The sequence below is a fragment of the Lathyrus oleraceus genome, chromosome 3 (assembly GCF_024323335.1).
Source record: "Lathyrus oleraceus cultivar Zhongwan6 chromosome 3, CAAS_Psat_ZW6_1.0, whole genome shotgun sequence".
Lineage (NCBI taxonomy): Eukaryota > Viridiplantae > Streptophyta > Magnoliopsida > Fabales > Fabaceae > Lathyrus > Lathyrus oleraceus.
This window is the reverse complement of record NC_066581.1, coordinates 437,476,182-437,548,270: the sequence shown is the minus strand read 5'-3', so window position 1 is coordinate 437,548,270 and position 72,089 is coordinate 437,476,182.

Sequence of the window (72,089 nt, the reverse complement as noted above, 5' to 3'; positions counted from 1 at the left end):
TATAATTGATGATCTTATAATCTGATTCAATGTGTAGCTAGCCGAGGAGAAAAGTGACGCAACATCTCTTCCGGAGCACGTATTGTGGAAGGCTGCTCGGGTTGGGAAGGATGGGGCTGTCGTTGAAGCGGTTCAAAGTGTTTATGACGAATGTGTAAGTATATATAACATTATTTCTTTAATTATATCGAAAATTTTGTTAGACATATAATTCATTTTTAATCTCCTCTAATAATATTTCAGGAGACTTTATCCCAAACCTTACCTTCAACCGAGGTCCAGGATTGCAGGAGCCTACTTAGTCGAGTACTAAATGTTCCTGAGTATTCCGGTCGTGTGAGGGGTAAGGTTTTTGGTGTGACTCCTCGTCATTTTATAAAAAACCAAAAACAAAAAATCCAACCAACAAAGAGGTGATGGAGACCTTGGCGGAGTTAAGGGCACAAGTACTCGAACTGCAAAAGGAGAATGCAAGGTATAGAGAGGAAAGGCGCGATTCCGAGGCAAAAGATACTAGTGACCGAGCTAGTATCAATTGTCAACCGAAATTTCCCGAGGTAATTATATATGTTATTATGAAATTAAAATAGCACTTTTTTACTTGACACATATACACGTTAACAATAACATATTTATTATTGGTTTAGGGAATTACACCTTGTCAGCTGTATCTATCGTCACCAACTTATCGCATAGTTGGCAAGGGAAAAGTGCACAACACTTCGGGTGAATTACTTCACCATAATCCCCTCCCGGTGGGATATATGAAAGTTTCGGTTGACCTTGTATTAGATACGGACGCGCTTCTACCATTACCTGACGTTGTTTCAGAGACAACGTTGATGCGAGATGCAGTCGGATCCTTTGTTGGATGACCGTCAGATCTAATTTTCCCAGATGCCGAGGTATTTATGTTCTAAATGATTATGAATATTTAGTATTCACATTTCAATTCAGCTACAATTATGATATTTAATCAATCCTTATTACATGGTAATGTTAGACTCCTACAAGACCCACACATAAAGTTGGTAAAGGGATTTCAAGACGCATCGAGTCGGTTGCATCTCAAAAAGAGGTACAAATATATATACCCATTGAATTATATACGCAACGATTCTGTTGTATCACAAAAAGTCATGATTTAATTTATATGAATTTTTAGGTTCCCGGTCGAATGTTGAAAAAAGCTGGTAAGGATATTCCAACGAAGTCCGGGACAAAAACAAATCCTAAATCTAAAAAAGAGGTACAAATATATATACCCATTGAATTATATACACAACGATTCTGTTGCATCACAAAAAGTCATGATTTAATTTATATGAATTTTTAGGTTCCCGGTCGAATGTTGAAAAATGATAGTAAGGAAATTCCAACGACGTCCGGGTCAAAATCTCAAATTATGATGCGTCTTGAGAAAATGGTGGAAGAGTCAGATATTATGCACGGCGCCATCCGTAGTGTAGATATGGATGAAGGTGTTTTCGGAATTGCTCATTCCGAAATAATTGCAAAGGAGGACATGCAACAACTTTTTGAACACGAAGAATTGGGCATCGCTGTCATTCATACATACATATGGTACTCCGATCAATCTATTATTTACTTAGTTGAACAATTTATTTACACATTTCAATGAGTAGTCTAATGTTTATTATGTTTCTATTTAAGGTATATGTATGACACATTGATGCGGGGAACTGAATTGTGTAACCGATTCAATTTTATTGCTGCTTCCCGTATCAATACAACGTTTATAACGAAAAATCTAACATCCGTAATGAATGAACTAGTCGATAGATTCATGGTGGCCGGCGATAATACTACACCCAGTTTGTATTTTTTACCGTTTAATTCTGGCAACGGGTTAGATTTTCTTTCTAATAATTTCATTCTAATCTATGTATATCTTTTATGTAGAAAATTTTCATGCATCTAAATATTCGTGTGTGAAGAAGACGGTTGACGCGTAAGTGAAATTCCCCTAAATATTCGTGTGTATTTGTATATTTAATTATGTCTGTCAGATTGATCTCAATATACGTTTTTATTTTGTTAGGGCAATACTAAAATTTAGATCGAAAACGAATTATCGTAATAGGAAGGACATTACCTGGGACAGAGTTCAGGTATATATTAAGTTTCTTATTTTTGCTTATAATAGTGTTTGTAAGAAATTAACTATATATATATATATATATATATATATATATATATATATATATATATATATATATATATATATATATATATATATATATATATATATATATATATATATATATATATATATATATATATATATATATATATATATATATATATATATATATATATATATATATATATATATATATATATATATATATATATATATATATATATATATATATATATTGTTTGTTTTTCTGTGTAGTGTCCTCAACAAAACAATTCGATCGATTGCGGATTTTTTGTATTGAGATTTATGAGAGATATCATTGAGTTGAATCGTATAGACATCCCAAAAATGGTATGGAATAATAACTTAGGGTTTATTTTAATATTATCGGATATTTCATCTAATTTGTTACTAAATCATGAATATGTTTTATTCTCTTAATTGTAGTACTTTGACGAATACAAATCTTACTCAAGAGCTCATTTGGATGAAATGAAGGATGAATTGTGTCAATTCATTATTGATCATAGAATCATATAGGTTGTAGTTGTTGTACATATATGTATGGAATGTTGTTGTACATGCATGAATATCAATATATTAATGTTGTATATATGGAGGATTAATGTTGTATATAAATGGATTCATGTTGTATATATCAATGGATTAATGGTGTATAACATTGGATTAATGGTGTATAACTCCAGAGGGCGCTTTTTTCTAAAAGCGCACTATAATGTGGCCCTTAAAGGGCCACTTTAGAGAGCGCTTTCTCCAGGAAAACAAAACGCTGTCTTTACCTATGCCAGCGCCACTTTAGAGGGCGCTTAAAAGCGCTGTTATAGGCCAAAATGAGCGCCCTCTTTTCCCTTATTTGGCGTAGTGAATGTAGTAATAAAAGGGGAAATCCCCAGTATCGATCTCAAGGACTACTTGACGATACAAAGTTCGAGATTAATTTCAACTAAACAAAAGCTTGGGGGTTTTGGGATAATTTGGTGAAATTATGAAAGCAATTGCAAATAAAATAAATAAAGTACGCGAACGGTTAAAACAAATATGAGTAGTATGCTAGGGAAGGTGTGTGATTTATTCCTATAATAACTCTGAATCAATATTGCAACAACAAATATCAATTTATTAATTACGGATTCTTTAGGATGTTTACTCCAAGTCGTTAGTGAGAAAAACTTTAATCACCCATCCTAATGCCTATGTCCATAGAGAACTATAGATGAAATTAAGAAACCAGAATATCAAGAATATTCTGGTTTCTATAGGGTATTCCTAGTCCTAGGTGATATCTACTATAGAATAATCTTAAGCAAGGCATTAACCATGGCGGTCCAGCCTAATCGTTAACCGTAAGTCAAACTTGTTTGTCCGATAGAGCAAGCATTAAGAATAACAAGAGAATAAATTAATTATGCAAACCAACATTGTCATTGCAAATATAAAATCATAGTTATTCCAGATTCAAATAAGGGAAACCCCCTAGCATTGAGGGGTTTAATTACTCATAATATTCAATGAAAACAACATACAAAAGCTAGATGTTACAGATACTAAGATGAAATTGAATCTTCAATTGCTTCCGTTCATGAAATCCGCCTTCCACCAAAGCTTTTGTGTTCTTCAATATTTCTCTATGTATTTTTGTCGTTCAAGAAGAAGTACCTTCAAATGTGATAGTAATATCCTATAAATAGATAAATTCTCCCTTTTTCAGATTCCCCTAGTTAATTAAATTTTTATGGACAATGAGACCAGGTCTGAAAATAGCTCAATTCACAATAATTTCCAACTCTGGCATAAAAAGGAAAGTTTCTGAAAATCACACGTCTTTCTGCTACGGCCGTAGCAGGTGCTACGGGTGGCTGTAGCAAGCCACTGGACCTGGCTTGTCAACTGAAACTGGAGGTTTTTGTCTGCTATGGCTAGTAGTAGGTGCTACAGGTGGCCGTAACAGGTCACTGGTCCTGGGGGTTATGTTTGCTACTGACCGTAGTAGGTGCTACGGGTGGCCGTAGCAGGCCACTGTTTCTTGTGGATTTTGGCTTTTGTTCTAGACCTCTCTGCTATGGCCCGCAGCAGGTGTTACAGATGGCTGTAACAGGCCAATGTTTCTTATGGATTTTGGATTTTGTTCCAGACCTCTCTGCTACGGCCCGTAGCAGGTGCTACGGGTGGCCATAGCAAGCCTACTAGAGCATGGGAAAACTTCTCCGATTTACAGCGGTTCTCCTTGGCTTCTGCATCTGATCGTACTTGAAGATCTGTTTGAACCTGAAAACATTAAAAACACACAACCCAAGCATAAAATATGGAAAATGGAAATAAATTGATGAAAAACAGTGAAACGATTAAATGAAATTAACAGTAAAAGAAGGTGTAAAAAGCACTTAAACTATATGAAAAATGCAAATAACTCGCCTACTTTTACCTGTTAAAATGATGATAACTATAGCATAGATGGTGATTGATCAATAATAAAAACGCGGTGGCGACTCTTGCTTTATGAGTTAAGTTAATCAATAGCTTAATCTCAAATGTTTTTACCACTACAATGGGGTACGATGGTTTGATATAATCCGATAATTTTGGACTTGGATCATTCATGATTTGCTTCTTTGTTCTGTTCCAAGGAGAGCTTTTATCAATTAGTTGATCAATGGTGACCCCTCTTTCCTCTTGGTCACCTTGATTGTTACTCTCCTATTTTTAAATCACACCTTCTTCTTTCTCAATCATATCTTCTTTAACTATTTCATCTTCATCCTCTTTAATGATCTCATCTTCACCTTTTTCAATAGTAACCCCAACCCTTGTTTCCACAACCTTGCATCATTCATTATTAGTATTATATACAATGTTACCTGTTGTCACGCTGCAAAAAATATAGAGTCCCCAAGGTTTCGAAGGAAATGGAAAGTAGCGATAAAACCCCAAAGAGAATGGTCTTCGTAACCAAGAGGGGATTCAAAAGTCAGTTATGCAAGGGGAAGGTATTAACACCCCTCACATCCATCATACTCGATGGGAACTACTATACTTGTATCAATGCATATGGATGTTGTTTATCTGAATGCTGCTTGCTATCGAGAAATGAGATGAATAAGAATAAGATAGGAAGATAAATAAGTTCCAACTCAGTGTGCTCGCCAAGGTTTCGAACCCTTGTGCCTACGTATTCTCATACGTGTAATGAGGAAGTCAGAGCTCCGTAGTTCCTCTCACAAATGAAGTATTTATTTTGTTATTTTTATGAATAGTGTTGACGTTCACGTGCTACTGTTCACTTGCTTGTATGCTCGAGCATGAGAGCGTTAAGTGTTTGTTTATTTGCGGTAGAATGAATGTGCTTGGATCATATTTTAGAAGTTAAACATTACTTGCTCACACATGGAGGCTTAAGCAATGTTCATAGTATAACGAAACTAACACCCCTTTTCTGAAAAGGTTTGAAAGAGACCCTAAGGCAGAAAACTGATTTGATTGGTTGAGTTAATTTTAGTACAAAGACAAGCATCAGACCCTGGGCTAGATACAATCAACAATGAAAACACTTGGGAGTTAAGAGGACACTGGTATCCTAACCATTCTTTTTCATCCAAAAGAGGTTTGAATTGTGAAAGAGTTTGGCAAGTCTAATCATTGGTACTTAGAAGGAGACAAGTATCTGACCCTTGACTAAGTACGACCAACAATCAAAGTACTCGGGAGTCGAGAGGACAATGGTATCCTAACCACCCTTTTTCTCCCTTAGAGCACCTAGGTTGAACATGTTTTATCATTATATGTGTTTTGAGGAGGAAGTCAAGCGTCGGGTCCCCAAGCTAGGTGCGGCCGACAACCCGAGTACTTGAATGTTATGTACAAGCATGTACACCCCATTTTTTCATTCTAGTTTATTGAGAAATTGTTTTGAAAAAGGTACTTGACGTTGGATCAAGTGTTTGGTTTTATTGTGAAAAAGTGTGTGTGAAGAATGGAGGTAGAGATAGAATGAGATAGATTGAGAAGAGATTGAATAATGGAATGGATAAGAGATACTTGACGTTGGATCAAACACTCGTGTACACATGGATCAAATGGACATATTAAATGGAAAATGCTAATTAAAATATAAATGGATCATGAACAACTAAATGATGATTAAACATAAGATCATGGCAAACAAAAATGGATATACATAAGGCATATATCACTTAAATTGAAATGGCATTTTCAATTTATCGAACATATTCACAATCTAATGAAAAACTAAATGGAATTAACCTAAGGATTATCTAATGAACATTTTAATGGAAATTTAACCAAAGAGTCAAAATGAAAGATTATCATGCATATGGCATACAAATATGAATCAAACGATCAAAATCCATAATGTGATTAATGATTGAACTGTGAGAGTGATGAAGGTTTTGAGATAACGAGGGTTGCTGAATGATGAAGATGAAAATTTTGGGAGAAGATGAATTTGGGATTGATTTTGAGGTTAGAGATAATGGATAGTGATTTTAAGGTGTGCTTGAAAGAGGGATTTAAGGTTTTCTGATTTTGATGAATGAATGGGGAGTCCCGAATTTGGGAGTGAGGGTGAGATTTATAGGTTGTTAGTTGTTAAAGTGATTTCTGTTATGGATTTAGTTGTAGCTGAAAAATGTGGAATTCAAGGGAAAGTTTGTTAGATTTTTGTTGAGTTTTTGTATGCCTTGAGGTAATCCAACTGGAAATGATTAGTTAGGTTAGTTGGTGATGTGGCAATGAGTTAGTTATTTTAGTTAGGTTAGTTAGGGTGTAGAGTGAAGGTTATTGTAGCGGTGAAAATTTTGAGATTAAGCTATCGATTAACTTAACTCATAAAGCAAGAGTCACCATCGTGCTTTTATTGTTTCCAAAGGAAAATGGAAAAAGTACGAACAAAACCTGAAGAAGTTTTAAAATAAAACTAATAAAAGAGAACTAGGGTTCGGGGGTTAGTTATGAAAAGGGAATGTATTATCACCCTAAACATCCATGGTACTCCATGGGAACCTCTTTGGAAATGTGCATTTTAGAAAATGGTTTTGTTTGCAAAAGATTGGAGAGATGGGAAGAGAAATATTTTTTATGATTTTTGTGTTTGCCAAGACCTTTTAAAGTCTCATGCCTACGTAACAACAAAGTGAAATGGAGGATCAAAACCTCGTAGTTCATGGTGAAAATAACAAAGATGTTTGTTTTAATTTATTTTTAATGAAAAGACATTTTGTCGTTTTAAGGAGAATACTTAACTAGTCACCCACAAGTATGAGAACTTTGCATCATCATGAGAATGGCTCCAACTTGGATAAGGATCAACAAGTATGTCACTAGCTATCTTAGATGGAAAATAATTATCATCAATACTATGGAGATAGGAGAATTATATCTCAACTATGGAAATGACTTATGTCCAATACCTTGAGAAAAGTTTTAAAAGGAAAAGTGCACAAAGGACACAAAATGATTTGAGTGAGTTATGCATTTTTAAGTCTTTTGAAATTGGTCTCAATATGCTTAAGATGAATTAGCGTTTATTAGGAATTTTTTTTGAAAATATCTTGATAAAAGTCAAAGTTTACTAAGAAAGTGGTTCAAGTTAGGAAACAAGAAGGTTTTGAAAAAGAGAGAAGATTTTGAAAATTAAAGAAGGGGGGAGAAGAAGAGACTACCCTAGGGATTAAAGTAAAATCTAGAGAAGAAATATCTAATCAAGAAATAGCAAGCTTTATGACATAAGTCAATCAAGAATTCTCTCCTTTGGATTAAGCCTCAAGCAATCCAGAATAAGCAAATAATAATCCATGTATCAGATGAAACCAGAGCAACTCATCCAAATCTCCAAAGGAAGTCCAAAGTTAAAGGTACCAGATGGATTCTAAGGTCTCAAATCACAAGTCCTAGAGAAAAGGTCAAGATCCTAATTCTAAGTCCATAACTCCACAATGATGCCAAGGATAGTAGCCACAAGTCCATAAATCAAGATAACCAAGTTTCTTTTTAGGTTTTTTCTTATTTTAGAGTTTTTTTTACAAAGATATGAAAGTAAAGTCGAAATGGACAAATGACAAATGACAAAATCACAAATAATATGATATGGGATGCTAAACATAAAGTATAAAGCAAATGACATAAAGTAAAAGAGCATAAAATAAATAACTTAGATATAAAAGTTAACACGAGCAAAATGTTAGTAAATGATGTTAGAAATTATAATTAAGGATGATCTGGTCATTTTTTGGAAAACACTTAACTATTCACCCACAAGCATGGAAATATGAACTTATACATCATTTATAAGAAGGGCTCCAACTTGGATGAAATAAACAAGTATGCCACTAGCTCTCACAAAATGGAAAAGGAGATATATTTTCATACAATACCATAAGGAGTATGAGACTTACAATCTCTCTTATAAAAATGCCTTTGTTTTTGGGACAAATTTAGCGCTATGTTAAGCAATTGTAATTAGACTTATGTAGAAGTCACAACTATCTAAGGCCGGTCAATAATAATGTTAGTCTTAATACATGCTAGATAAATGATAATTAAATCATTCTCCTAAAGTCATGGCACAAAAAAAAAAGAAAAGAGGGAATGATCAAGAAAAAAGGCTAGGAGGATGGTCCATTACTTCAATCCACACTTCATGACACTTAGGAAAAACTTATGCATCAATCTAAATGATCACTTAGAAGGTAGATTTGAAATGATGAAAGTTCATAAAGTCCCAATCCACACATCATGAACAAGATGGACACAAGCCATTCAATTGATCAAAGGGAAAAGAAAGAGATGAAGAAGAAGGAGATAAGAGAAGTCACACCCAAATTGGATAAAAAATTTGATCAAGTCATCATCAAAATCAATCATCCATTTTGGTGGATTAGGGTTTTCACCCCATCAACACCCAAGATCCATTGAGTTTGGTGAGACTTAAAGTCTAAACCATCATGATCCAAGGGCATCAGAAGTTCATAAGGCCACCCAAATATAAGATGCAATTAAATGGAATAAAATGCATCAAAAGTATTTTTAAATGAATTTTAAATAGAAATAAAATGCAAAATCCATAAAGTCCTTCAAAACAGCAAATAAATGGCCAAGAAAATTATGGAAGGTTAGAAATAAAATGAGAAACATGTAATAATTTCTTCAGAATCTAAAATTACAGAAAAGTATTTTTAAACCAATTAAAACAAAGGAGAAAAGAGAAAACTCATGAAAATAGAAAATCAATGAAATAAAATATGAAAAAATAAAAATCAGATGAAGAAAAATAAAAGAGAATTTTAGAAATTACTTTGGAATTTTTTGGATAAAAAATGAAATTACTCTGAATTTTAAAAGAAAAAGCAATTAAAAATAATAAAAGAAAAATAATTAAAATCAGAAAAAATCCAGAGCGTTGGATCACGCCTCATTAGTTGATCTGGTAGATCCAACACTCCACATGTTAGAGAACACAATGGAACACGCTGCAAGCAAATACACATGATCCAATTCAAATCCAATAAATCAGAACATTTTGTTCCTCCAACGTGTCTGTCCAAACTCAGACAACCTGAGAAAACTCCGGTCGTCTTCTTCGGTGAGCTTTCAACAAAGCTTCATCTTTTGGTAAATTCAGAACATGAGACCACCACCATTGTGATCCTCTTCTCATCCCGAACTCAACCTCATGCTCTAAATTCATTTAGATAAACTGAGCAAAGGGAATTTCAGAGAAGTTTTAGAAACAAGCAAGCCACGAAAAATTAAATTAAATGATGAACACGATCAATAAATACCAGATGAGTTAGGGGAAAGTATCAGAGAGTGAAGTACAACATTATGGTAACTTTTTGAGTTTAAATGATGCTCATAACTACCTTGTTTAGATGGTGATCAGAAGTTGATGAAGCTCGATATGGTTAAAGCACTTTAGAAGGTCTCAGAGCTTGGGAATTATTACAAACGTTTTAGAGGATGCCGAAGATGCTAATGGAATCAAGAAATTGGACTGAAACAAGATGAAACTCAAAACATGATAGTTGAATTTTCTGGAAACATTTCAAGGATTGCAAAGATCCCCTAGCTAAGGAACATCTAGAGAGAAAACAGATTCACCGAAGCTTCTTGTGTGAGCAGTTCAATCTCGGACGAGCTTGCAAGCAAATCAAGAACCTGAAGAGGGAGATCTATGACCAAGCCTATGTGGAGTTGCAAAACAACTGTAGACAATGGGAGGAGCGTTACCATGGAGCCAAAGATTTCATTGCTCAAAGGGATGGAATCATCCATAACCTCCAAACCCTTTATAATGAATGGAGGGATAAATACGCCAACACGGCGGCACCGACTAACTATGACCTTCAAGACTTCCCCGACAAGTTGAAGGAGGCCGATCTAATCATGTGCTTGGATAATACCTCAAAGGAGGTCTATCACTTTGTCAAATTCTACAAGAAGACGATGGCCGAACTCATTATTGACATTGAGGCTCTCCGCAAGTCTCAAGGGGTCACTTTCAGGGTTGACATCTAGTTAGTTTATTTGTTTCCATTACTTGTACTTTACAACTTCCATGTATTGTAACTTGTCTTTCCCTTCAAAGGATGAATAAAAGCTTTGTGTCTAACTATGATTGTGAAAATAAATCGTTAAGTCATTCTTGCGATGAATAAACACGATTAACAAAAAGAGCTTTGCATTAATATAAAAAACAAAAAATCATGCATCATTTGCATTTTTCAAAACATAAAAACATAAAAACTCATCCATCTACCCTACTTCCGATCAGAACCCTACTCTCGAAGCTGACTTTTCTGTATAAATCCCAAAGATACCAACAAGCAGTCATGGAACAACTTCAATAGAATAAAGTTGCACTCCAGGAAGAGGTATCCCATGTATGGTCCCAGATAGGGCAGCTAATGGAGACTATACAGGCAGTAGCCAGAGGCCAGGAATTCATGGAAAAAATGCAAGAGGAAATAAGCCAGCGGGCTAATGCTGCAAATCCCCTCATTTCTCAGGTGGTTGAGAATCCGATTCCTCCTCCTCCTCCTCAAGTTCACCCTCCTGTCCACATTGGCGCACCTGGAGGTGTTCCACATGTCAAGCTTCATCCTCCCATCATTGAAATAGATGATAAACATGATGCATTCTTTAGCCCAAGGGATGCCTCTCAGTATGATGCTTTCGGTCCGTAGACCAACGAGGTTGAGAAGAAGGTGAAGGCTGTTGAGGAGAAGCTCAAAGCTATGGAGAGTACTGACACGTTAGGACTTGACATATTGGAGATGTGCCTAGTGCCGGGTGTTGTTATTCCAGTAAATTTCAAAGTCCTAGACTTTGAAAAATATAAGGGAAATAGTGACCCAAGGAATCACATTAGGGCACACTGTTGAAATATGGCGGTTTATTCTGGAGATGACCGGCTATTAGTGCATTTCTTCCAGGACTCCCTCACCGGGGCATCCTTAGACTGGTATATGCATCTCAAGGGCACTCATATTTGCACTTGGCGGGAGATGGTCGAGGCATTTCTTAAACATTATTAGTACCATACTGATATGGCACCTAACTAGACGCAACTGCAAAATTTGACATAGAAGTTGGAGGAAACGTTTAAGGAATATGCCCGGCGGTGGAGGGAGTTAGCTGCAAAGGTACAACCCCATTACTGGAAAGGGAGATAATAGATATGTCTATGGGTAACCTACAGGGCCCATACCTTGATAGAATGGTGGGGAGCACCTCTTCAGGCTTTTCTTACTTAGTCTTAGATGGAGAAAGGATTGAAAATATGATCAAGGCGGGCAAGATCCAAAACTCCGTTAGTACATCCGGTGCATCGAAGAAACCTTTTGTTCCTTACGGTAAAAAGTGAGAAGGCGAGACCAGTGCCACTGCCATCATTAGAACTAGAAATCCAACCTATCAACAAGTAGCCACCGTGGCTCCAGTTTTATAACAACAACAATAAAATCTTTCTATTCCCGTTCAACAACCACGTCAAGAACAACAATATCAACCACTTCAACAACCACAACAAAATCAACAACATTATCAACCGCAACAACAACAATATGAGTAGCTAAACCCCCCAATGCCAGAACAGTAGGCTGACATGGCCACCTGTGTCAGCTAACACGGGCTGTGTCAGCCCAAGCCCAGAAATCCAGTTTTTCTTGGGTTTTTGTTCGTTGGGCTTTTTAGAGATATTTTTGGACATGTCGAACTGCTGCTTGGAATTTTCACTATAAAAGAGGGTCTTCTGCCAAAGGAAAAATCATCTTGGGATACGGAAAAACACAATATTATGAAGCAATCAAGTATTACAGAGGTCAAGGCATTTAGAGAGCTGAAGGTGTTCATGAGCGGGAGCTATTGAAGATCAAAGTCATCCAATTATTTGTAATGTGTAACTTTTATCTTGAATTTGTTTTAAACAATATGAGTAGCTAAACCCCCCAATGCTAGGGGGTGTCCCTGATTTAGAATTGTAACGAATTTGAGTTTACATATGCATTTATAATATTGTTTTTACGGCAACCTTTTGATGTGTTTATTGCTTTCTCTTTCGAGCCAATCGAGATTGATTTGTGGTTATCAATTTGGCTGGACCGCCATTGATAAGGTTTTCATAAGGTTACTCTACAGTAGATATCACCTAGGACTAGGGATACCCTGTATGAACCAGAGTATTCTTGATATTATACAACTTAACTTCACCCTAATTGGCTATGGACATGGAAATTAGGGTAGATTGATTAAAGGTTTTCTCACCAAGGACTTGGGAGAAAATACCCTTAAGAACTGGTAGTAATTGATATTTATTGATGCAATAGTGACTCAGAGTTGTTACAGGGATAAATCATACACCTTCCCTGGCATTGTTCCTTTTTCTCTATAAACCCTTATTTTCATCCTTCTTTACCTTTACTTTTATTATTATATTTTTACACCTAAAAACCAAATTAATACTTTTTGTTTAATTGAATGATAATTTAAACTCAATATTAACTTGCAGTCCTTGAGATCGACATTCGGGGAATTTCCCCATTATTACTATAAAAGGCAAAATAGTACACTTGCTATTTTCCCGATCAAGTTTTTGGCGTCGTTGCCGGGGGACTACCAAAATATAGAGTTTTATTTTAATTTCAATTAAAATTTTGTTGCTCTGCAATAATTTTTTTTTTTGTTATTTATGATTTACTAATTTGTGTATGCGAGGAGAACCCTCAGCTTAATTTCTTTTTGACGCAGAGATCAAGAGAACCCTTCACCGAAGACACAGAGAAGAAACAATGGATTCTACAGAAGAAAGTACCTCTGATCACTCAGAAGTCAAGGAACCAATGGTTGAAGTTCCTCCAATTCCACATCCTCCACCTCTAGAAAGACTCCTCGGTGACTATGGAGGTGCAAATGCACCGGGTGGTTGACTGACCATTGTCAACCAACCGGTAAATGCGACAAATTTTCAACTACATCCTAGCACGATCAATCAATTGGAAAGAAAACCTTTCACCGGAAAGGTTAATGAAGATACCAACAAACACCTGCAAAGATTTCTGACCATGAGCACCACCCTGAAAATTGATGGTCATACTGATGAAGCAAAAAAATTAAGAATGTTCCTGTTCACTTTAGCTGAAGACGCAGAAGAATGGTTCTATTCTCTTCCTGCCGACAGTATCACATCCTGGGAGGAGATGGAAACTGCATTTTTAAATGAGTACTTTCCAGCATCAGTATTCCTGAGAAAAAGGTATGAAATTATTAATTTCAAACAGAAGGACGGTGAATCATTAGGAGACACTTACAAAAGATTCAAAAGGATCTTAGTAGCGTGTCCAACTCATAATATGGATCAGACCGAACAAATGAAGATGTTCGTTAATGTGCTGAAAATAAAAACAAAACAGTTGATTGATACAGCAGCTGTTGGCTCAACAAATTTCTCAACAACCACTGGTATCAAGAGGATTATTGAAGCAATAGCTGCCAATGAGCATCTAGAGATATACGACAGGCGTACCAGTCATCCAGATGGGGTGATTGATCTAAAATTAGAGACAAATAAAATCCTTCTGGAAGACACAGTTGCTGCCGAAGTAGACAAAAAGCTGAAAGCTATGAATATAGGTACTCAACAGATAGCGCATGTTCAACCAGCTCAGGCGAGCACGTGTTAAATCTGTAATGGACCTCATCACACGGTCTATTGCTTTGCTACTCCCCAACAAATTAAAGAGATCAAATTCTTGAAGAAGAATAATCCCTATTCTAACACTTACAACCTAGGTTGGAAGAATCATCCAAACTTCTCCTAGAAAGATCAGAGAGGGAATGTTCTGCAACATGGTACATGGAAATATCAGACTCAGTATCAACAATAGCAGCAACAACAACCACCTAAAAAGGTTGAATGGGAAATTGCCATTGAAAAGTTAGCAGCCCACAGCATACAGTTTCAAGAAGAAACAAGGACTAATCAGAAAAACACCACGACCTCCATTAAAAATCTTGAAGTACAAATGGGACAGATAGCACAACAGTTAGCTTCAAACTCTCAAGCCCATGGTACCCTACCTAGTGGTACGGTGACAAATCCGCGAGAACATAACACTATTAACGCTGTCACAACCCAAAGTGGAAAGTCAACGGAGGAAAATGATATTGAAAAAGATGGATTGATAGAGGTGGATTTAGAAATCAAGGAAACAAATAACCAAGACAAAGAAGCAATACCACCTCATGTCAAGGAGAAAGAGAAGGTTCCTAAACCAGTAATCAAACTACCTTACCCTCCAAGACAGAAAAAGAAAAATCAACATGAAAAGAATTTTGAGAAGTTCCTGGAAATGTTCAAAAAACCCAAAATCAACATCCCTTTTTCTGAAGCATTGGAACAAATGCCAATATATGTCAAGTTCATGAAAGACATAATTTCCAAGAAGCGTTCCACTGATACGGAACCGGTCATCCTAACTGAAACATGCAGTGCCATTCTTCAAGGCATGAAAATCCCAGTGAAAAAGAAAGACAGTGGATCGGTTACTATTCCATGCACTATTGGTGATAGAAAATTCAAGAAGGCTTTGATTGACTTAGGAGCAAGTGTAAGCTTAATGCCACTTTCCATCTATAAGAAATTAGGCATCGACTCTGTTCAAGATACTCGCATGACACTTCAGTTTGCGGATTGCTCTGTGAGGCAACCCTATGGTATTGTGGAAGATGTTCTTGTGAAAATTGACAAGTTTGTCTTCCCAGTTGACTTCGTCATTCTGGAAATGCCGGAAGATGAGGAGATTCCTCTCATATTGGGCAAACCTTTCTTGGAAATAGGACGGTGTATGATAGACATTGAGGAAGGAACTATGACCCTCAAGGTTTATGATGAAGAGTTAAAAATAGATGTGAGGAACACAATGCAATACAAAGATGATATATGCACAAGTAACACTATAGAGATAATCTACCAAGTAATTGTTGGTGTAAGCCCTAGAGGCCAATACTTTTGATACTTGTATCAAATTATTTATTAATAATAAAAGGCTTTTTCTTTATTATGTTTGTCTAATAAAGTCCCTAGAATAGATAGTCCGTTTAATGTATCAAGTATGACTTAATCATGAGATCACATTAAACATTAGGGCACTATTCTTAAAGTATCCATAGTCGAGCTTTATTGTGAAGTGAGATAACATTAAAGCATTAAGACTATTATGTATATAGACTGATGATCACATCTCGTGGCTCACGGATAAGGAGTTATCAAGTCTTAAACATAGGTATGAACATTAAGAGTGATATTTATACTGGATTGACCCGCTATGAGAATACTATATAGAATGTTATGCAAAGTGTCATAAGTTATTATCATGGTGATAATGGTGTATACCACCCTTCGACCTGAAACCAATATGGACCCTAGATTTAGAGTCGAGTGCCTTATTGTTGATCGAACATTGTCCATAACTGGATGACCATAAAGATAGTTGATGGGTACTCCACAAAGCATGCTAAGGGACATGAGTGACCTAGATGGAATTTGCCCATCCTGCGTAACAGGATAAATGTCTATGGGCTTAATATTGAACTGGACAAGGATGACAAGGTCTATGCTTTGTGTTCAATATAGACATAAGGGCAAAAAGGTAATTGTACATATAAGTATTATCACAAAAGGATTTGTCAGATCACATGACATTTTCGTGTCTTGGGTAGCACTGATGTGTTGCTAGATACCCATCACTGTTTATTATGTTAAATACATGATTTAATATAATTGCCAATGTCGCGAAAACCTATAGGGTCACACGCAAAAGGACAAATTGATGAGAGATAAAGTAACTTAGGAATACCGTAATGTACGGTTCCCTTAAGTGAATTGTAGAACATCGTAAGGTACGGTGTACTTAAGTAGAATACGAAATATGGTAAGGTACCACGCGCTTAAGTGATTTTGGCATATTATAAGATATACATACACTTGAGTGGGCTTTTTAGCTTGCAGCCCATACAAGTGGTTCTATACATAGAACCCTTGTGTAGAAGCATTTGAGCAGTTGCAATTTTGTTTCTCTGTCTCTCTCTCACACACACTCACTCAAGGCCTTCATTCGTAGCAGCTAGCACTGAGATTGAAGGAATCCGTTCGTGTGGACTGAGTAGAGGCGTTGTCACCGTTCAACGTTCGTGATCGCTCCGTAGAACTGCATCAAAGGTTACAATAGTCATGAGAGGTAACAGTTCTATCACTGATCATGCCCATTCGTAAGGATCAGTAAAGGAGAAATTTTAAATTCCACTGTGTTTTGGATCGCTATTCTCTTTCAGTGGTATCAGAGCTACTTACGCAACCATGTATCTGATAGCTGTTTATTTTCTGTATTTTCTGTATTAATACGATTAAAAGATAAAATGAATAAAAGAATAAACGAGTAATTAAATTTGGCATCATGTGTGTATGATTTGGATGATTGATGTTGACTATGCTTCAGAATCCGACATTAGTATGGTGAAGCAACGATACATCGATCGTCCATAGGTTATGCAATTGAGATCGATCAAGTTATATATATGATATAAGTAATCCTAATGCAAAATACGGTATATATGATATACTGTTTCTGTTTCGTTCATTCAAACACTTAATGGTTATTTTCCTTTGAGCGATCAATGGTCGTTTGCTTCTTGATCCGACATTAGTATGGTGAAGCAATGACGTGTTGATCAATCATACTGAATCAACAATCGAGATGTGTTTGATGGTCTGAAATTGGTTCATTAGGGTTAATGACGACACAAGGGTTGTGTTGTCAAAGAGTTATGCGATTAGGGTTGTGACTGCGCAAGAGCTGTGCCTTAAAGTATCAAGTGTTGATGCGAAAAACGACATCGATTTCAAATGAATTGTTCCCGCTGACCGGGCAACAGACCCCCGGTTAACTCTGCGTAGTGTGATTGGTCGCCAAAATTTAATTTGGTTTTAATTAATTAAAAGAATTAAAATTAATAATAATAATGTGTTTTTTAATATTGTCTTGTGGTGATCGGTTATGGCCTTAGGTTTCCTTTATTTTGTTTTGGGTTTTTAAAATACGACCTGCGTGTCGTGCCTCTCTTTTAATCTCTGAATGTAACTTCTTTTCTCATCTTACTCCCTCGTATGTAAAACGAGTTTCTTTTATGTAATGTAATGTTATGAAGAAAGAGAAGAATTCAATATCAAATGAGGATAACCTTGAAGATCTTGCTTGGAGAAGCTTAGATCGTTATTAGGTTAGCTTAGGTTCTCTCATTGGCTTGGGAGAACAATTGCGCTAGGGGCCATAACTGTTTCATTATGTATGTTGATGCATGTGAATGTATGTTGATGCATGTGAGAGACGATTTATATGATAAATAAGCCGGTGAGATCAAAATAATTGCAAATTCCCTCAAATTAAATATTAAGTTTATGCTTTCCAAGTTTTAGCACTCATCAAGACTAGTATCGGATAATGTAGGTTTCGCCTACGCGAGGTGCATGTTCTATATTAGTAAGGTGCGATGGGATAATTGTAATATCCAATTGCTAAAACAATGGGTCAAACTTAACTAAACAAATTATAATAAGATTATATATGTTTAGAAGAAAGAGTTGGAAATGATCCATGTGATGGATTGGAATAAGGAGTTATTCACCCAACTAAAATATTCGAGAGTTGTATTAGATACAATTGGAAGGAGTTCCTACCTAAATAACCTAGTTTTGTGTAATCCGCCTATGCGGACTTAAAACAAAGTGAAATGTGGATCTCGACGCACTAGAAAATCTTCCAACGGGATTTTCTGAATCAAATGGTGAGGGTCATTTGTTTTGAGTAAAATAGTGGGAGCATATTTAATTAAAGGCCTAATTAAATATGTTATTGATACTTATATTTTCATTATTTTCATGTAGATTACCATGACAACAAACACCTCTAACAACATTTTGCGATCAATCCTTGACAAGGAAAAATTGTATGGGACAAATTTTCTAGATTGGCACCGAAATCTATGGATTATCCTCAAACATGATAGAAAGATGTATGTCTTGGAGAAACCTGTTCCTGAAGAGGAACCTCCTAGTTCTGCACCTAAGGCAGAAAGAGATGCTTATAAGAAGCATGTCGATGATGCCAATGAAACTGCTTGTCTCATGCTAGCTACCATGAAATCAGAGTTGCAAAAGCAACATGAGAACATGGCAGCGTTCGATATGATCAAACACCTGAAGATGCTCTATCAAAAGCAAGCAAGGCATGAAAGGTTTGAAGTTTCAAAAGCCATTTTTCAAGGCAAGTTAGCTGAGGGAGCCCCTGTAGGTCCCCATGTGCTCAAGATGATTGGGTATGTGGAGAACCTTGAGAGGTTGGGTTTTCCCCTCGAAAAGGAACTTGCGACTGATTTGATATTGCAATCGTTGCCATATAGATTCAGTCAATTTGTCCTAAATTTCAATATGAATGATATGGACAAATCTCTTCCTGAACTGTTAGCCATGTTAAGAACTGATGAGCAGAATCTGAAGTCAAAAGGGAAGTCCACTCTGATGATCGGAAATGGAAAGAGACAGAACAAAAGACCCACCAAGAAGGGTGATAAAGGGAAAGGCAAGGAAGTTGCCAAACCCAAACCCATTGTTGCTGCTTTGAAGCCTAGTGGAGGCATAGCAAATGAAGGCACCTGCTTCCATTGCGGTAAGACCGGACACTGGAAGAGAAATTGCCCAAAGTACCTGGAAGATAAGAAGAATGGAGTAGAGACTTCAACTTCAGGTATTTTTGTTATTGAAATTAATTTATCTACTTATGCATCATGGGTATTCGATACTGGATGCGGTTCTCACATTTGTACCAATGTGCAGGGGCTAAAAAGGAGTAGAGATTTGGCAAAAGGTGAAGTTGACCATCGAGTTGGCAATGGAGCAAAGGTTGCTGCTTTAGCCATAGGAACTTATGTATTGACTTTACCTAGTAGTTTAATAATTCAGTTAGAGAACTGTTATTATGTACCTGCAATTAGCAGGAATATTATTTTCGTTTCTTGTTTGGACAAGTTTGGTTTTTCATTTATAATAAAGAACAACTGTTGCTCAATTTATTTGAATGATATATTCAATGCTACTACACAAATGAACAATGGACTATATGTCCTTGATCTTGAAATGCCTATTTATAACATTAATACTAAAAGGATGAAACCTAATGAGTTAAATCCAACTTACCTTTGGCATTGTCGATTAGGCCACATAAATGAGAAACGCATTTCCAAACTCCATAAAGATGGACTCTTGGACTCTTTTGATTATGAATCATTTGAGACATGCAAATCTTGTTTAATTGGAAAGATGACAAAGTCTCCATTCATAAGAAAAGGTGAAAGAGCTAATGATCTTTTGGCCCTCATACATACTGATGTATGTGGACCCCTGAACATACCAGCCAGAGGAGGTTTTCAGTACTTCATCATATTTACTGATGATTTCAGTAGATATGGTTATGTGTATTTAATGAAACACAAATCAGAGTCCTTTGAAAAGTTCAAGGAATTCAAGAATGAAGTACAAAACCAACTAGGTAAGAATATTAAAACTCTTCGATCAGATCGAGGTGGTGAGTATTTAAGCCTAGAGTTTGATGACCATCTGAAAGAGTGTGTAATCCTATCCCAACTTACTCCTCCTGGAACACCCCAATGGAACGATGTATCTGAGAGAAGAAATCGAACCCTATTAGACATGGTCCGATCCATAATGAGTCATGCCGATCTTCCAAACTCCTTTTGGGGACATGCACTATTGAGAGCAGCTTACACATTTAACCATGTTCCATCCAAAAAGGTTGAGAAGACACCATATGAGATATGGAGTGGTAAGAAACCACATATGTCTTACATGAAGATTTGGGGTTGCGAAGTTTATGTGAAAAGACAAATTTCAACTAAGCTTGAGCCCAAATCTGACAAATGCTTATTTGTGGGGTATCCTAAAGAAACAAGAGGGTATTACTTCTATAATCCTTCTAAGGGAAAAATGTTTGTTGCTCGAACTGGAGTTTTCCTAGAAAAGGATTTTATTTCCAAAGGAATCAGTGGGAGGAAAGTAGAGCTTGAAGAAATTCAAGAATCACAAAGCATCGATATACCTATGGAGGAATTAGAGCAGGAAACACAAGTAGTTATGGAAGAGAAACCTTTTAAGTAGAACAAGACCATCATAGGTCAAGCAAGATATGTCACCAACCTGAGAGATATGGATATCTCATAACTGATCAAGGTGATGTATTACTCATGGATCAAGATGAGCCTGTGACCTACCAAGAGGCCATAACTGGTCCCGAGTCTGAGAAGTGGCTAGAAGCCATGAAATCTGAAATGGATTCCATGTACACAAACCAAGTTTGGATCTTTGTAGAGCCTCCTGTAGGAGTTAACCTTATAGGATGCAAGTGGGTCTTCAAAAAGAAGACTGACATGGATGGTAAGGTACATACCTATAAGGTAAGACTGGTTGCAAAAGGATATAAACAAATTCATGGGGTTGACTATGATGAAACCTTTTCACCAGTTGCAATGCTTAAATCTGTTCGGATTTTACTTGCTATCGCTGCATATCATGATTATGAAATATGGCAGATGGATGTCAAAACTGCTTTCTTTAATGGGAATCTTCATGAGGATGTGTACATGACACAATCTGAAGGTTTTGACATACCAGAAGAAGCCCAAAAGATATGTAAGTTACAAAGATCAATCTATGGATTGAAGCAAGCTTCCAGAAGCTGGAATCTTCGTTTTGATGAAACACTAAAACAATATGGATTCATCAAGAACAAAGATGAGCCTTGTGTCTACAAGAAGGTTAGTGGGAGCATGATCGTTTTCCTGGTATTATATGTAGATGACATATTACTCATTGGAAACGATGTCCCTACCCTGCAACAAGTAAAGTCTTGGTTGGGGAAATGCTTTTATATGAAGGACCTAGGTGAAGTAGCCTATATATTAGGAATCAGAATCTATAGAGATAGATCACAAAAACTACTTGGCCTAAGTCAGAGTACGTACATAGACAAAGTGCTGAGACGCTTTAATATGCATGATTCCAAGAAAGGATTCATACCTATGTAACATGACCTGTGTCTATCAAAAACACAATCCCCTTCAACTAAGGAAGAAATGGATCGCATGAATAAGATTCCATATGCATCTGCAATAGGATCTATCATGTATGCCATGTTATGTACTCGACCAGATGTCTCGTATGCTTTGAGTGCAACGAGTAGGTACCAATCTGATCCTGGTGATGCTCATTGGGTAGCTGTCAGGAATATCCTTAAGTATTTGAGAAGGACTAAGGACTCATTCTTGATATATGGAGGTTAGGAAGAACTGGTTGTAATTGTATACACCGATACTAGCTTTCAGACAGATAAGGATGACTTTAGATCGCAATCTGGTTATGTGTTTTGCTTAAACAATGGCGCTGTGAGTTGGAAAAGTTCAAAGCAAGACACAATTGTTGATTCTACAATCGAGGCCGAGTATATTGCTGCCTCAAGTGCAGCAAAGGAAGTTGTTTGGATCAAAAAGTTCATTAGTAAACTTGGCATAGTTCCTAGCATTGTGGATCCCATTGGTCTCTATTGTGATAACAATGGTGCTATCGCACAAGCTAAGGAACCTAGATCTCACCAACGATCCAAACACATACTTAGGCGTTATCATCTCATTCGAGAGATAATAGATAGAGGAGATGTTAAAATATGCAGAGTACCTACACTTGACAATATTGCTGACCCACTGACAAAGCCTCTTGCGCAGCAGAAGCATGATGGCCATACTAGATCTATGGGCATTAGGGGTATGCCTGATTGGCTCTAGTGCTAGTGGGAGATTGTTGGTGTAAGCCCTAGAGGCCAATACTTTTGGTACTTGTATCAAATTATTTATTAATAATGAAAGGCTTTTTCTTTATTATGTTTGTCTAATAAAGTCCCTAAAATAGATAGTCCGTTTAATGTATCAAGTATGACTTAATCATGAGATCACATTAAACATAAGGACATTATTCTTAAAGTCTCCATAGTCGAGCTTTATTGTGAAGTGGGATAACATTAAAGCATTAATACTACTATGTATATAGACTGATGATCACATCTCATGGATCATGGATAAGGAGTTATCAAGTCTTAAACATAGGTATGAATATTAAGAGTGATGTTTATACTGGATTGATCCGCTATGAGAATACTATATAGAATGTTATGAAAAGTGTCATAAGTTATTCTCATGGTGATAATGGTGTATACCACCCTTCGACCTGAAACCACTATGGACCCTAGATGTAGAGTCGAGTGCCTTATTGCTGATCAAACATTGTCCGTAACCGGATGACCATAAAGACAGTTGATGGGTACTCCACGAAGCATGCTAAGGGACATGAGTGACCTAGATGGAATTTACCCATCCTGCGTAACAGGATAAATGTCTATGGGCCCAATATTGAACTGGACAAGGATGACACTATCTATGCCTTGTGTTCAATATAGACATAAGGGCAAAAGGGTAATTGTACACATAAGTATTATCACAAAAGGATTTGTAAGATCACATGACATTTTCGTGTCTTGGGTAGTAGTGATGTGTTGCTAGATACCGCTCACTGTTTATTATGTTAAATACGTGATTTAATATAATTGCCAATGCCGCGAAAACCTACAATGTCACACACAAAAGGACGGATTGATGAGAGATAAAATAACTAAGGAATACCGTAATGTACGGTGCCCTTAAGTGAATTGTAGAACATTGTAAGGTACGGTGTACTTAAGTAGAATGCGAAATATGGTAAGGTACCACGCGCTTAAGTGATTTTGGCATATTATAAGATATGGGCCACATACACTTGAGTGGGCTTTTTAGCTTGCAGCCCACACAAGTGGTTCTATAAATAGAACCCTTGTGTAGAAGCATTTGAGCAGTTGCAATTTCGTTTCTCTCTCTCTCTCTCTCTCTCTCTCTCACACACACACACACATACACACACACACACACACACACACACACACTCAAGGCCTTCATTCGTAGCAGCTAGCATTGAGATTGAAGGAATCCGTTCATGTGGACTGAGTAGAGGCGTTGTCATCGTTAATCGTTCGTGATCACTTCGTAGAACTACATCAAAGGGTACAATCACCACAAGAGGTAACGATTCCATCACTGATCATGCCCATTCGTAAGGATCACTAAAGGAGAAATTTTAAATTCCGCTGCGTTTTGGATCGCTATTCTCCTTCAGTAATTGCTCAAGAAAATGAAAGGCATAGACCCTAGTCACCGCTAAACCGGGTCTTGAGCTTATCCATTTTTGAAAGTGATGAAGATGAAGGAGAGTATGAGGTGCTCGCTATGATAGAAAAACAACCTAAATGGATTAGATCTAGACCACGCCAGTGGGAAGATCTAAGACCACCACCATCAGATGTCACTGAAGAACAAAAAAAAAGGGTGAATCTGAAGCAGTTACCAACAAATCTGAAGTATGTATTTCTAGACACTGAAAAAATGCCCAGCTATTATCAATGCTAGTCTACAGAGTGTCCAAGAAGCAGAACTCATTCAAGTATTAAAAAAATACAAGGGTGCAATCGGATGAGCAATTGAGGACTTGAAAGGTATAAGCCCGACCGTTTGCATGCACAAGATCTTAATGGAAGATGATCACAAACCGGTAGTGCAACCACAACGAAGACTTAACCCAGCCATGAAAGAAGTGGTACGCAAAGAAGTTGTAAAACTCTTGGATGTGGGCCTAATCTACCCTATCTCAGATAGCTCTTGGGTAAGTCCAGTTCACGTGGTGCCAAAAAAAGGGGGCACAACGGTAATAAAAAATGAAAAGAATGAGTTGATTCCAACCCGAACTGTTACAGGTTGGAGAGTATGCATCGATTAAAGAAGACTTAATGTGGCAACATGGAAGGATCACTTCCCGTTACCATTCATTGATCGAATACTGGAAAGGTTAGCCGAACACGATTACTATTGCTTTCTAGATGGTTATTCAGGGTACAACCAAATTGCAGTTGCCCCTGAAGACCAAGAGAAGACTGCATTCACGTGCCCCTATGGTATTTTTGCTTATAGAAGAATGTCATTTGGATTGTGCAACGCACCGTCCACCTTTCAAAGGTGTATGACTTCAATCTTTGCTAACATGCTCGAAAAGCATATGGAAGTGTTTATGGATGACTTTTCGGTATTCGGTTCTTCATTTGATAATTGTTTGACTAACTTGTCACTTGTGTTAGAAAGATGTCAGTAAACAAATTTGATCCTGAATTAGGAAAAATGTCACTTCATGGTACGGGAAGGAATAGTCTTGGGACACAAGATCTCCAATAAAGGTATCAAAGTGGAGATAGCAAAAGTAGAGGTAATAGCAAATTTACCACCACCGGTAAATGAAAAAGGCATTCGAAGCTTCTTAGGACATGCGGGTTTTTACCGCAAGTTCATAAAAGATTTCTCCAAGATTGCCAAACCACTGACCAGTTTGCTGGTAAAAGATACCCCGTTTTTATTTAACAAGGAGTGTAGGCAATCCTTCGAAGCCTTGAAGAAGGAGCTGGTGTCAGCCCCCATAGTTATTTCCCCCGATTGGTCTCTTCCTTTTGAGATAATGTGCGATGCGAGTGATAATGCAGTGGGGGCAGTACTAGGGCAACGCAAGGAGAAGCTCTTGCATGTGATCTATTATGCAAGCCACGTACTGAACCCTGCTTAAATGAACTATGCAACCACAGAATAAGAACTCCTGGCGGTGGTATACACGTTTGACAAGTTCAGATCCTATCTGCTAGGATCAAAGATAATTGTGTATACTGACCATGCTGCTTTAAAATATCTTTTGCCAAATAGGAATCAAAGCCAAGGCTGTTGCGATGGATCCTACTACTACAAGAATTCGACCTGGAAATCAGCGACAAAAGGGTAGTGAAAACACTATTGCTGATCACTTCTCTCGGATGACTCCAATTCAAGAAACAGAAGAAACGCACCCCATCAGAGATGAGTTCACAGACAAACATATTTTAGCCGTTACGCATATCCCATGGTTCGCCGATTACGCGAACTTTGTGGTAGGGGGACCGATACCTGATGACTTTGACTCTAACAGAAGAAAAAAGTTTTTGCATGATTGCATGTTCTATGTGTGGGAAGGTCCATTCCTTTACAAAAAGGAATTGGATGGCCTAGTCAGGAGATGTGTTCCAGAGGAAGAGCAGAGGGACATCTTAAAAGCCTGTCATAACTCAGAATATGGAGGACATTTTAGCGGACACAGAACCGCAACAAAAGTCCTCCAGTCAGGATTGTACTGGCCTACACTGTTCAAAGATGCACAGGTAGTGGTAAAAGAGTATGATAGATATTAGAGAATATGCAACATATCCAAAAGAAATCAAATGCCTCAGAATGCCATATTAGAGGTCGAACTGTTCGATGTGTGGGGGATAGATTTTATGGGACCCTTCCCACCGTCCTTTGGAAAGAAATACATTCTGGTTGCGGTTGACTATGTGTCGAAATGGGTGGAAGCAATTGCATTACCCACGAGTGATGCAAAAGTGGTAATAAATTTCCTCAAGAATTGTATCTTTGCACGGTTTGGGGTACCAAGAGCACTAATTAGTGATGAAGGTACCCACTTCCTCAATAAGCTGATGGAGAACCTACTGCGAAAATACAATGTCAAGCATATAATCGCCAGACCAGACCACCCCCCAGACTAGTGGACAGGTTGAGGTATGAAATCGGCAGATCAAGAAAATCCTCGAAAAGACCGTCAGTGCCTCATGAAAAGATTGGTCAATCAGGCTCGATGACGCACTCTGGGCATACCGAACAGCGTTCAAAACACCAATAGGTATGTCCCCGTATCAACTGGTATATGGTAAAGCTTGTCATCTACCACTCAAACTTGAGCACAGGGCGTTCTGGGCTACCAAATTCCTCAACTATGATATTTTCAAAGCGGGTAAATCTCGAATCCTCCAATTACAAAAGCTGGAAGAATTCAGAAATCGAGCATATGAGAATGCCAAGATATACAAAGAGCAAACCAAAACGTGGCATGACAGGCGCATTAAGAAGAAAGACCTTCAGGAAGGATAACTTATCTTATTATTTAACTCAAGGTTGAAGCTATTCCCAGGGAAACTAAGATCACGATGGTCGGGACCCTTTGAGATACAGAAAGTATTTGCGTATGGAGCCGTTGAACTAAGAAATCCAGCAAACAGAGACACGTTCAAGGCGAATGGGCAGAGAGTTAAATTGTACATACAAGACCATGAGGGTGGTCTAATCAATAAAATCCATCTCAGTTAAGCAGACGGAGGACCGTCGAGCCATGCGACATTAAACGAAGCGCTTCGTGGGAGGCAACCCACGCGTTTTATATCTAATCAGTTTTGTGGGTTTGTAGGTTTATACAGGAGCTCTACAAGGAGGGAACATCACATCAACAAATGTCTAAGTCATGAAAAAGAACGATCAACATGGCCAGAGGTACCAGTAGTTAAACCGGAGAGAAAACCTAAAAACGTCAAAAAAGGAGGCCTGACACGGCCACCCGTGTCACCTGACACGGGCTGTGTCAGGAGAGGGGAAAGAAAATAAGAAAGATGGAAAATAGTGGCCTGACACGGCCACCCGTGTCAGCTGACACGGGTCGTGTCAGCTGACACGTGCCATGTCAGGAACACTGAAAGACACAAAAAAATTTATTTTATCAACAGTAGCCTGACACGGGCGGCCGTGTCAGCTGACATGGCCCGTGTCAGGAGCACTGAAGATAAATTTTAAACCACGAGGAAACCAGTAGCCTGACACGGCCATGTCAGGCAGGTGGAAAATTTGATTTTTTTTTTAAATTTTGAATTTTTGTGGGACCCACCCACTCACTCCATCATTAACCATAATTTTTTTCCCATTTACCTTATCATTATCAGATTTTCATTACCCACTCATTATTCTCTCTCATCACTCTTACTCTCTTTCTCTCAAAAACCTTTCAACCTCCATTAAAACTCAAAACCCCACTCCCTAAAACCTTCCATAACCCCCATTTCCATTCACCAATCGCCAAAACACCCTTCACTAATATTACTCCACTCGCTGTCCTGGTCCTAACCACGGTTTCAGAATTTCTTAACTCAACTGTTCAAATCATTTCTATTTTTGCAGGTCCAAAATGCCCCCGCGAAGAATTCTCACCAGAAAGCAACAAGTCGCAGAAATGGCAAAGTCACGGAAGTGCCCAAGTCGGAATCCAAATCCACACAATATCGTGTTTGACAATCCGGAACAAGAACGGAGATACCAAATTCACCGGAAGCGCAAACTCACGCCGACGAGGTATATGTGTGAGCATACTCTGAATGCTCTGGGTCTGAAGATGGAGGTATACTGGATGTTCCATGTTTTGGGAATGCTCGAGTTCATGAGTTTGGAAGCGCCGACATAAGAGCGCATTAATCTCGAATTCCTCAGCACATTGGAATTCCAGTTGGAAAAACGGTGGATAGACACGACCAGATATTGTTTCGGCACTTTGCGTTTCCAGTTGTTTAATAATTATCATGAGCTGTCTGTTGAGGAGTTAGCAGCAATACTCCGACTCCCTCTGAACAGACCAGGAGCGGTCCCAGACGGGTTCTCACCTAAGGATTTATGGATAACCATCACCGGGAGGACGAATTACTCCTCCAAAGGTGCGAAAGCTTCGGGCATCCAGAATCCATGTTCCAGGTACGCTCAGAAGGGTTTAGCCTATACCATGTTTGGAAGAGGCGATAGCACAGGGGTAGCTACGTAGAGAGAGTTATTCTTTATGTACTCGATGGCTCAAAACAAAGTCATCAATGTAGCTGCCTTTGCAGCAGACTATCTGAGCAAACTTCGGAGGCATATCCGTAGGGGGAATGATCACCCAAATCACTGAGCATTTCGGGTATCAAGCTGTTTTACTTGAAGACACGCCAATTGCAGGTAACACCAAAATTAACATGTCTGCTCTAATTTCACAAGGTACGATTGTTGTTGCCCCTACTTACTATTTCGTACTTATCCATAAGAGGTTTATCATCGCTTTGCCGGATCCGGACAGAGTTGCTATTACTGACTGTGCTAATTGGTTGTATGTGAGCACTGACCCCGACGCGGATGAAGGCCACGAAATTGACCATTTTACTGCAGGTGAGAAATTTATGGATGACCAGGTGGAAGGAACGAAAGTAGAAGAAGAAGATCCTCAAGCACCTCCTGAGCAATTTGTACCACCGTATCAGGAACCCACCCAATAGGCAGTGGGTTCATCATCTTGGTCAACTGACCAATGGAGTTGGGTACAAACCGAGATAGGTGACTTGAGGACGGAACAACAACGACAAGGCATCGAGTAAGCCCGTCAGGGGGTGATGTTGGATGAGATGAGCAGCATGATGCGATAGTTGATATTGCATTTCCCGCAACCACCTCCTCAATAGGATACTGTGAATGCCCTCCTTCGCTCTTGTTCGAAAACATTATGGACAATATTGAGTTCAAGTGTGGGGGAGATTTTATGTCTTTTATTTTATTCTCAGTATTTTGTTATTGTGTTATTTTACTTTTGTGCATTCTAGATTTGATTTTTCTGGTTGAAGGTACATTATGCTGCAAGTGTGTCAAGTCTGTGTTGATAGGTTGGAAATAGTAATGATCACGATTGAGAGTGGATGAAAGGATCACGCCACTCACCATGGCTTGTTGTGAAGGATCTCCCCAGGAAGTTGACACTACTGAAAGTAAAGATCGGACACAACGTATACAACTTAACCGACATGAGTATCCTGTACATTCCGAAGTAAGGAAGAAATCGCACCAAACTAATGAGTAGTGTGGATCCTGTCAAAGCTGAACCAAACAAAGTGAGTCATAAAAAGCTAAAGACATTGATCATCATGAGCGACATTCAGGTTTGTCTTTATCACTCTAAATTTACGTAGACTCTCTGGGACTGTCACTGCATGATACATACACTGAGACACATTGTTTGAAATTAGCCCCGAGCCTTTCTAGCCATCCCGGATAATCATATCCCTCGTTAACCCCATTTGAGCCTATATCTATTTGTTTCTTTAAACCCCATAAATGTACCCCTTGGCCAAAAACACTTCCTCACCCTGTTCAGAGTCATGATAATACATTCAAACTATGTTAAAAAGCTAAGTTTGGGGTAAAAACCCCAAAAAAGCTCCAAAAGCCCAAGAAAGTGCAAGAACAAAAGAAAAAGAAAAAAATTGATGAATCGAGAGAAAGAAAGAAAAAATAAAAAGAGAAAAATGATAACTCAAAGATTCAAAAAAAGAAGCATGGAAAAGGGCATTCGGTGAAGAAAAAAATAATAAGAAAAGAAAACCGAGGAAACAAACACAGGATGTAACATCAACTCTGAACCAAAAGCCACTTGTTTTCCTTTTTAATAATCCATACCCTAACCCAAGCCAAGTTACAACCCGAAAGACCTCAAAAGTGTGTGTGTGTTGTGTGTAGGTGATAGGAAAAAAGAGATTATACAAACTTGTGAGTGATATTGCATACTTTGAATTATGAGTGTAAATAGTTTACCCTGAGAGAATTGGTGAGAATGTGATCTAAGCTGACAGGTGAAACGGTGCTTTGAAGTGGAAATGCGAAGAAAGACTTACAAAGAAACGCAGGACTTGTGGAAGGAAAAGGGAAGACGTTAGCGAATGATCTCAACAGTGGTGGAAAACATAAAGAATTCTGGGGAGTGACAATGTGTCTGAAACATTACTTGGGACACGCAATGAGCTAAGTTTGGGGTTTTGACCAGTCACCATTTGCATTGAGTTTTTGTTACTGATCCAACTCGAAACAGAGGTTTTTGACACACTGTGCAAGCATTTATGATACCTTTCGAGTTAGTTTTACTTCCATCATTTTATTTAAGCAATTTTAATCATTGTTATATTTTACTTTTTATTTCGTGATTTTATGCGTGGGATAGATGTGTTTTTGTCCGGAAGATCCAGGGAGAAGAACCTGAGAACTTAGGACGAGACAGTGCGAGATTCCAACAAGCAAAGGAGCCGAAAACCCCAGTACAGGAGGCCTGACACGGGCCGTGTCAAGAAAGGGAGGGCGTGTTGAAGAAAACAGTAGCCTGACACGGCCACCCGTGTCAGCTGACACGGGCCGTGTCAGACATCATCCCCAACCGTGTCACCCCCTACCAGGGGTGTGTAAGCCAAAACAATAGGATGACACGGCCACCCGTGTCAGCTGACATGGCCACCCGTGTCAGTTGACACGGGCCGTGTCAGCCCAAGCACAGAAATCCAGTTTTTCTCGGGCTTTTTAGAGATATTTCTGGACCTGTCCAACTGCTGCTTGGAATTTTCACTATAAAAGAGGGTCTCCTGCCAAAGGAAAAATCATCTTGGGCTACGGCAAAACACAGTATTGTGAAGCAATCAAGTATTACAGAGATCAAGGCATTCGAATAGCTAAAGGTGTTCATGAGCGGGAGCGATTGAAGATCAAAGTCATCCAATTACTTGTAATGTGTAATTTTTATCTTGAATTTGTTTTAAACAATATGAGTAGCTAAACCCCCCAATGCTAGGGGGTGTCCCTGATTTAGAATTCTAACGAATTTGAGTTTACATTTGCATTTGTAATATTGTTTTTAGGGTAACTTTTTGATGTGTTCATTGCTTTCTCTTTCGGGCCAATCGAGATTGATTTGTGGTTATCAATTAGGTTGGACCGCCATTGATAAGGTTTTCATAAGGTTACTCTACAGTAGATATCACCTAGGAATAGGGATACCCTGTATGAACTAGAGTATTCTTGATATTATACAACTTAACTTCCCCCTAATTGGCTATGGACATGGAAATTTGGGTAGATTGATTAAAGGTTTTCTCACCAAGGACTTAGGAGAAAATACCCTTAAGAACTGGTAGTAATTGATATTTATTGATGCAATAGTGACTCAAAGTTGTTAAAGAGATAAATCATACACCTTCCCTGACATTATTCCTTTTTCTCTATAAACCCTTATTTTCATCCTTCTTTACCTTTACTTTTATTATTATGTTTTTACACCTAAAAACCAAATTAATACTTTTTGTTTAATTGAATGATAATTTAAACTCAATATTAACTTGCAGTCCTTGAGATCGACATTCGGGGAATTTCCCCATTATTACTATAAAAGGAAAAATAGTACACTTGCTATTTTCCCGATCAAGTTCCTCCCTTGCAAATCCCATATGACGTTTCTCAAATAACTCTTTCAACAAACCTTGCTAGACCAATGATTATAACAATTCTGGCTCTGTTTCCGTACAATGATACCAAAGAAATCCCCTGGATGCATGACACGCTAGTCTACATCCATGGCCAGAAAGTACAAGCAAAACCAATCAAGACCAACAATTCGTTAATAAGTATTGCCGGAACCGACGGTGTAACCAGAAGCGGAAGAATCTTTGCACCAACACCACCCCCGATTGAGAATGGTGGTCCATTAGCCCAAGACAGAGGCAAGCAGGTTGATAATGCCCAACCAAGGCAAGACCCTCCAGCAACAAGTGAAGTGGGCGAGTTTCTACAGATCATGAAGAGGAGTGTCTACCGGGTAGTTAAGAACTCAACCAAACACCTTCCAAAATTTCAATGTTATCTCTATTGATGTTCTCAAACGCCTACAGAGATGCTCTAGTGAAGTTCCTGAAAGCTGTTCACGTGCCCCAAGAAATATAGGCCTGCCAGTTCGAAGGTGTAGTAAAAAATATAGTCACCAACTTGAGTTTGGAGTTTAATGACATATAACTCCCCACTGAGGGAAGAAACCATAACAAGGCCCTCCACATCTCCATTGAGTGTGTGATACAGTTCTATCCAAGGTTCTGGTGGACATTGCTTCCTCCCCTAATGTGATGCCTAAAGGCTCTTTGGCTAAGCTGACTATTGAAGGGCTTGTCATGAAACCCAGTGAAATGGTGGTAAGAGTGTTTGACGGGTAAAGGAGGACCGTAATTGGTGAGATAGACCTGCCCATGAAGATAACCCTCCATGATTTCTTCATCCCCTTCTTTGTAATGGATATCCATCCGGCGTACAGTTGTATGCTAGGAAGACCATGGATTCATTCCGCTGGAGCCGTCACTTAGACGCTCCACCAGAGGCTGAAATTTGTAGTGAACAATAAGATGGTAGTGGTGGAAGATGCGGAAGGTTTTCTGGTAAGTCATATGGAGTTGTTCTGTTATTTTGAAGGATATAGCAAGGTAAAGAAAATCCCGTTTCAATCGTTCGAGGTGGCCAACATTGAAATGGTTTTTCTAGTAAGGGATGAACCCAAGAAAGCCGAATTTCCAATAACCTCTCTCCAGGATGCTTTAACAATTTTACGGAATGGACACCCTTTGAGTTGGGGAAGAATGCTATGTTAGAACAAGATTTTGGGTCTACAATTCATCTCTAAGTTTTGATGACAACAAAGGATGAAACAATTTGGTACCCTAACGAATTAATCTAAGTATGCAGAACTCTACTAGAAATTGGATCTGATAGACAACATCTAACATCAGAAAAGCCTAGAACAATTAAGTTATATTCAAGTAAAGCAGTCACTCTAACTCTGAAGACAACGACGCTCACAACATCTGAAGGTTGAAGGCTTAGATACTCTGAATCTGAAGGATTTCACACATAGTTACTCTACTGATTCGTACATATGAAGAAGGTCAAACTGAAGACATATCAAGAACTTATGAAGAAACATCACTTCTACCAACTATCTAAAGAATACATGCTGAACAAGAAGATATGGATTTTGCACACTCTGATTCAAGCCAAACAGATCAACCGTAACACTTAGTAACGAAGTAATACATATTTGGTATGGATTTTTGTGTGGAAAAGAATAAATACTCTCCCAAATTGCTATGGTAAGGAAAACAAACTTAATGTCAATTAAGTCCCATCATTGACAAAGATATCACATCAATGCTTCAGCCAACGACTTCATATTCAAAGCATTATATAAAGGCAAAATCATCATCATACAAGATACGGAGCAATTTTTACAAGAATACTGCAAACTCAATTCTATATTTTCATTAATTCTTGTTCAATCTGTTCACACGAGTTGTTGCTCTTAGTATGAATTCTTACTATTCTTACTGTGTTAAAATTTCTTACCTAGAAGAACTAAGCACTTCTTTGTAATTCTCAATTAGTTGTTGAATATTTCCTCAAGTGACTAGTGTAGTCTTTAGACTTGAGAGGGCTAAGAGATCTTTGTTCTCTTAGAAACTTTTGTTGTAATCTTTCTAGATTACTGGATTAAGTCCTTATTGAAGGCGAAATCACCTTAGTCAGGTGGACTGGAGTAGCTTTGAATTTCAAGTGAACCAGGATAAACTTCTGTATTGTTTGCTTTATCGTCCGTGTGTGTGGTGTTTGCAAAAGTTTTTATTATCAGTGAAAACAATTCAAACCCCCATTTCTTTTTTTTATCTACCTTCAATTGGTATAGGAGCTTCGGCTCTATTATTGATTTTTCAAATCAAACATTTAACAGTGTAGAGAAGATCCATCGTGAGAAAAACATAATGACAAACACCAATGAAAGAGACAGCTACAACGTTAAACCTCCAGTGTTTGATGGAGAACAGTTTTATTATTGGAAGGACAAATTCAAAACTTTCTTCCTGGGCTATGACGTGGACCTATGGGACATAGTTACAATTGCCTATGAACCACATGTATCTGATGCTGGTATTGCTATTGCAAGAAAAAAAATGAATGATGATCAGAAGCATGATTTCAAAAATCACCATAAAGAAAGAACAATTTTGTTGCATGCTATATCCTACAATGAATATGAAAAGATCACCAACAGGGAAACTACTAATGAAATACTTGACTCCTTAAAGATGACTCACAAAGGCAATTGTAGCGGTAAATTCATGACCATTAAGCTATGGATAAACTTAACGTCAATAAAACCAGAGTCACCACCGCGCTTGTATTGTTTCCAAAGGAAAAGGGAAAAGTACGAACAAAACCCAAAGATAAGAAGTTTTCAAATCAAAACTAATAAAATGCCAGAGATTACAAGTAAGGGGGTTGGTTACACAGAGGGAAGGTGTTAGCACCCAAAGTGTCTTTGGTACTCCTAGGGAGCCCTTTTTTATGTGTGTATGTGTTTTGGTATAAAATGATGTTTGAAGAAAATAGAGAGTGGGGATGAGAAAAGAATTCATTAATTATACTTTTGTGTTTGACAAGACCTTCGAACTTGTGCCTACGTACCAATATAAAAATGAGGGATCAAAACCTCGTCGTTCGTGGTATCAATTTCAAAATGAGTGGATTGTTTTTAACAAAAGTTTAAATTTAAAAAGGAACCAAGGGGCCTAAAAGAGTTTGAATGAGTGTTATTTCTTTTTGTCTTTTTGAAATTTTAAGTCAATATGGTTAGATTCATTTACAAGTTTGATTTAAGAAAAGAAATTATCAATACAATGGCATAATGCCAAAGTTTCTAATTTGCAAAAGAGTCTAAGTTTAGAAATCCGAAGCAAAGAAGATTCTGAAAAAGGGGGAGAGATTTTGAAATTTAAGAAATGGGAGGAGATGAAGAGACTAATCCTAAGCATAAAAATTAAAAGTTAAGAGTTGAAAATATCTGACCAATGTGATGCAATCCAATAGACAAGAATGTCATATAGAAACCCACTTTCCCTTTGGACTTTAGAATCAAGCAATATAAATAAGCAAGTAGTAATATGAAGATAAAGGCATCAAATAAAGATAGCCACATCTAAGTAAGCAACTTGACAGTCTTCTTCCTAATCTTCCCATGTATCAGATGACATACTCCTTGATTGGCTCAGAATAAGACATTAGACACAGGTTTAAAGTAACATTTGCATCAAGACCATGTAGCAGATGAACTCAAGTGGATCCCAATACTTGCATCAGATGAAAGCTCAAATCACAATAACTTGGTCTCAGAAATGTTGGCATTGGCCAAGTCCTTTTGCATAGGGAATGTTGCCTAATTCTAAGTCCAAAGCTCAGATCAAATCCAACAATCCACACAAACATTTTTTTAGTTTTTTTTGTTGTTTATTAAGTATTTTAAGGTCCTAAGACCACAAACACAAACAAAATATACAAACAAATATATACAATCACAATATATGGCTCAAGTGAGCAAAATGAAAATGACATAAACGTAAACAAGTTAAATGATATGTAAATGGCAAATGAAATGGTAAATGGTTTGAATTTTAAATTGAATAAAGTAAATGACTTGAAAATAAAAGCAATATTAATAAAAAGTTAGTCAAATGTTAGTTCATTAGATGTTAGTGGTGTTTTGCTTTTCAATTGATTAAGTCATTCTTTGGAGAACACTCAACCCTCTATTCACAAGCATGGATCCTTGAACCAAAACATCTTCCAAAGGAATGAAAAAAGGACAAGTTTCCACATAATACCATGAAAGGGAGGAGACTTACAATCTCACTTACTAGAATGCTATGCATTTGGATCAAAATTTAGCGCTATGTTAAGCAATTGTAATTGGACTTATGTAGAAGTCACAACTATCTGAGGCCGGACAATATAAATTTTGGTGTTAATTCATGTTAGAGATATGGTATAATGAACCATACTCCTAAAACATACCACACTCAAAAAAGAAAAAATATCAAAGGATGGACCTAATCTCATCCATACTTGTATTGGTTCATCTAACACAAAGTTACTGATGAACCAATTAGCCTTAGGATATTGAGACTTCATTGGTCAATGGAAGGGATGGAAAATAATGGGATTGAAGATGAAGAGGTAGGGTAGATGAGATAAACACAAATTGGTCATGGGAGGAGTTTTATCAATTTAAAATCATTCATTCATTTTGAGAGATGAAATGTACATTTCATCAATCCCCTAATTCCAATGATTTTAATCCAACAAAAGTAAAATCAACCTTGACCAAGACCCAAACACATAGTCAAACTTCACAAGTCAATAAAAATGGCTCAACATAATTTCTACACAATTAATCAATTAAAACATCAAATTAAAATGCATTTAAATTAAATTATGTTTTTATCAAAAACCTAAAACCTCTTCAAAACACCAAATAAATGGCCAAGAGATTTATCCTAGGTAAAACAAGGTCAAAGGACCTTAGACAAAAAATTTCATAATTTTTGAAAAGTCAGAAGTATTTTTAAACAATTAATTTTATGCACAAAAACAATTAAATCGTGAAAAATATCAAAATTAATCCAAAAAATAATTTTAATTCATAAAATGAAAGAGGAAATTATTTGATTTTTTGGGTGAAAGTCCCATATTTTTTGGATTAAAATTGAAATTGATATGAATTAATTAAAATAAAAGGAATAAATGGAAAAATAAAAAAATCAAAAAAAGGAGAGCCATCTGATCTCCCTCATTAATTGAGGTGGCAGATCAGATGGCTAGGAGCGCGCATTCCACGTGGACACGAGTCAAACGTATTGCAGGCATGGTAATCACAATGGACGCATGAGATTAGAACATGAAACTCGTATCAGATGGTCTTGGACAAGCCAGCACACCACCGGGCCTTAGCTCTGGTCATCTTCTCCGGTGAGAGCCACCGGTCTGGTTCAAGCTCAACTCAATGGAAAATGAAAAGTGGATACACTAATTTGAAGAAAAAATGCTCAGGAGCGCGAATTTGGCCTCAATTTTCTTCAATTCCAAGTATATAAAAAGAAATAGGGATTTGAATTTTGAGTATCATGAACTGAGTTGCTTCGATTTGACCTTAAAGCAACTCAATCTTCCTGCCTACATCGATAGGACTTCAGACAACCAAAAATCAACAAGAATGGTGAAGAATTGAGGGAGAATCGAAGAGATGAAAATTCTTAAAATTCACTTCAATGGAGCTTCAGATTGGCACAATCTTGCTTTCAATTATGCTTGGCCTTGCTTCAGATGCTTGATGGAAGTGATTAGGATCAATGAAAGGTATGGACTCTTAGAGTTTCAATCTCAAAACAGTTGGGGAATTGAAACTCGATTTTCAAAGAAAATCTTCAAGCTTATCCTTCAATGGTGAGGGTTTGGGATTGCAGGTTCAAAGCTTGGGCATGAGGTCCTTAATTCTGATCAATGAGGGTCTTATTTATAGGCCATGAGATTGATTTTTGCACACTTCCAAATTTTGGAAATTTTTGAAAATTCTGTCTACATGCTTGCATGTGCGTGTGATAGGCCCATCAAGTGATGCACTTGGGTCCAAAATTGAATGTGAATCATGCTGAAACCATGTTACAAAGCCATGCAATTGTGTATGAAAAGTGGAAGTGGAAAACATCCAAATGGTTCTTCAACTTACACCCATGCACAAGTCCTTAATTCTTTCGCCAAATGAGATGATCATGGACTTTTAGGAAAGGCGAGATCAAGGGGAACAACTTTCATGTTGAACAATTTTTCATTTTAATCTTGGATCATGATGAATTTTGAGGGGGAAGTTTGGGAAATCAAACATATTTGAAAATTTTCTAAGTCCCAAGTCAAATGTTCACTTCTTCCACCTTGAATAACTTTTCCTATGGGCTTCAAATGAGAAATGTTCCTTCATAAACATTGTAGCTATTTCAAACTTCTTCAATTTGGTCATAAATTTGACCTAATTTGGATTTGGCATGAAGGAGTTATGCATTTTAAAAGTTGACGAAAATCACTTGTTCAACGGTATTGGCCCAAAATGACCTAAAATGTTTCCTCTTTGAACATGCATTTCAAGTTGAATTTGAACTTTATCCAAACATCAAAGCTGAAGTAGACATATTTAATTTGATCATGGAATTTGAATGGCTTTCATCTCACGAAAATTGAACAAGTTATGGTGTTCGGAAGTTGAACTTCAAACTAGGGTTCAAACAAAATGACCTATAATCTTTCACCATAAAAAAATGACTTCTCAAGAAAACATAGCTCTAGACCTCAACATGAAAGTTGTTTGGAATGTAATTTTGAGTAACGTTTCTTGTGGAATCATTTTCATATGACAAAATTGTAGGAGATAGGGTCTAGGGAACCCCAGTTTTGTCCAGTTGACTTTCCCTGGTAAACCACCATGAACCATCTTGCTAGCTTGACATTATCTTGATTTTTGGGACTCATGGAGGATCATATATGTATAGGATGATATAATATGAAGTATCCCTTGAAATATTTAATCAATTGTTGAAGAAACTTGTTGAAGAAGTCAAACAAGATACCCAAATGAATTAGGGTTTCCAAGGCAAACAAACCTTAAACTCTTGATGATTTCTTGATCAAAATAACATGTGGATATCATGGGGATCCATATATGATGCTTATAGGCAATGTGAAACATTTCTTGATTGTGATTCTTGCATTGAGGGTCTTAAACCCTAGATATGAGCTTGAGATGGCATGGGTGAACACACACATCACCCACAAAAGAGTTAAACTATACATTGACATATTTTTGGTATTTTGATTACTAAACAAAGAAAAAAAAAGTATGATACAATCAAAATGTGCTTGGTGATCTCTCCCAATGCAAACTTAATGAATGAAGGGTAAGGAGGATGCCAAGGTGTGATCCCAATGTTAATGCATATGATGAGATAGCATGAGGGATCTTAGGGTCAAAATTGGGGTCTTATAACAACACTCAAGTCAAAGAGATAAAGGCTCTGACCCTAATTCAAAAATATGAAGCCTTCAAAATGGAGGATGATGAAGCTATAGAGGTAATGTTTTCTAGATTTCAAACTTTGATTGCAGGACTCAAGGTTCTGGACAAGGGCTACACAACTACAGATCATGTCAAAAAGATTGTCAGAAGCTTGCCAAAGAAGTGGAGAACTATGGTCACTCCATTGAAGCTATCAAAAGATCTGAACAACATAAGCCTAGAAGAACTCATCAGCTCCCTCAGGAGTCATGAGATAGAACTAGAGGAAGACGAGCCCCAAAAGAAAAGCAAATTTGTGGCTCTGAAGTCTAGATCAGAAAGACGCAAGCCACAAAGGAACAAAGCCTTTCAAGCTGAAGAAGAAAATGATAACTCTGAAAAGGATGATTATGATGATGAAGAAGAGCTATCTCTTATAACCATAAGAGTTAAACAACTTTGGAGAAAAAGGAATAACAAATTCAGAAGACCAAGATAGAAGGGAGATCGCTCAGAATCAACTTCCAGAAGCAAACCAAACAAAGAGGTAACATGCTATGAATGTAAAGAACCAGGACACTATAGAAATGAATGTCCAAAGCTCAAGAAAGACAGTTCTAGAAAATAAGGATTCAAGAAAAACTCCTTCAAATCTAAGAAGGGACTCATGGTTACCTGGGACGACTCTGAATCTGATACCTCAGAATCAGACTCTGAAGAGGAACATGGAAATGTTGCATTCATGGCTACCACATCTGGAAGTACATCCGAATAAGAATCTGATCCTGAAGAGGTATTTTCTGATCTCTCTAGCTTTGACCTTGAATCTTGCTTATCAGAATCTCTAAGCTCCTATCAGAAGCTTCGACAGAAATTCAAGGCTCTAAAGAAGGTCCTTGAAGAGACTGTTGAAGAATGTGATAAGCTTGAGATAGAAGTTTTTGAATTAAAAGGCAACATTTTTGTTTTGGAAAAAGAAAATGAATTTTCAACTAAAAAATGTTTTAAACTTGAAGAAGCTCTATCCAAAGCTCCACAAACTTCTGACACAATCATATACAAATATGAAAAAGCGTTTCAAAAATTTCTGAAAAATGGGTTAGAAGAAAGCAAAATGGCTTCTATGATTTATGGAGTTGGTTAGAATAAGAAAAGAAGGATAGGATATGACTCTAATGAAGATGAGCAAATACCTCCTACAAATGATAAACCTAAATCTCCCTTTTCTTATCATTACACACATGCACAAACACAAAATTTAACTAATGCCAGAAAACCCAAAGTTTCCAAAAACTCTGGGAGAACTAATCATGAAAGACCCAAAAGATAAAATAGTCTATGTTGCAGTTATCCTATGCAGCAGAGTTAAGACACCAATCATGGTACCTAGACTCTGGATGCTCACGACACATTACGAGAAGAAAGTATATGTTCCAAAGTCTGGAACTTAAAGATGTTGGCTTCGTAGGTTTTGGAGGAAATCAGAAAGGAAGAATCAAAGGTTTCAGAACAATTGGTAATGGATCTCTTCCCTCTATTTCTGATGTCCTTTACGTAGAAGGATTAATGTATAACCTGTTATCCATATGTCAATTAAGTGGTAATGGTTATGATATAATCTTCAATCAAAAAATGTGCAAAGCAATTAATAAGAACAATGGGACAATTCTTTTCACTGGTGAAGCACTGGGAAAAATACAGAGTCGCAACCGGATATTATTTATTTCAAAGGAAAGGGAAAATAACGATAAAACCCCAAATGAGAGAAATGGTCTCGCAACCAAGAGCAGATTCAGAAGTCAGTTATGCAAGGGAAATGTATTAGCACCCCTCACATCCATGGTACTCCATGGGAGCCACTTGCTCGTATCAAATGCGTATGGATGTTGTTTACCTAATAGTTGCTTGCTACTGGGAGTGGGATGAGAGTATAAGAAGGGGGAGAAAATAAGTTTTAAGTTAGTGTGCTCGCCAAGGATTTGGGCCCTCGTGCCTGCGTATCCCCACATGTGCAATAGGGAAGTCAGAGCTTCGTAGTTCGGATCAAAAATGACGTATTTGTTTGGTTGTTTTTACTGAACAATATTGACGTTTGTGTGCTACTGTTCACTTGCTTGTATACTCTGTCATGGGAGCGGGAAGTATTTGCTTGTTTGCGGTAAAGTGGATACGCTTGGTTCACACTCTAGCAGTTAAACAATTTTTGCTCGCACATGGAGGCTTAAGCTTCGTTCACGGTAGAACGTAAGTAACATGTCCTCATTGAAAGGTTTTGAAGAGAAAGCCCTAATACAAAAAATGATTTGATTTGTTGGGGTCGATTTTATGTACGAAGACAAGCATCAGACCCTTGGCTAGATACAGTCAACAGTCCAATAACTCGGGAGTTGAGAGGATAATGTTGTCCTAACCATTCTTTTTCATCCAGAAAAGAGATTTGAATTGTGAAAAGGGTTTGGCAAGTCTAATCATTGGAACTTAGAGGGAGACAAGTATCTGACCCTTGACTAAGTACGGTCAATAATCAGAGTACTTGGGAATCGAGAGGACTATGGAGTCCTAACTACTCTTTTTCTCCCTCATAGCACCTAGATCTAACTTGTTTGAATGATTAGATGTTTTAAGGGGGAAAGTCAAGTGTCGGGTCCTCAGGCTAGGTACGACCGACAACCCAATTACTTAAATGTTGTGTACAAACACGTACACCCTATTTGGCATTCCAATTTGTTATGAAAATGGTTTTGAAAAAGGAATTCGATGTTGGATCAAGCATTTGAATTTATTATGAAAAAGTGTGAGTGAAGAATGGAGGAGAGAGATAGAATGAGGTTGAGAAGGGAATGGAGAAAAGATGTGAATAATGGATCATGGAGTGGATAGGGAATACTTGACGTTGGATCACGTATTCACATTGCAATGGTGTGAGTTTTATTCGGAGAACAACTTGACATTGAATCAAGTACCTTTTGTTTCTTTTGAAATTCTTTGTTTATCATTTTGTATTTTATCTTTTTTTATTAACATGCATGGTGAACTAACTAGAAAGCAATAAATCTAAGTTATTACATGACTATGGGGTGGGGGAACATTTGACCCATAATGGGGGGGGGGGGGCGTGGATCCACACAATGCAACATAAGGAAACGAAAAGAAAATACAATTACAGACTATTAACTATGTACCATGCCTAAAGCATACAAGTGACATGGTACTTCAAACAATACAAAGTTATTGAATGAGAATGAAATGGTTGGTAGCATGACTAACTAGGAGTGAAATTGAATCTCAAAGTTAACATGTGGACACAAAACAAAAAACGACTTAGCATGAGGTTTAGTCAAAGGAATGAGAATGATGCAATAATATGTAAGTACATACAATGGTTAGAATCGATTCAAAAGGTAATGGATTAATCAATGAAAGACAATCAAAGATCTATCCTATGATCATGGAAAATGAAATTAGACATAAAAAGTATTCATCACCTAAATTGAAATGGGATTTTCAATTTACAATATGATCACAAACCAAAGGAATCAATTAAATGGACAATTAAAGTGACTATTAATTCGAGGGTTTGAAATCTACCTAAGCATGAATTAGTGAACAAATTAATCAAATGGGAAATTAATAATCTAAATTCAAGAATTGAATATAATCTACATGATCATATAAATCAATCACACAATAGTCCAATCGAATAAAAATTCAACAGAAGGTCTAATCATGATACAATCCACATTAATCATATTAATCCACATAAAATCCATAAAAAGAAATATCAAAACCTAACAAGTAAAATTCTAATCATGTCAAGGTTAATCAATCATGAATTAATTCTGGAAAATTAAGAAACTAAATCTAATCTAAAACTTAATTAAACCTAATTCCTAAATGATTATCTAATTGATTCTAACTATGAATTAATCTAACTAATCACTACAATGTTAATTCCTAGCATTTCTAAAACTAAGACTTAATCCTAATTCTATCAAGATTAACAAAATAATACCAATATTAATCAAAGAAAAAAGCAAGATTTATAAACCCTAATCATGGATTAAAGAATAATTAAAAAAGAAAATTAATTATGGCCATGGATTGGGCTCAGGGGTATGCAAGATGGATGGGGGTGTAGAGTTTGAAACCTCTTGGGCCAAAGGCCAAACTCTCCAACTCAAATCCATGTTCCATGAAGAACCAAGATCCATCTACACACCTCCAGAAAAATGCGATCTCAACAGGTTCACTCAAGTATTATGCAAACGAAATCGGAATCACCAGCCATGCCCCAAGAACCACGCCGAACACATTCTTGATCCAGCGACACCAACAACCTCACTTGAGTGTCGAATCCATGTTAAAAGCACGAAATAACGGCAATGAAATCTAGAAATCCGATGACGAAACTCAAATCGACCAAAATCGGTTCTTACCCACAAGGACCTCAAGCTCCTAACGCGAAAAACTTGTGCAAGCAAACACTTGCTTTTACGTAGTTAATGATGCTGATTCGTGATGAAGAACCTCGTATTGGTGATGACTGTAAGACCCTAATTTTGACCCTAAGATCCCTCATGGCATCATGTTATTGCACAAGTGCATTGCCTCAAGGACCATAGCATGTTTGGCTTCTTGACCCTAGGGTTGGGACTTGTTTGAGTGTTTTGAGACCACCAAGCATGCTTGTATTGTAAATTATTTCTTTTCTTATTTTATTAATAACCAAAAGCACAAAAATATGTCACTAACTCTTTTTATTTTGAAGCTCAAGTGATCATGTGCTCCACAAGGCTCCTAAGAGGCTCCTAAGCCCAATGTAATGGCTAGATGAAGATGAGAAAAAGCATGACAATGATCCGCAAAGGGCTTGAAGATTGTTTCCCAAGGAAACCCTAATTCCACTGTGCTTTGACCGTGCGTTGCCCATGAAGCAATCTAAACCTCTGATCAAATTTAATCAAGGTAAGTTCTTTCATTTATCATTTTATCCATATATGAGCATATTAGAGGCCCCTCAATCATTCATTCATCAAGATTGGAAGTTTGGCCTTGAAAAGTTGACCAGTCAAGTCATTTGACTAAACTGAGGTTCAATGAGATATAATTTTTGATGTGTTTGTCAAATGAAGATTACCCCAAGAGAAAACATGTTCCTAATAACCATATAAACAACCTTCATGTTCATCAAAAATCAATTTGAAGATTGGAAGGTCATCATTCATTTCAAAACATTATAGGTCATTTTGACTGAAACCCTAATTTTGGGTCAACTTAACAAGGGCATGACTTCCTTAATTTTTAGGATGTTGAGGTGAGACCAAATGCATTGGAAATATTGAGATGTCTACTTTAAATGTTATGTTGGACAAAATTTCATAATACTAAAATAAATACATGTGATAATGCAAAATATTATAGGTCATCTTGGACCTAATTCATTGAATTTGAAAAAGTACCCAACTTCAAATGCCCATAACTTTGTCATAGAAAATAAAAATGATGCAAACTTTGAGTATATATTGACTATCTTTAAAATATATACAACTTTTATGTTGGAGGTTTTTTCATTTGAAGCTTGTATCATGAGGACAGGGGGGTTTGATTAAGCTTGTTTTTGGTGAACCTTTTCAAAATGATTTGAACATGTTTTGTACTTGGATTTTCCCAGCTAGTTTTCATCGATTTGCACATGCCAAATTATTTTTTTCCCAACATGACTTTTGTTCCTTATTTCAAGGGCTTTCCAACCATTACTCACAATACTCATTTGGATCTAACATTTGTGAGTTTCGAATTTGTTTTCATGTATGTGCATTTTGGTATTTTATGTTATAACTTGAATTGCAAGCATGTTTCAGTCCAATGCACACGACCAATTTCCCTTCACTTGATCTCAGCAAGCTTCTGCATTCGTCGTTGGGCCTTCCACACGCTTACACAGGCCCATGCAATTCAAATTCCATTTGTTATGCACATGAACAAAGCATGATCAGCTGATGCATTCAGTTATAAATAGAGGCTTCCTCTCATTCATTTGGGAACCTTTTGGAGATCCCAAGTGTTGTAGAAGTGAAACCATAGCCATCACTAAAGGAATTAATCATTTTTCTTCAATTTTTCGAGCTTGAAATTCAGCATCATTAGCTGAGTTTTAAAGCCAAATTCCTTAGCCTATCACTTCCATTACATTCATAGATCAAGAAGGAGCAAGGATCTCAGAGAATTCGTGGAAAGAAGTGCATCAATTCAAAGGTTTATTCTCAAACTTTTTGGATCTGAATCTCTTAATTCAATGTAGCATTCTTGTGTTTCTGTGGTTTTCTGAAGTCCTCACACTTGAGGCAAGCTAGTGATGCTTTCAATTCTTCATTTCATGAGCAATCAGTTTGAACACCATGATTTTCTCCTTCACATTTCTCTCAATATAGGAATAGTGAGGGAGATCCATTGGTACAGTGATAATCTCCATCACATGAGCTTCACTTCCATGGCCCTGTTTTTAATTTTCATTAAGTTTTGTTTTTCTGCAACTGGTGGCCGGAATTGGTTGCTTCGCCGGAGAAGATGATGGTTTCCACCACCATCACCATGTGTGCATGCTAGGGCCATTGGATCATACTTCCAAGATTTAATCTTGTTAATTCATTGTAATTACTTCATTTAATACTGGATGTGGCGCGTTTGAGTCATGTGCATCGTGTTTCCTCAGATCTAAGCCATTCATTGATGCCACATCAATTAATGAAATGCATCATGTGGCTGTGGCTTTTTTGCTTATTTTCATTTTCCATTTATTTTCTGTTAATTCCTTTTTGTAAGACCCCAATTTTGGCCCTAAGATCCCTCATGACATCACAACATTGCATTTGCAAAGCCTCAAGGATCATAAGCATCTTGGTTCCCCTTGCCTTTGGGTGGGACCTCTTGTGAGTGGTTTGAGATCACCAAACATGCTTGAATTGTATATTATTGCTTTTATCATTTTATTCACTAACCAAAAGCACACAAATATGTCACTAACATTTCTTGTTTGTAGCTTGAGCAATCACAGGGTCAAAAGCTTCTAGGAGATCCTTTGTGCAATAAGAAGGTGAAAGCAAGCATGGCAATGGTTCCCAAAGCTCTCATCCATCAAATATTCCTCCCTAGTATCTCAATTCATCATTTTAATCAAAGAAAATCAAAGGGTTTGAGGTTTGTGTCCCAAGGAAACCCTAATTCATCTGTGTACCAAGTGTGCCTTGCTCATGAAGCAACCTCAGCCCATGGTCAAATAAAATCAAGGGAAGTTCTTTAATTCATCATTTCATGCATATTTGAACTTATTTCAGTGTCCTCAATCATCAATTCATCAAGATATGAGTTGTGGACTTGAGAAGTTGATCAATCAATTTATCTAACTATTTTGAAATGCACTGAGACCTAACGTTTTGTGTGTTCGTCAAATGGAGATGATCCCAAGAGAAAACCTGTTCTTAAGGACAATATGAACAACTTTCATGCTCATCAAAATTGGATTTAAAGCATGGAAAGTCATCATCCATTCCAAGACATTATAGGTCATTTTGACTGAAACCCTAATTTTGGATCAAATTCCCAAGAACATAACTCATTCAGTTTTTATGATTTTGAGGTGGAACCAAATGCATTGGAAAGCTTATTGTGTCTACTTAAAAAGTTATGTTGAAAAAAAATTCAAAATCTCAAAATAAATACATGTGATAATGCAAAACATTATAGGTCACTTTGGGCCAAAAGCGTTGAAATGAAATAATTTCCAACTTCAAGTGGCCATAAAGTCTTCATTAAAAATCCAAATGATGAAAACTTTAAGTCCAAATTTATTTCCTTGAAAAGATCTACAACTATCATGTTGAAGGTTTTATCATTTGGAGCTTACATCATTGAGACAGAAGGGCTTGAACATTGGCCAAATATGGAAACTTCACTTTTGCATGTTTTGCACCCTATACTTTAAACTCAGGATTCACTAATTTCCATGGCCCAATTGAAATTTTGATCAACATATCATTTGTTCCTTATGAAATAAGCTTTCTAACCATTACTCATGAGGTAGCATTTGGAGTTTGGAAGCACCATTTTCGAAGACATGAAGATTGAATGCATTTTGTGAAATTCCATTCAAATTGCCATGCATGAGTTGTTTATACTTAATGTACACGTCCATTTGCAATTCACATGAACTCAGCAGCTTGTTTCAGTCTTCATTGGGCTTTCCACATGATCACACAAGCCCATGCAATGAGAAATCCATTTTCCATGCACACGAGTAAACTCATGCACTCAGCCATTTCCAGCTATAAATACATGTGCTATGCTTCATAATTCTCTAACCTAAAGGCGCCTGAAATCTGCAAGAGTGGATCCCTAACCATACCAAAGGAACTAAGTTCATCTTTCTTCAAAAATTCAGATCTGAAATTCAATTGCATTTGGTTGAATTTTCATATCTAAAGTTCCTAAACCTTCATCATTTGATCCATTGAAGTTTTGTTTTGCAAAAGGAACCAAGGAAAGATACTCAAAGCTTCACAATCCAAAGGTTTTGATCAACTGTTTTTTGCTTCGAATCTCTTTATGCTTTGATCCATTGGCCTTGATATTGTGTTGTCTGAAGTCCTCTCTATAGAGGCATCATTATTGTATGCTTAATTGTTGAAATCGAGCAAGTTCATGATGAACAACATCAAACTTCCATCTCTAATTTCTCTCTTAATAGGAATCTAGAGTGGAAGTGAGTGGTATAGGAGTGATGTACATCACTTAACCTTTCGAACGGTGCCTGGATCGTCCATTTTAGTGAGCATTTGAATCTCTGCATTTTTTTGCCTTCGCCGGAGCTCACCGGAGAAGATGGCGGCGCTGGCCACCGTCTCATTGCCAGATTGTATCTGGACCGTTTGATCACTTTCCCAGATTGAATCATGGCCTTTGTTTGTTATGACTTTTTTAAATGCATTGTGTGACGCGTTTGACTAAGACATTTGGTAGGCGCGTGCTTGAGATCTATCTGATCTGCCAGGTCAATTAATGAACTGGATCCAACGCCTCTCCTTTTTTCTGATTTTTCTAATTTCCATTTTATTTCATTTTATTTCAAAAATTCATAACTCTCTCATTTTAATTCCAAAAAATATGGGACCAATTGCATTATTTCTCTTTTTAATTCTAGTTTCTAAAAATGATTTTTAATATTTTTTATTTTATCATTTGATATTTTTTGTGAATTTTCTCTTTTCTGGTTATTTTTAATTCATTTTAAATAGTTTTTGATATTCAAAAAATACAAAAATATTTTCTCAACCTATTTGAATGATGATGGATCTATGAAAAATATTTTCATCAAATTTTTAATTGATTTGAGATTTATTTGAGATTTTAGTTCAATTAGGTTATTTTTATTCATTTTTAATTGATTAAAAATAGTTTCTGACTTTTAAAAATGCTGAAATTTTTTGTTAAACTTTGTTTGACCTTGTTGAACTTGGGATAATTCACTTGGACTTTCCAAATTTGATTTGAAGTGATTTTGAAGTTTGACCTTTCTTTAATATTTTAATTCAAGTTTATTTTCAAATATTAAAAATGCCAAAGATACTTTGTTTATTTCTTGACTTCCAATCTTCATCCCACTTCTGTTTTTGATTGTTTGACCATGATCCTCAATGTCTTTGGTCAACTCTTAATAGATTGGTACATTCCATTTCATTCCATGCACTTTAATTCTTCATCTCCATTATTCATCTTCATCTTCTTCTTTTCTTTTGGATCAATGAGTTACAGGTTGATAAGTTAGCATTGATTAGGGAGGTCTAATCTTCCTTGATTCAAATCTAATTCATCTTGATCAATTGATCAAGTGAATGGCTTTGCATTAAGGATAGATTGCTTCCTAAATCATGCAAAGAACTTAAACCAATACAAGATCATTTCTCTTCTTCTTTTTGGCATGGCAAGTTGTTGGAACTTGATTTACTAATCAAGACTTCTAACTTGTGTTGTTGCCTACATTATTATTGACCGGCCTCAGATAGTTGTGACTTCTACATAAGTCCAATTACGATTTCTTAACATAGCGCTAAATTTGCCTTATGGCACACTAACTACTAACATTAACCATTAACCATTAACATTTACTTCTTGCACTTTACTTTTATGCAATTTATTATCCTTATACATATTATTCATTTGCTTTTCCTTTTGCTCACTTGAGCACATGTTTATGTTAATGCAATTTTCCTTTTGCTCACTTGAGCACATAATTGTGTATATATCATTGTGTTTGTGTTTTGATTGTTGTTTACCAAATGCAAAGAAATGGACAAATGGACTTATACTTTAGGACTCTCCCTATGAGAATTTGGAGTCAAAGAGCAACTAGGCATTGGGACTTTAGAATGCTATAAAAGTAAAAGAACAACTAGGCATTGGGCCTTTAGAATGCTATAAATGTTGAAGAGGACTTTGAAAGGACCTATCTCTAAAACTCCTTCTTGTTCATTCTTGATTGTTTGATGGAACTTTTTAATGTGTGTGTTCTTGTGCTAGGAATCCCAACATTGAGCCTAAGTGAGGAACCATTGCCATGAGCTTTTAAGAGAGAGAGATCCAAGAGCCATTGAGGAACTTTCCAAGAGCTAACTTGATTGTTGATTGTTTGAGCTTACTATTATTTTGCTTGCGTATTCCAAAGGATGGGAGCTACTTGGATCATCAATATGACCTCAAGAGAGGAACTCCATTTGTGGTCTTGTTCTCTTATCCCTCACCTCTTGTATGATTAGGACTTTAGCCATTCTTCTTCTTCCCTCCACTCTAACCCAAGCTAAAACTTTTGTGCAAACATTTAACATTTGTTTTCAAACATTAGAAACCTAAGCCTTATGCTTTTGATTTTCAAAATTTCTTTTCTTAACACTTATTTTGAATTGAACTTCTAAATCAACTTTGACCATTTTGTGCATACTTTTCATTGGTAAATATAACCCATTCAAATGTCTTTTTGTGGTTTCAATGGCCACTTTCTTAATCAAACTTTTTCATAACCTTAAGCTATTAGGTTTGAGTTATCCTTGAGGTAGATGTAATGCTCACCTATATCCTTAGTGATGGACAATGAGTCTTCTATGCTTATTATAGGGTTAACCCCTCACTAGCATGTTGAAGCTATCCTCACATGGTGGATTTGTGGTTTTAGGTTGAGTTTTCTCCCTTGGATAACAAAAGACCTTAAGGCTTTTGAACCAATCAATTCACCCACTCATTTTGAGATTTTTACCCCGAACTACGAGGTTTTGATCCTAATCTTTTTTAAGATGGTACGTAGGCAATGGGTTTATCCATCCAAACACAAAAATATAAATAAACTTGTATATTCTCTTCTCATCTCTTCAATCATGTTTGCACAAATAAATTTTCACAAAAGAGAAATCTTACAACAAATATGAAAAGGGCTCCCTAGGAGTACCTAGGGTGTTTTGGGTGCTTAAAACCTTCCCATTGCATAACCAACCCCCTTACCCAGATCTCTGACATTTTTACTAGTTTTTGATTCGATAAGACTTTTAGGTTTTTGTTCACTTTCTAACCATTCCTTTGGATAAATAGAAGTGCGGTGGCGACTCGACTTGTATGGTTTACCTTGCATTTAGTCAATATCTCTAATGGTAACGAATACCCCGCTACACTTTTATAGTGGCGACTCTGCTGGGGACATAATTTGCCTAGTGGGTTTTGCCTACTTTTCATATTTGTTGTATTGTATTGTATATTGTTTTGTGACATGTTTTTGTGTAATTTGGGATTACTCTATTGTATGTAATGATTGAATTGCTTGAATATCAATTCCTTGTATGCTTGGTGCTCTTTGTGAGATGAGTTCTATACCCGAACTCGAGTGAACTTAGGATAGGAGAATGGCATAGTCTTGTTGACTTGTGTGGAGTTATTCCTTAGCAAGTTGACTTGCAAGTCCATTCACTTGGTCGAGGTCATGTTGGGATCAATAATGTCACACAAGTAGTTGTGGTTAGACATTACTCTTTCCAATATAGACCTTAGAAGCCAAGGACCTTAGTTTACCAAGCCCCTCTTGTCCTATTCTTAGGATGTAGTGCGAAATTCGTTCAAGTGTAAGATTTGATACGATTGTTACACGATACTACACTCATAAGAGTCTCTCTTGAGAATATTTTTGGGATACGAGTAGTCGTTTCTCCGATAATATCCGAAAGATGGGATGATGACTATGAGAACCTCTTGTAGAACATGTTTGGCAGGTTAAACCCTAGTACACTCTCCACCCAAAAGGAGTGTACTAGGGTTTAACCTGCCAAACATGTTCTACAAGAGGTTCTCATAGTCATCATCCCATCTTTCGGATATTATCGGAGAAACGACTACTCGTATCCCAAAAATATTCTCAAGAGAGACTCTTATGAGTGTAGTATCGTGTAACAATCGTATCAAATCTTACACTTGTAGAACATGTTTGACATGTTTCTCAAGAGATAGCTGATATGTTGCATATAGATGAATCTCTGGTTGGTGCTCATATGACTACCAAAGGTGGAATTCAAGGTCTCCTTTCTGAGTTCCTTATTGCTCAAGCTACTGTGTATGGGAAGGCCATGAGTGAGGACGCCTTTGAGGCCATATTTGTACTTCTCATCTATGGATTAGTGTTATTCCCCAACATCGACAAGTTTGTGGATGTGAACGCTATTAGGATTTTCTCTACTCTTAATCCCGTTCCGACTCTGTTGGGTGACACTTATTTCTCTTTGCATATGAGGAATGCAAAGGGTGGTGGTGCCATTGTGCGCTGTTTGCCTCTATTGTATAAGTGGTTTATTTCTCACTTACCGCAGACGGTCGCCTTCAAGGAGAACAAAGGATGTCTACGGTGGTCCACGAGACTTATGTCTCTCACTAATGATGATATCTCTCGGTACAACCGTGTGTATGATGGTGTGCAGATTATCGACTCTTGTGGTGAATTCTCCAATGTACCTCTTCTTGGTACATGTGGTGGGATTAGCTACAACCTCGTTTTGGCACGTCGTTAGCTTGGGTTCCCCCTAAAGGATAAACCCAATAACATTCTGTTAGAGGGTGTGTTCTTTCAGGAGGGTAAAGATCCCCAAGGCTTGAAGGACAGGATGGTCCGCTCTTGGCGCAAGATTCATAGGAAAGAAAGGAAGGAGCTAGGTCCGAAGAATTGTGTCGCTTTGGATCCTTACACTGCTTGGGTTAGAAGGAGAGCTTCTGAGTACCTTATGCCTTACGAGTATTTGAGACCTACACCTTTGGTTGTGGTTGGGCCTTCAACCCTCCCTGACCAAGGAGTAGAGGAGTTGAGAGATGAAGACCGTTCATGTGCTTGGATCCGTGAACGAGAAGAGTTGCTTCAGCAGATCAAGGAGAAGGATGCTTTGATTGAGTTTCTCGAGCATCAGGTTATTGATGATCCTAATGATGCATGGACTTCTCTACTTCCTCAGTCTTCCAAGTTTTGGAAGAGGAAGTACGATCGACTCGCCAAGGAGAAGGCAGATATGGAGGCAGCCTATGAGGAGGAGGTGAAGAGGCTTCGTGCATCTTATCTTCCTGTGTCCCGAGCTTTAGATGATTGTTTCTAGGGATCCATAGGATGATCATTTTCCTTTTCTCTTGTATTGTATTTTGTTGTACTTCTTTGGTGTAAAAAATATTTTCCAGATATCATTGATGAGATGTTTCCATATATGATAAAAGTGTAATATTGCCCAAATTTTGCAAATAGAACTCTAAAGTTCCTCTGATATAAAAAAACAAATCATATGCACAAGCATTGCATGCATCATGTGCATAAGCAGGTTTTGTTCCCGACTTCTTATCCTATGGTCTAACTCTGTGTTCTTCATTTATTTTGAAGACAAGCTGACTCACCGGTACTACACCAGAGCCAACTCTTCGAGACTGATGGATCATTTGAAACAAGAGAACCACGAGCTGAAAGAGGAAGTAGCCAGATTGACTTCCCTAATGGAGTCATTCTTGGCTGCCCAGAGCCAATCTTCTCCAACACCCTCAACTCCTCCCCAGAGGACGGTCATTTCTGAGATTGCGACTTCTACTGTGCCTGCTGCAACATCCCACTTTGCGCCATCTATGTCAGCCGGTTTCCCTTGGGGAATGCCCGCCAATTTTGTACCAGAGGGTTTTGCTCCTACTCTTGCTTCTTTGTTGGCATCTAGCCCGGTCCTTTCAGTGCCACCTCCCATTATGCACACATTACCAAGAGTTAAAGATACCATCTACCATTCTGAGCCATCTTAGGGCCCAGACGTTTATGAGAAGATGGATGACATGGAAGATCAATTCCTTGAGCTTCGCAAGGAACTGAAGACTTTGAGGGGGAAGGACCTCTTTGGTAAAAGTGATGCTGATTTGTGCCTTGTGCCCAATGTAAAGATCCCTATTAAATTTAAAGTACCTGACTTTGAGAAGTATAAGGGAAACACATGCCCTCTCAGCCATCTTGTGATGTATGCTCGCAAGATGTCGACGCAAACTGATAATGACCAACTGCTCATCCATTATTTCCAAGACAGTCTGTCCGGTGCCGCTCTCCGGTGGTACATGGGTCTGGAAAGTTCGAACATCCGCTCTTTCAACGATCTTGGCGAGGCCTTTGTCAAGCAATATAAATACAATGTGGATATGGCTCCCGATAGAGACCAGCTGGGGGCAATGTCCCAGAAAGAGAAAGAGACCTTCAAAGAATACGCCCAGAGGTGGCGCGAGTTGGCAGCTCAGATAGTGCCACCCCTTGAAGAGAAAGAGATGACCAATATCTTTTTGAAGACCTTTTGTTCATTTTACTATGAGAGAATGATAGTCAGTGTTCCCTCAGACTTCACCGAGATGGTGAATATGGGAATGAAACTGGAAGAGGGGGTCCATGAAGGACGTTTGACTCGAGAGGAAGGTTCTTCAGCACAGAGATATGGAAGCTTTGCAAATAAGAAGGAGGGAGAGGCACATGCCGTGTCTTCCCATGTCAAGAGAATACCCTCTGTGACGAGGAAGATTGCTCGCCCAGTCAACAACCAGCATCAGGTGGCTCATATAGCACCTGTTTTCAGAGAAGCTCAACATTATCAGCAACCACAAGCTTAGCAATATTAACAACAACAGCAGTGTCCGCAACAACAGGCCTACCAGCCTCGAAACAATAACAACAATGCCAACACCAACTACGAGAGGAAGAGGGTCACCTTTGATCCAATCCCGATGACTTATGCTGAACTCTATCCATCTTTGATTGATAGAAAGTTAATCACTCCACGAAACCCTCCCGCTATACCTGCTAACCCCCAGTGGTGGTACAAGCCTTAGCTTCACTGCGTATATCATTCCGATGCTCCCGGACATGACGTGGAGAATTGCTATCCCTTAAAGACCAAGGTGCAAGACCTTGTGAGAAGTGGGATTTTGTTTTTCGAGGACGTAGGTCCGAACGTGAAGAAGAACCCATTGCCCGAGCATGGGAAATCTGTCAATATGGTCCAGGGTTGTCCTGGAAGGTATAAAGTCAAATATGTCAGTCATATTCGACAATCGCTGGTTGGGATGCATCGTTTGCTGTGTGACTATAGCCATTATGAGCATGACCACGATAGATGTCGAGTCTGTTCTGTTAATCAGAGAGGGTGTCTCCAGGTGCGCAGAGATGTTCAAGAAATGCTGAATGAGGGAGTCATTGAGATCCTTCAAAACAGAAATGTTGACGAAGATGCTGTTGAAGTCAATGTAATTTCTCCGGTATTCCGGATACCTGAACCTGTTGTCAAAGTATGATGGTAGCAAGCAGGAGGTTTCTCCTGCTCTGACTATCAAGCCAGCCGGCCCTGTACCGTACTCTTCTGAGAAGGCGGTCCCCTATTGCTACAATGTTGTAGCAGTGGAAAATGGGAAAGAGGTTTCCCTGCCCTCTTCATTTGTCATTAATATTGCCGATGTCAGCGGTTTGACCCGTAGCGGGTGTGTTTTTTCGGCTCCGTGGAAGCCTCAAGCTGATGCTCGAGGAAAGGTTGACGCTGATTTTGTTGAACGCCCGATTGGGAATGCTGTGAGCGCTCCGAATCCGGCACTTGTTGCTAAGCCCTCCTCTATGTTGAGAACTCCTGCTTCTGCTGGCCCGAGTGGCAATACGAGAGAAGATTGTGATGAGATGCTAAGGCTCATCAAAAGAAGCGAGTATAGGATTGTAGATCAGCTTCCACGAACGCCATCCAAAATATCCGTGTTATCATTGCTATTGAATTCGGAACCATACCGAGAAGCTCTGCAGAAGGTGTTGGATGTGGCGTATGTGGATCACGACGTCACGATAGAACAATTTGACAGCATTGTTGCAAACATCACCGCTTGTAACAATTTTTTAAGTTTTTGTGACGCTGATCTCCATGATGAGGGAAGAGACCACAACTTGGCATTACACATATCGATGAGCTGCAAAGATAATGCCATGTCCAATGTGTTGGTGGACACTGGGTCATCATTGAATGTATTGCCGAAGACCACTCTTGCGAAATTATCATATCAGGGGCCTCCCATGAGGCAGAGTGGAGTAGTTGTGAAGGCTTTCGATGGGTCTCGCAAAACTGTGATTGGTGAGGTTGATCTCCCAGTCAAAATCGGACCAAGTGATTTCGAGATTACCTTCCAGGTTATGGACATTCACCCATCGTATAGCTGTCTCCTAGGAAGACCATGGATTCACGAGGCTGGCGCCGTGACATCCACCCTACACCAGAAATTGAAATTTGTAAAGAATAAGAAGCTGGTAGTGGTAGGGGAGAAAAGGCTCTCCTGGTAAGCCATTTGTCTTCCTTCTCTTATATAGATGCTGAGGATGAAGTTGGAACTCCGTTCCAAGCTTTATCTATTGCTGAACCTATTAAGAAGGGAACTCTTTCATTTGCTTCCTATAAAGATGCAAAGTTGGCCATTTTGCATGGTGCAACTGCCGGTTTGGAGCAAATGATTGAGTTGGAAGACAACAAATCCCGAGCTGGCATAGGCTATTCTTCTGGGGTCTTCAAGAAGTAAGGATTTTTCAAGAGTGGTGGATTTATCCACACCGGTCAAGACGAAGAGGCTGCTGCCATTTTGGAAGAGAACGAAGAGGATTCTGGCAATTTCATCATCCCTGGAGGGATCTGCAATAATTGGGTCGCTATTGATATTCCGATAGTTATCCATAAGTCAAAGTAATGTTCATTGTGTTTGAAAACCCTTCTCCCATGCCAAAAGGAGAAGTGATGACATTGTTGGCGCTTAAATGCAATGATGTTTTCATTCAATAAGTTCATGTTAAATGTTTGTTTTTCCAATTATTTTCCCTTTTTGCTTTTGCATGAAAATGGTGATCACATAAAACCCTAAAAATAAAAATAAAATCAATCTTTTCATCTGCATAATGATTTGCTTTGTTTGAATTCTAAAGTTTCTTTTATATCCAAAATTATTATGCAGGTTAATCAAACCCATTGAACATAATGATCCAACACCATCTCCCAACTTTGAATTCCTTGTATTTGAGGCGGAAGAAGATGATGTTGAAGAGATTCCTGACAAGATTACCCGTCTACTTGAGCATGAAGAGAAGATCATTGTGTGCGAGAAGTGAAGATTGGGGCACTCCTGGAAGAATCTGTTAAGAAGGGGTTGATTGAGTTGCTACGAGAATATGTTGACGTCTTTGCCTGGTCATATGAAGACATGCCTGGTCTAGATACAAATATCGTGCAACATTTCCTACCTTTGAAGCCTGAGTGCGTGCCTGTGAAGCAGAAGCTCAGAAGAACTCATCCCGATATGGCAGTAAAGATCAAGGAGGAAGTGCAGAAGCAAATTGATGCGGGGTTTCTGGTGACTTCTACATATCCTCAATGGGTGGCCAATATTGTGCCCGTGCCTAAGAAAGATGGAAAAGTCCGAATGTGTGTGGACTATATAGACTTGAATAAAGCTAGTCCGAAAGATGATTTCCCTCTACCACATATCAATATGTTGGTAGATAATACAGCTAAATTCAAGGTCTTCTCATTTATGGACGGATTTTCCGGATCTAATCAAATCAAAATGGCACCCGAGGATATGGAGAAGACAACATTCATCACACCTCGGGGAACATTCTGTTATCGAGTGATGCCCTTTGTTTTGAAGAACGCCGGAGCCACGTATCAACGAGCCATGACTACTTTATTTCATGATATGATGCATAAGGAGATCGAGGTATATGTTGATGATATGATCGCTAAGTCAAGAACGGAAGTTGAACATGTAGAGCACCTGTTGAAGCTTTTTCAGCGTTTAAGGAAGTACAAGCTTCGTCTGAATCCCAACAAGTGTACATTTGGAGTCCGTTCCGGCAAGCTTTTGGGCTTTATCGTAAGTGAAAGAGGTATTGAGGTTGATCCTGCCAATGTCAAAGCAATACAAGAGATGCCTGCGCCCAAAACTGAGAAGCAAGTCCGAGGTTTTCTTGGCCGCTTGAATTATATTTCCAGGTTCATATCCCACATGACTGCCACATGTGCACCAATATTCAAGCTCCTCCGGAAAGATTAGCCTCATGATTGGATCGAGGATTGCCAAAAAGCTTTTGACAGCATTAAAGAGTATTTGTCTGAACCTCCGATTTTGTCTCCGCTTGTTGAAGGGAGACCATTGATTATGTATCTGACAGTTCTTGAAGACTCAATGGGTTGTGTCCTTGGTCAGCAAGATGAATCAGGAAAGAAAGAATATGCTATCTACTACCTGAGTAAGAAGTTTACTGATTGTGAGTTTCGATACTCAATGCTTGAGAAGACATGTTGTGCTTTGGCTTGGGCTGCTAAGCGCTTACGCCAGTATATGTTCAATCATACGACTTGGTTGATATCCAAAATGGATCCAATCAAGTATATCTTTGAGAAGCCTGCTTTAACAGGGAGGGCTGCCCGTTGGCAGATGTTGTTATCTGAATATGACATCGAGTATCGAGCTCAGAAGGCGATAAAAGTCAGTATGACTTCCCAGATGAGGAGATTTTGTATTTGAAAATGAAAGATTGTGATGAGCCTACGCTCGATGAAGGGCCAGAGCCTGGTTCCAGATGGAGTATGGTATTTGATGGCGCTGTAAATCAATACGAAAATGGCATTGGGGCAGTGATTATTACCCCTCAGGGCACACATTTTCCTTTTTCAGCAAGGCTAACTTTCAAATGCACGAACAATATGGCTGAATACGAGGCCTGTATCCTGGGATTGGAAGAATGTATTGATCTTAGGATCAAGCATCTTGATGTTTATGGTGATTCGGCCCTCGTTGTTAATCAGATTAAGGGTGAATGGGAAACGAATCAGCCCGGCCTCATTCCACATAGGGATTATGTGAGGAGGATTTCAACATTCTTTACTGAGGTTGACTTCCATCATATTCCTCGAGATGAGAATCGGATGGCAGACGCTCTCGCTACACTTGCTTCAATGATTATGGTCAGACTTTGGAATGAAGTCCACAATATCACTGTGATGCGCTTGGATAGACCATCTCATGTATTTGCAGTAGAGGAGGTGCAAGATGATAAGCCGTGGTATTATGATATCAAGTGTTTCCTTCAGAGCCAGATTTACCCCCCTGGGGCATCTGTGAAAGATAGGAAGACTTTGAAGAGATTGTCAGGCAGTTTCTACCTCAATGGCGATGTGCTTTATAAGAGAAACTTTGACATGGTGCTGCTCAGACGCGTGGATAGACACGAAGCAGACCTGTTAATGACTGAGGTCCATGAGGGTTCATTTGGTACACATTCCAATGGACATGCCATGGCTAGAAAGATGTTGAGAGCAGGCTACTATTGGCTGACAATGGAGTCCGATTGCTGCAAATATGTGAAGAAATGCCATAAGTGTCAGATTTACGCGGATAAGATTCATATTCCCCCGACACTTCTGAATGTGATTTCATCACCATGGCCCTTCTCCATGTGGGGAATCGACATGATTGGCATGATAGAGCCGAAAGCTTCCAACGGTCACAGATTTATTCTCGTAGCAATTGATTACTTCACCAAATGGGTGGAAGCAGCATCATATGCAAACATGACCAGGCAGGTGGTCGTGAAATTTATCAAGAATCAACTCATATGCCGGTATGGTGTGCCAGATAAGATCATTACTGATAATGGATCAAACTTGAACAACAGAATGATGAAAGAGTTGTGTAGCGAGTTCAAGATCGCACATCACAATTCTTCTCCTTACAGACCCAAGATGAATGGGGTTGTTGAAGCTGCTAATAAGAATATCAAGAAAATTATCCAGAAGATGGTTGTTACATACAAAGATTGGCATGAGATGCTACCATTTGCTTTACATGGATATCGTACGTCTGTCCGCACTTCGACAAGGGCGACCCTTTTATCTCTTGTTTACGGCATGAAGGTTGTACTCCCATTAGAGGTGGAGATCCCATCAATGAGAGTTTTGATGGAAGCCAAGTTGACTGATGTTGAATGGGTTTAGAGTCGTTATGACCAGTTGAATCTGATAGAAGAAAAGAGATTGACTGCCATGTGTCATGGTCAGGTATATTAATAAAGAATGAAGAAAGCCTTTGATAAGAAGGTCAAGCCTCGTGTGTTCCGAGAGGGTGACCTTGTACTCAAGAAAGTCTTGTCTTTCGCGCCCGATTCCAGGGGCAAGTGGATTCCAAACTACGAAGGTCCATATGTTGTCAAGAGAGCCTTTTCAGGCGGTGCATTCATACTTACAACTATGGATGGGGAGGATTTCACTCGTCCTGTGAATTCAGATGCAGTCAAGAAATACTTCACCTAAAAATAAAAATAAAATAGCTCGCTAAGTCGAAAACCCGAAAGGGAGGCTTAGGCAAAAATGAGCGTCTCGGTGGATTGAAAACCCGAAAGGGCGATCCAGGCAAAAGTTAGAGACATATAAAAAAAATGATGATGAATATATGTGTCCTGCTAGGTTGAGTACCTCATCCTGGGGCAATCTAGGAAAAAAAATAGGGATTTGGCAAGTAACTGCATCCTGACAAGACTTTGTTCTAGAAACTATCATCCATCAGAGGTTCCCGCTCAGTCATCATCAACCAAAGCTTCAAATACATCGGATTTAGAATTGGTGAAGAAATGGTCATTATGTTCAATGTAGCCCCTTTTCCAATATATATCACCAATTTCAAAATTGTAAAGATCCATGGAGTCTTGCCATTTGTAGACTACCATTCCATCAAATAAATTTTGAGCCTTTATCCAATTATTTACACTCTTATTTGTTTCTATTCAACAAATGTTTTGCATGTTTTAATTGAGAAATATCATTGTTTAAAATTTTTCATAGTTTGTTTTTAAACAAAGTGAACATTCACAATGATAAAAGGGATACTGGGGATGTCTTCAGTGCTCTCCCAAGGATGGTAGGATTCTCGACAGGGTAAGACATTTGTTCATATTCCTGGCATGTTTGTATCATCTTCCTCCGAAACCTTTTGAGGTTTCCTCTCCCGAGAAGAGTGTGTGTTAAAGATATGCAGCTCCTTTTTCTCCTCAGCAGATGAGATCCTGGGTAGGGATAATATTTGGTTGACCCTTGGAAGTTTCTAGTTGGTGTTTTTATCCCCACAAGGATCCATCATCCCCTTTGTTAGTTTCTCTAGTGAAGTCGCCATGATCAAGTTCTCAACTGGAAAGACTGATGCTCATTCCCCTGCAGAGATCTTTGTTGTCATGGCTTTCTCTCTTGAGATGCAGTACCAGATGTTGTGTATTGTTCGTTGGACCTGTTTGTGTTAGAAATGTCTGTTTGTCAGTATTCATCATACATAAACCATGCATATATACATAGTGATAACATTCAAATATTCATGTCGCATTATTTGCCATATATCTTTGGTTGTTATCTCTTGTTTGAGGGTATTATGTTTCCCCAAGCAAATGTTGGTGATTGATCTCTCCATATAGAGTCATCCCCATAAGCAGAAAGTGTTTATCCTTTCCTCCATAGTCCCCACAGAGTTATGTCCTCGTGGATGATGGTTGTTTCTATTTCCTCCCAACACATATATTGGGATGGAATTCCCCATTGAGTTATATCCTCATAGGGACAAGTCTTTTTTCATCATGCCTATCTAGTTTGATCCTAGATTGGCCTCTTGTGTCTGCTTCCTGCACTTCCCTGTGGTCTAGATGAATAGTTGCTCATAACCAGTAATTATCCATCTTTTCCCTGGCGGAGTCTATGGTTTCTACCCAGTATCCGGTAGATGTAATCCTCTCATTGACGGTTATCTTTATCCAATATTCGGTATTGATATTCCTTCACCCCTTTTTGAGCATATCCCCCAGTAACCGGTGATATGTCTCCTAGATCGTTGCCTTTGTCAATGTATCCCCAGTGAGTCATCTCTCATTTACCCTTTATTGGTAATGATTGTTTCTCCCCTGGATTGGTCATCATTATATACCTAGTATTCGGTATCCCGATGCCTTTGCTTTTCGGTCGATTTATCCTTTATTAACCCAGTAACTGGTTGTGGATAATCTTCCATGCGAGTATGCTATCTACGTTCTGACGGTAATAGATAATATATCTCATGCACTCTTTGGTCGAAGCCTTTTGTTCTTCCCCAGTCGAGTAAGATTCGTATCCCTTTTTATGGAATCGAATGTCCATCCTATAATCGAGTTTGCTTTTAGCCCTCTTTTGGATGGTGAGTGTCTTGGTAATATTTCCCAATTCACGCTTTGGTTAGTCACCTATTATATGCCAAGTAACCGGTATCCCTGGTGTTCCTTCCTCCCTGCCCCCTATTATTGATTTCTTGTCCCTTGTGGGGTCGGACTTTCCTGAGTTGAAGTATACCTTTCTAGGTCTTCCTCAGATGATTTCGGATGTTTCATATCTCTCACCTTTATACCGGTCTTAGATATTCATTCTTCCCGAGCATGTTGTTCTCTTACCCTTATACTGGTGTTCAGATCACATGTTTCTTTGAGCTTATTACCCAGTAACCGGTAATACCTCATCCCGTTGCTTCCCCAGAGGAGTCTTGTTTGGGTGATTCCCTAGCAAAGTCCCTCGGTGGATTCTCTATCCTGAGTCCGGATTTTTATCCGAAGTATCCGTCACGGATAATTTTTGCTGTATTGGCACATTCCCCAATACATGCATCTTTGACTCAACTCAAGTCTTTCCTTTGATTTGTTTCATGGATTTCCTTCGTGTCTCTCAGCAAGTTTCAAGTCATGACCTGCTCATGCATTTTTATCCCTTTACTCCCCAGTAAAGTCCCTAGAGTCTCTGACACATTTATGAGTGTGTTACTCCAATGGATTTTCAATTATTCCTGATTTCTTTCTTTCTTTGTGGACACACATCCCCACGGAGTGTTACCGTTTGCATACATACATTTGCATCATGAGGTCTCTCAGGGACCAAAATTCGTCTCTTTGTTATTATTTAAGCCTATTCTACCTCGTCGAGACGAAGATTTTAACCTTCACTTCTCCGGCTAGAATGACCTTAAATAGGGGCATCTGTAAGACCCCAATTTTGGCCCTAAGATCCCTCATGGCATCACAACATTGCATTTGCAAAGCCTCAAGGATCATAAGCATCTTGGTTCCCCTTGCCTTTGGGTGGGACCTCTTGTGAGTGGTTTGATATCACCAAACATCCTTGAATTGTATATTATTGCTTTTATCATTTTATTCACTAACCAAAAGCACAAAAATATGTCACTAACATTTCTTGTTTGTAGCTTGAGCAATCACAGGGTCAAAAGCTTCTAAGAGATCCTTTGTGCAATAAGAAGGTGAAAGCAAGCATGGAAATGGTTCCCAAAGCTCTCATCCATCAAATATGCCTCCCTAGTATCTCAATTCATCATTTTGATCAAAGCAAATCAAAGGGTTTAAGGTTTGTGTCCCAAGGAAACCCTAATTCATTTGTGTACCAAGTGTGCCTTGCTCATGAAGCAACCTCAGCCCACGGTCAAATAAAATCAAGGGAAGTTCTTTAATTCATCATTTCATTCATATTTGAACTTATTTGAGTGTCCTCAATCATCAATTCATCAAGATATGAGTTGTGGACTTGAGAAGTTGATCAGTCAATTCATCTGACTATTTTGAAATGCACTGAGACCTAACTTTTTGTGTGTTGGTCAAATGGAGATTATCCCAAGAGAAAACATGTTCTTAAGGACAATATGAACAACTTTCAGGTTCATCAAAATTGGATTTAAAGCATGGAAGGTCATCATCCATTCCAAGACATTATACGTCATTTTGACTGAAACCCTAATTTTGGGTCAACTTCCCAAGAACATAACTCATTCATTTTTTATGATTTTGAGGTGGAACCAAATGCATTGGAAATATTATTGTGTCTACTTAAAAAGTTATGTTGAACAAAATTTCATAATCTCAAAATAAATACATGTGATAATGCAAAACATTATAGGTCACTTTGGGCCAAATGCATTGAAATGAAAAAAAGTCCAACTTCAAGTGCCCATAACTTCTTCATTAAAAATCCAAATGATGAAAAATTTAATTCCAAATTGATTGTCTTGAAAATATATACAACTTTCATGTCGAAGGTTTTATCATTTGGAGCTTACATCATTAAGACAGAAGTGCTTGAATATTGGCCAAATTTGGAAACTTCACTTTTGCATGTTTTGCACCCTATACTTTAAACTCAGAATTCACTAATTTCTAAGGCCCAATTGAAATTTTGATCAACATATCATTTGTTCCTTATGCAATAAGCTTTCTAACCATTACTCATGAGGTAGCATTTGGAGTTTGGAAGCACCATTTTCGAAGACATGAAGATTGAATGCATTTTGTGAAATTCCATTCAAATTGCCATGCCTGAGCTGTTTATACTTAATGTACACGTCCATTTGCAATCCACATGAACTCAGCAGCTTGTTTTAGTCTTCATTGGGCTTTCCACATGATCACACAAGCCCATGCAATGAAAAATCCATTTGCCATGCACACGAGTAAACTCATGCACTCAGCCATTTCCAGCTATAAATACATGTGATATGCTTCATAGTTCTTCAACCTAAAGGCGCCTGAAATGCTGCAAGAGTGAATCCCTAACCATACCAAAGGAACTAAGTTCATATTTCTTCAAAAATTCATATCTGAAATTCAATTGCATTTGGTTGAATTTTCATATCTAAAGTTCCTAAACCTTCATCATTTGATCCATTGAAGTTCTGTTTTGCAAAAGGAACCAAGGAAAGAGACTCAAAGCTTCACAATCCAAAGGTTTTGATCAACTGTTTTTTGCTTCGAATCTCTTTATGCTTTGATCCATTGGCCTTGATAATGTGTTGTCTGAAGTCCTTTCTATAGAGGCATCATTATTGTATGCTTAATTGTTGAAATCGAGCAAGTTCATGACAAACACCATCAACCTTCCATCTCTGATTTCTCTCTTAATAGGAATCTAGAGTGGAAGTGAGTGGTATAGGAGTGATGTACATCACTTCACCTTTCGAACGGTGCTTGATTCGTCCATTTTAGTGAGCATTTGAATCTCTGAATTATTTTGCCTTCGCCGGAGCTCACCGGAGAAGACGGTGGCGCTGGCCACCGTCTCATTGCCAGATTGTATCTGGACCGTTTGATCACTTTCCCAAATTGAATCATGGCCTTTGTTTGTTATGACTTTTTTAAATGCACTGTGTGACGCGTTTGACTAAGACATTTGGTAGCCGCGCGCTTGAGATCCATCTGATCTGCCAGGTCAATTAATGAACTGGATCCAATGCCTCTCCTTTTTTCTGATTTTTCTAATTTCCATTTTATTTCTTTTATTTCATTTTATTTCAAAAATTCATAACTCTCTCATTTTAATTCCAAAAAATATGGGACCAATTGCATTATTTCTCTTTTTAATTCTAGTTTCTAAAACTGATTTTTAAAATTTTTTATTTTATCGTTTGATATTTTTTGTGAATTTTCTCTTTTCTGGTTATTTTTAATTCATTTTAAATAGTTTTTGATATTCAAAAAATACAAAAATATTTTCTCAACCTATTTGAATGATGATGGATCTATGAAAAAATATTCTCATCAATTTTTTAATTGATTTGAGATTTATTTGAGATTTTAGTTCAATTAGGTTATTTTTATTCATTTTTAATTGATTAAAAATAGTTTCTGACTTTTAAAAATGCTGAAATTTTTTGTCAAACTTTGTTTGACCTTGTTGAACTTGGGATAATTCACTTGGACTTTCCAAAGTTGATTTGAAGTGATTTTGAAGTTTGACCTTTCTTTAATATTTTAATTCAAGTTTATTTTCAAATATTAAAAATGCCAAAGATACTTTGTTTATTTCTTGACTTCCAATCTTCATCCCACTTCTGTTTTTGATTGTTTGACCATGATCCTCAATGTCTTTGGTCAACTCTTAATAGATTGGTACATTCCATTTCATTCCATGCGCTTTAATTCTTCATCTCCATTATTCATCTTCATCTTCTTCTTCTTCTTTTCTTTTGTATCAATGAGTTAAAGGTTGATAAGTTAGCATTGATTAGGGAGGTCTAATCTTCCTTGATTCAAATCTAATTCATCTTGATCAATTGATCAAGTGAATGACTTTGCATTAAGGATAGATTGCTTCCTAAATCATGCAAAGAACTTAAACCAATACAAGATCATTTCTCTTCTTCTTTTTGGCATGGAAAGTTGTTGGAACTTGGTTCACTAATCAAGACTTCTAACTTGTGTTCTTGCCTACATTATTATTGACCGGCCTCAGATAGTTGTGACTTACACATAAGTCCAATTACGATTGCTTAACATAGCGCTAAATTTGTCTTATGGCACACTAACTACTAACATTAACCATTAACCATTAACATTTACTTCTTGCACTTTACTTTTATGCAATTTATTATCCTTATACATATTATTCATTTGCTTTTCCTTTTGCTCACTTGAGCACATGTTTATGTTAATGCAATTTGCCTTTTGCTCACTTGAGCACATAATTGTGTATATATCATTGTGTTTATGTTTTGATTGTTGTTGACCAAATGCAAAGAAATGGACAAATGGACTTAGACTTTAGGACTCTCCCTATGCAAATTTGGAGTCAAAGAGCAACTAGGCATTGGGCCTTTAAAATGCTATAAAAGTCAAAGAGCAACTAGGCATTGGGCCTTTAGAATGCTATAAATGTTGAAAAGGACTTTGAAAGGACCAATCTCTAAAACTCCTTCTTGTTCATTCTTGATTGTTTGATGGAACTTTTTAATGTGTGTGTTCTTGTGCTAGGGATCCCAACATTGAGCCTAAGTGAGGAACCATTGCCATGAGCTTTTAAGAGAGAGAGATCCAAGAGCCATTGAGGAACTTTCCAAGAGCTAACTTGATTGTTGATTGTTTGAGCTTACTATTATTTTGCTTGCATATTCCAATGGTTGGGAGCTACTTGGATCATCAATATGATCTCAAGAGAGGAACTCCATTTGTGGTCTTGTTCTCTTATCCCTCACCTCTTGTATGATTAGGACTTTAGCCATTCTTCTTCTTCCCTCCAATCTAACCCAAGCCAAAACTTTTGTGCAAACATTTAACATTTGTTTTCAAACATTAGAAACCTAAGCCTTATGCTTTTGATTTTCAAACTTTCTTTTCTTAACACTTATTTTGAATTGAACTTCTAAATCAACTTTGACCATTTTGTGCATACTTTTCATTGGTAAATATAACCCATTCAAATGTCTTTTTGTGGTTTCAATGGCCACTTTCTTAATCAAACTTTTTCATAACCTTTAGCTATTAGGTTTAAGTTATCCTTGAGGTATATGTAATGCTCACCTATATCCTTAGTGATGGACAATGAGCCTTCCATGCTTATTATTGGGTTAACCCCTCACTAGCATGTTGAAGCTATCCTCACATGGTGTATTTGTGGTTTTAGGTTGAGTTTTCTCCCTTGGATAACAAAAGACCTTAAGGCTTTTGAACCAATCAATTCACCCACTCATTTTGAGATTTTTACCCCGAACTACGAGGTTTTGATCCTAATCTTTTTTAAGATGGTACGTAGGTAATGGGTTTATCCATCCAAACACAAAAATGTAAATAAACTTGTATATTCTATTCTCATCTTTTCAATCATGTTCGCACAAATAAATTTTCACAAAATACCAATCTTACAACAAATATGAAAAGGGCTCCCTAGGAGTACCTAGGATGTTTTGGGTGCTTAAAACCTTCCCATTGCATAACCAACCCCCTTACCCAGATCTCTGACATTTTTACTAGTTTTTGATTCGATAAAACTTTTAGGTTTTTGTTCACTTTCTAACCATTCCTTTGGATAAATAGAAGTGTGGTGGCGACTCGACTTGTATGGTTTACCTTAGACTTAGTCAATATCTCTAATGGTAACGAATACCCCGCTACACTTTTATTTTCAAAAATTCATTAAAAATTCATTTGAAGTCAGAAAAATATGAGACCAATTCCAAAAAATTTCTTGAAAAATCTAGTTCCATATTATGATTTATAATTATTTTTGTGACTTCATTTGATATTTTTTATGAATTACTTGGTTTTTAATGGTTTTAATTCATTTTAAAATACTTTCTGACTTTTAAAAAATCCAAAAATATTTTCATAGCATCTATAGATCATGATAAGTTAATGAAAAATAGTCTCAATAATTTCTTGATTGTTTTGAGATTATTTGAGATTTTAATTCATATTGTGCTATTTTTAATTGTTTTTTAATTACTTTCTGATTTCAAAAATTTGTGAGAAAATTAGTCAAAGTTTGTTTGACTATGTTGAACCTATGAGAATTTAATTGGACTTTTTGAAGTTGCTTTGAATTAAATTTGAGGTTCCTTTTGGTTTGTTTATTTTTTATTTGCATTTTATTTTAATTCAAAAAATGCCAAAAAAGTATCATTGACTTATTGACTTTTTATATTGATTTCTCTTCTGTTTGGTGTTGATTGAGGTTGAATTGATTCAACTTTGATCAAATTCATTGGATCTTGTGGTTTGAAAGTCCTTATGGATCATCACTTAGAAAGATGAATGAATTTGATCAAGGATGAGTTATCCCTTGATCAATTGGGATTGTTTGTTGACTTCTTACCCCTCCCTTTCATCTTCATCCCTTTCTTTTCATCAATGGCCAATGAGTTAAAGTCTTGAGGTTGGTCTTGACAAATGGGAAGTTTAACCTTCTTTGATCCAAACCAAACTCAACTTTATCCAAGATCAAGTGAGTTATTTTGTGTCAAAGATAGGTTGCTTCTTGGTCAAGCAAATAACCAAAAGTCAATACAAGGCCCTTCCCTTTTTGTTTGGCATGGCAAGTTTATGGAGCTTGGCTTACTAGTCATGATGTCTAACATGTGTTCTTTGTCTATATTCTTATTGACCGGCCTTAGATAGGTGTGACTACTACATTAGTCCACTTACGATTGCTTAACATAGCGCTACATTGTCTCATGACAAGCTAACATAACGTTACTAACTACTAACTTTAATTTGAGTTGTTAATTTCTTGCCATTTACTTTTATTGTCATTTATTTATTGCTCATTATTCATATTAATTTTCATCTTTGCTCACTTGAGCACATATTTTATGCTTATGTCATTCTCCTTTTGCTCATTTGAGCCCATTATTATATATAAATATATTTCTATTTTGTGTTGTTTGTGTTTGTTTGATGTGAACCAAATGCAAAAGGAGAAAGGACTTAGAACTAGGATTTACCCATGCTTAAAGGAGTTCAAGAGCAACTAGGCCTCATGCCTTTAGAATGCAAATTTGTTGAAGAGCAACTAGGCCTCATGCCTTTAGAATGCTAAAATTCAAAGTTGACCTCAAAAGGACTTCTCCTCCAAACTTTTTCTTTGTCCATTCCCTTTATTGTGTTGTGAACTTTTTGATGTTTGCTTGTGTGTGATAGGGATCCCATCTTGATATTATGAAAAGAGGACCATTGTCATGACTATCCAAGTTAAGAGCCAATCCAAGTGGAGATCCTAGAAGCTTAAATTCAATTTATTTATTTCTTCTTTGTGTGATAAGTCCAAAGGAAAGGAGCATCTTGAGTCATCTCTATGACTCCAAGAAAAGGAACTCCAAGGGTTTTATCTTTCCCCTCTTATCTTTGTTTTCTTTAGGAATAGCCCTTCTTCTCTTCTCCCCACTCTAACCAAGCCAAAAATCATTTTCAAAACTTTGACTTTGTTTCAAATTAGAAACCTAGGCCTTAAGCCTTTGACTTTTTCCAAATCATTTTCATCAATACGCATTGTGAATAAATGTTAATCCCACTTTGACTTCATTTTGTAAATAAACTTAATTTGTAAATATAACCCACTTCAAGTTGTTTTGTGGTTCCAATGACCATTTATTAAAACCTTTTCATAAAACATTAGTCATAGGTTTGAGTTATCATAGTGGTTGATATAAATATCACCTCATCCTTAGTGTTGGATTATAAGCCTTCCATGCTTATTATAGGGTTAACCCCTCACTAGCATGTTGAAGTCTTCCTCACATGGTGGATTGTTGGTTTAGGTTGAGTTTTCTCCCTTTGATAACAAAAGACCTTAAGGATCTTGATTAAAATCAATTCACCAATCTTTGAGATTTTTTACCCTGAACTACAAGGTTTTGATCCTCCTTTGTGATGGTCCGTAGGCAATGGGTTCATCCATTCAAACAACAATTTTTTTAAATATAATCTATTCTCTTCTCATCCCCCCAATCTTTTGAAAATCTTTTCACAAATACCAACCTACAACACATATTTGCAAAAAGGGTCCCCTTAGAGTACTAAGGATGTTTTGGGTGCGTAAAACCTTCCCATTTCATAACCAACCCCCTTACCTAGATCTCTGACATTTTAATTAGTTTTTGATTTGAAAAATTTCTTACTTGCCTTTTGTTCGCTTTTTAGCCTTTCCTTTGGACAAATAAAAGTGCGGTGGCGACTCGAATTGTATGTTGACTTTTGGTTTAGTCAATAAACCTAAAGGTAACGAAAACCCCGCTACAGAAAAGTGGCGACTCTGCTAGGGAGCGCTTATTGTTGTCGTGGGTTTAGCCTACTTTTTGCTTATATGAGTTGTATGTTTATATTTATTTGTGACATATTTTTGTGCAAATTTAGGATGAATGTATTGTTTGTAATGTATGAATTGCTTGATATATTAATTGCTTGTATGCTTGGTGGTTTCCTGTGAGATGAGTTCTATACCCAAACTCGAGTGCACTTATGATAGGAGAATGGCATAATCTTGTTGACTTGTGTGGAGTTATTCCTTAACAAGTTAATTTGCAAGTCCATTCACTTGGTGGAGGTTTTTATTGGGATCACTAATGTCACACGAGTAGTCGTGGTTAGGCATTAATCTTTCCAATATGAGCCCTAGAAGCCAAGGACCTTAGATACCTAGCCCATCTTGGCATATTTTAGGACGTAGTGCGAAGGTCGTTCAAGTGTAAGACTTGATACGATTGTTACATGATACTACACTCATAAGAGTCCCTCTTGAGAATATTTTTGGAAGACGAGTAGTCGTTTTATCCGAAATATCTGAAAGATAGGATGATGACTATGGGAACATTTTAGAACATGATTGTCAGGTTTAACCATAGTACACTCCCGTTGGGTGGTTCTTAACCGAGACTCCATGCTCGTGACTTACAACAAACCCGTGATTCGTGATCGATCCGTTCTCGTATATCCTCAATATCAATGGAACTTGGGTGTTGATAAGGTGTAAACCATAATCCACCAAAATGGATGATTGATATTGACGATGACTTGAGCCATCCCGTGACCTTTGTGCGGTGTGACTTGCTTGATCCTTGAGTGTGTTTGTTGTATCCATGCATTCATCCGTATTCATGTCATCAACAATAAATATTTTACAAGGAACTTAAGAGGTCCATTTGCAAATTTTGATACATGGATAAGCAAAGAAGGAATACGAAGAAGTACAGTTTCAGACAACCCGACTTGAAAGAGTTAAGGCGTCTGACATCTTATGTATTAGAGCCCTTGGAGTTCAAAGCTTGCCATGGGAAGCTTATATCTATTCTTTCTACTAAGGTGGATGAGGGTATGATGAGTGTGTTGGTGCAGTTCTACGATCCTTTGTATCGGTGCTTCACTTTTCTGGATTTCCAGCTTTTGCCTACATTAGAGGAGTATGCTTATCATGTGGGTATACATATTCTTGACCAATTGTCGTTCAGTGGTTTGGAGAAGATTCCGTCTTCCCAAGAGATTACTGATATGCTTCACATGGAGGTATCTGACATTGTTGCCAATATGACTACCAAGGGTGGAATTCAAGGTGTCCCGTCTGATTTTCTGATTGCCAAAGCTACCTTATTTGGGAAGGCCATGAGTAAGGAAGCTTTTGAAGCCATATTTTTACTCCTCATCTA